We start from the raw sequence: 72,089 nt of genomic DNA, 5'->3' as shown, positions 1-72,089 counted from the left end.
GCTGGGAGGAAAAGGTCCCATGAGGTCAATTCCCAACATTTCATTTGGATGGTTCACCACGGTCTGCTGCATTTTCCCAGCAGGTCTGCCAATGTCTGGTTTGTATTTCTGGCAGACTTCACACTGCTGTACAAACTTCCGGGTATCAACCCACATGCCTGGCCAGTAAACCACCTCTTGTAGTCTTCGATAAGTTTTAAAAACTCCAAGATGGCCACTCATGGGATTGGCATGATAAGCTTGGATTATCTGGTCACACAATGTAGAGGGAATGAAGACGCGATAATGGGTGCTGTGTATTCCATTTCCTCTTGGAGTTTTTCGATACAATTTATCCTGAATTATGCTATACTTATCATTGAAGCGACTCTTGGAGTCTTCTTCCGACAGACTCTTGTGGATCGCCATGATGGCAGCATCCTTCTGCTGTGCTCTCCATACACTCTCATCGTCCAGAGGAAAGGAATCATCCAGACATTTAGCGGTAGTATAAGTACTGCACAAGGGAGGACAAACATTGGCAGTCTCTGTAATACGAGAAAGGGCATCTGGTACAACGTTCAGTTTTCCTTTGCGATACTCAATGATGAAGTCAAACTTCTGCAGTCTGATAGACCAGCGAATAAGACGGCTGTTGGTCTTGCCTGATGCCAGAACCCACTGCAGAGCAGCATGGTCTGTGACAACGGTGAAGATCTTTGCCTCCAAGTAGTAGCTCCATTTCTCCAAAGCCCAGACCACAGCGAGGCACTCCCTTTCAGTCGTTGAATAATTCCTCTCTGCTGAATTAAGGGTGCGACTTGCATAGGCAAGAACTTCTTCTGTTCCAAGTCCTGTTTGTTGAGCCAAGACTGCTCCAAGTCCTGTTTGACTGGCATCCGTGTACACAATGAAATGAGCATTCAGGTTAGGATGTCCAAGCACTGGAGGAGTAATTAGACTGTTTTTGAGTGTGTCAAATGCACCTTGGCATGCAGCGGTCCATTGGAATTTCACACCTTTCTTCTTAAGGTGGTTGAGGGGTTCGGCTACCTTTGAAAAGTCAGGCACAAACCTGTGGTACCATCCAGCCATACCCAGAAACCGCTGAACAGCCTTGAGGGATGTGGGAATTGGGAATTTCTGCACAGCTTCAACTTTGGCTGGATCTGCATGGATACCTTCAGCATTAACCACATGACCAAGGAACTTGAGTTCTGGCAGACAGAAACGACACTTCTTCAAGTTCAAGGTCAAACCTGCAGCCTTTAGTCTGTCGAAGACGGACTGAATGTCTTGCAGATGATCCGCAACCGAGGAGGAGTAGATTATGATGTCATCCAGATACACGAGACAATTTCTACCCCTCAGATCTCCCAGGACAGTCTCCATCAACCGTTGGAAGGTTGCTGGAGCATTCTTCAAACCAAAAGGCATGACTTTGAAGGAGTACAAACCAGCAGGGGTGACAAAAGCAGTCTTGTCCTGACTAGCGGGATCCATTGACACCTGCCAATAGCCACTGTTCAGATCCAGATTACTAAAGATGGATGCTCCTGCCAGAGATTCCAGTATGTCATTTATGTTTGGTAGAGGGTAGGCATCGCTTTCTGTTATGGCATTCGGCTTCCTGTAGTCCACACAGAATCGATATCCACCATCTTTCTTAGGAATCAGGACAACCGGAGAAGCCCATCCAGAAAAAGAAGGTTCCACAATTCCATTCTCCAACATGCTTTTGAGCTGTTCATTGAGAATTGCCAGTTTGGCGGGGGACAGCCTGTAGGGACGCTGCTTAATGGGGACCTCATGCCGGGTATAGATTTTGTGTTTGAAGACGGTTGTACGGCCGAGTGTAAGAGTACAAACCTCACTGTTCATGTCCAACATCTGGGAGAGCTGCCACCTTTCATCATCCGACAGACATGCCTGTTCCACCGCTTGCTTGATGTAGAAATCCGCATCAGGTTTGTTTTTGCTCTCGGATAGAAGGGGGTACGGCGGTAATCAGGGTGATAGTTTGGTTCTCAGACTTCACTGGTGGAACATGTTTTTGTCTTTGTCTCTTTATATTTTCTCTGTCTCTGACTTGACCTTGTCCGGACTCTGCATAATGTAGCAGGCTCCAACCTGAAATCAGTGCATTACCAGGTTGAAATGGATGAGGCTGGGAATAGTCAGAGTGTAGCCGATAGGAGGGTTCGGACATAGAGATGGTCAGTCCACTGAAGAACAGGAAGTCTAGGCCAAGGACTACAGCAAATGCAAGGCTTGAGTCTGCAAGTATTGCCACAGGAAGGTTAATAGTCTCACCATGCAGTTTTATTATTATACTAATCCAGCCCAAGGGAGTGGTAGGTTCTCCATTGGCCAAGTACAATGGTCCTTCCTCCCATGTTCGTAGCTCCTCATGAGGTAATGCCATGTTCTGCCACAGGGCCTCTTGCATCAGGGTGTAAGATGCCCCTGTGTCGATTATGGCCTTCCCTCTCCAGTTTCTAACACTCAGAGGAACCAATAGTTGTTGCGGAATAGGAATAAGACCGCTAGCTGTACTGTCTAAAAGCTTCATGGTGGGCATTAAGGCTGACCCAATTGTATGCAAGCCACCACGCCTGTCTAGACTTTCAGTCTTCGGTCCTTTCTGACCTTTTCCTGAATCCTGACGCTGGACATAGAGCGGGCAAGAATCTGGAGGATGTTGGACTTTACACCTCCAACACACAACTGGACATTTGTCCTGGATCTTGGGTACAAATATCTGAGACTGTTTAGCCCTAAGAGAGTTATGGGTATACTGGGATGAGGGAACGGGGTTTTTAGTTTGGAGGTGGTGCTTCCAGTCCTTCTCAAACTGAGTCCCAAGACGCACCAGATCATCCACATTTTCCACACGTTCTCGAAGTTGACTAGCAAGGCGGGGAACCATGTTCTTAAGAAGGAGTTTAACCATCTCCTGCTCAGTAATGTCAGCCTTCCATCTCCTACATAGAACTCGATAGGAGAAGGCAAAGTCCCGTATTGGCTCTGCTTCACCCTGGACTCTGTTACGAACACGTTCCGCCAGTTCATCCCCATAGTCCTCTGAGAGGAAGGCTAAGAGGAACATTTTTGAAACTCCTCCCAGGTTGACACATGTTCACGGGCTATCTCCCACCAGTCTCTTGCTGTACCATGGAGAACACTGCAGAGGGTAGCAAGAACCTCCAAGTCAGTAAGGGGCCGGATAGAAAGAAAATCATTACACTTAGATAAGAAAAACAGTGGATCAACATCATCTTCTGGGCTGCCAAAAGTGGGGAAAAGTAGTTTGATAGGGAGGGAGCGCTCTAGAGGAGGCATGACAATGGCAGCGGGAGTTCTGTTGTTTAACAATATCTTCAGAGGGGTTTTTGTAGTACTACCTGTTCCTATTCCCTTACTGGCCAAGCCAGTGGCAGAGGTAAAACCTGAGGGAGGTGCAGAAGATTTGTCCAGAAGGGAAAAGCACTGCATTACCTCCTGGTGCAGCCCTTCCAGTTGAAGGTCTGTGGCCTTCTGTGCTTTTTCCATCTCATTAACGGTGTCTTTTTGAGTCTGTTCAATCAAAAATCGTAGCTCCGCTGTGAGAGAGTTCTTCATGTCCTCCATAACTTCCTTCAGATAAGAACACACTCCCTTCACAACAGAGGCTGACTCTTCTGCTCTCTGTTTTTGTTCGTCCTCAAGTAAGAGTATGACTTGATGGTTAGTTTCCATTTGTGTTTTGAACCGGTGCAGTTTTCCTTGAATATCCTGCTTCAGAGAATCTTGTAAATATTTCTGCCTCTGAACAATTTGTTGTTGGTTTTCCTCCATTTGACAGGGAAGGTAATCCAACCTCCGCTGCACATCTGTCTGATGAGCCTCCACACATTCACTGAGTTTGCGAATTGCATTCTCCTGCATTGTCAAACTATGATTGGTGTGTGTCCATTGATGTTCCAGTTGTCCAGTGATCACAGAGACACCTCTCCCAGTCTCTCTGGACAGGGTAACCGGAAGGGTTTGAGGGGAGGGTAATGGTGGAGATGTTATAGGTGAGCCAGAAGCCTGGGGATTAGGGGCAGTGCTATCCAACTCCATTAGTTCATCGAGTCCTTCCACAATGAAAGAATCCCGAGCATGATTACCGTCAGGTGTGTCCACATTGACACAGTATGGGGTTCCAACAAAAGACATGATTCAACCTTGTGTGGATGGTGTCATGGGTGTTTCTCTTCAAGTCCCTGTTCGGGCGCCATTAGAGAGGGTAAAGAAAGATTTTGTTCGGGCGCCAGGCAGGTAATAACCATGCCGAAAGGAAAAGAGTAGAATAGAGAGAGTACCACTACCAGACACACACACATCAGCAGAAGAGACTGCCTAGAGGGTAGCCTGTTTACCAGATAGCCAGTGGAGAGAAAAGAGAATACACACCATATAAAACCCACATCACAACACAGGGGTAACCCAAACAAGAATACCTCATACAATAATACTAATACTAATAATGGCAGAGCAATTCCACAGCAACTTCATACAAGAACGAACCCAGTCATCAACATAGGATTTGCAATAATCTGTATTATTTTCTAGTGGATGAGTGCAGAGGGTATGAATGTGGGGGGTGTTCATCGACACAACAAAGGCCTTAAAAATGTCCACAGTCTTCACGGCCACATGTCATTAGTACACCCCACCTCAATACAGTTCACATAATATACAACTTGCAAGCAACCTACTAAAATGTCCCTCCAAACACTTCTGGCAGGGAAATAATAGTCCAGCTCTAATGAACTTCAATGGGAAGTGCATTTGAAAAATAGAGAGTCTGTTGCAGGGTAAAGCACTGGAATGAGAGGGAAGAGAAAGAGAAAAAGATAAGAGAGATCTTAGCTGTGGTCTTCAGGCGTGCAGGTGTACTGTCTGACTGTCCGATGGTTTGTTGGTTTGTATGTTAAAGCTTCGCAACAATGTTGCTACTAATCCATGCGATCCATAACGGGCGCGGTCCCAAACGAAAACAACCATGACCTAGAGCGATTACACCGATGATTGAGTTATATACTCTATAAACTACACACGCTGAAAACAAACAAAACTTCTGCAGCACAGCACACACAATCAAACTGTTGCGCCACCCAAGAGCCCCTCCCCAAAGAGCTGAATGAGCTCTCTTTATCTCCTCCTTCCTTACTGCTCATGCGCTCTTAAAGTGGCAGCGCACGGTGAAGGCTCCGAGCAGATTTCGCCACAAGATCATCAAGGACAACAACCACCCGAGCCACTGCCTGTTCACCCCGCTATCATCCAGAAGGCGAGGTCAGTACAGGTGCATCAAAGCTGGGACCGAGAGACTGAAAAACAGCTTCTATCTCAAGGCCATCAGACTGTTAAACAGCCACCACTAAAATTGAGTGGCTGCTGCCAACACACTGACTCAACTCCAGCCACTTTAATAATGGGAATTGATGGGAAATGATGTAAATATATCACTAGCCACTTTAAACAATGCTACCTAATATAATGTTTACATACCCTACATTATTCATCTCATATGTATACGTATATACTGTACTCTATATCATCTACTGCATCTTTATGTAATACATGTATCACTAGACACTTTAACTATGCCACTTTGTTTACATACTCATCTCATATGTATATACTGCACTCAATACCATCTACTGTATCTTGCCTATGCCGCTCTGTACCATCACTCATTCATATATCTTTATGTACATATTCTTTATCCCCTTACACTTGTGTCTATAAGGTAGTAGTTTTGGAATTGTTAGCTAGATTACTTGTTGGTTATTACTGCATTGTCGGAACTAGAAGCACAAGCATTTCGCTACACTCGCATTAACATCTGCTAACCATGTGTATGTGACAAATAACATTTGATTTGATTTACATGTTTACATACTGCTTTACTCATGTCATATACTGTATTCTATTTTAGTCAATGCCACGCAGACATTGCTCATCCTAATATTTTTAGATCAGTGTGAAGTCGAACCTGGTGAAGAGGGCCCACCTGGCTTGGCAGAGATTCAATCTCCTCACTGGCCGTATGTACTCAAGGTTTCGATGGTCGGTGAGGATGACGAATGGTTCCTTGGCACCATCCAGCCAGTGTCTCCACTCATTCCAACTTCACCGCCAAGAGCTCCTGATCGCAGACGTAATTCCTATCTGCAGGGGACAGTTTCTTTGAGAAAAAAGCGCAGGGATACAATTTTAGTGGGTCCCCATCTTTGTGACAACCGCTCCCACACCCACCACCTCAACCACAAAAGGTAGCGTGGGATCTGGGTGTTTTAGCAAGAGGTCGGAGGTAAAACGCCCCTTGAGGAGACGAAAGGCCTCATCGGCTGCTGGAGACCAAACCAACCTACGAGTCCCACCCTTGAGGGGGGAAGTTAGAGGGGCAGCGACGGTGCGGAAATTCCTAATGAAGCGGTGGTAAAAGTTGGCAAACCCCAAAAAACGTTGTAACCCCTTGATGATGGTTGGGACTGGCCATGACCTTACCGCATTTACCTTCTTGTCCTCCATCCTCACTCCATGCGGGCTGATTTGGTAGCCCAAGAAGGAGACAGCCCTCTGGTGGAATTGGCACTTCTCCACCTTGACGAACAGATGGTTAGCCAAGAGGCGTTCCAGGACTTCTCGAACGTGAGTGATGTCATCTTCCAGGTTGGTCGAGAATATCCGGGTGTCATCGATGTACACAATCACCTGACATCCGAGCATGTCCCTGAACACTTTGTTGATGAATGCCTGGAACACTGATGGAGCATTGGCTATACCAAAGGGAATAACCAAATACTCGTAGTGATCAGACATGATGCCGAACCTCATCTTGCACTCATCTGCCTCCCGGATGTAAATGAGATTGTAGGCACTCAGTTTGGTGAGGAACCGGGCCCCTCAGAGCTGCTCGATGGCTGATGGCACAGGCGGGAGAGGGTACCGATACTTTTTGGTGATGTCATTGAGTCCATGGTAATTGATACAAGGGCGTAATCCTCCCTCCTTATTGGCCACGAAGAAGAAACCAGCTGACGCAGGTAATGTGGACCTGCAGACAAAACCCTGTTGGGGCGTCTCTTGAATGTACTCCTCCATGGCCTGGGTCTCAGCCACCGACAGATGGTAGATGCGTCTGCACGGAGGTGTAGCACCGGAAAACAGGTCAGTGGCACAGTCCCAGGGGCGATGAGGGAGACGGGTAGCGCGGGTCATGGAGAATACCTCCCTTAGATCCTGATATTCCTCCGGGACGTTGGGCTGGAGGGCAACCACAGGACTCTCAACCAACATGGAACCACCGCTGAAGCCAAGGTAGGCCGAGGATGATCTTGTGAACTGGTGCACTGATGAAGGGGATGTTGTCCTCCACGATGACGGTGAGTGGTTGGGTGATGTGTGTGATGGTTCCAGATCCTAGAGGATGACAGTCGAGACCTTGAACCAGAAATGGAGAGGAGAGCAGGTAGGTAGTAATATTGAGAGAGGAGGCAAGGATCTGATCCATAAAGTTCCCCGCTGTGCCGGAATCCACTAAAGCTGTAGACACAGGGCATGAGGGACAGTCAGCCAGAGTGATGGCAGTAAAAAAGAGTCTAACAGGCAGAGCAGTAGATGGAATACTCACTCCTGGTCCAGGGGATGTAACATCACATGACCACCCCTCTGCTCTAGTGGATCCCAGATTCTGAAGTAACGGACACCGCTGGCGCTTGTGCCCTCCCTGGCCACAGTGCAGACAGAGCCCCAGCTGTATCCGTCTGCATCCTTCCACCGCGGAAAGGCGTGTGACCCCTACCTCCATGGGTTCACGCTCTGATCCTGAACACTGGCCCGAAGGAGAGAGAGAAACGATGGAGATGCCGATGCTCCCGGAGGAGGTTATCCAGATGGATGGCCATCGCAATGAGTGCATCCAGGGTGAGGTTGTCATCTCGGCAGGCCAGTTCCATCTGGACCTCCTCGCGTAGACCTCTTCTAAATAACGTGATGAGCACCGGCTCATTCCATCCACTGAAAGATGCCACTGTCCGGAAGGTAAGCGCATACTCAGCAGCCGTCTGAGTCTCCTGCTGGAGCTGAAGCAGACACTCACCTCCCTCTCTGCCCTCCACGGGATGATCGAAAATACATTTAAAACAAAGCCATGAACCCCTCATAAGACTCGAGCTCCTCTTCTCTCTCCGATGGCAATAGCCCATTCCAATGCTCGCCCAGTCAGCAGAAATAACCATGGCAACATTAGACCTCTTGGTGGTGAGAGTTCCCAGCTGAAGTGCGAAATAGAGGGAGCACTGAAGGAGAAAACCAAGGCATTTGGCTGGTGTCCCGTCATATTTCCCCAGGAGGGATAGACGGGCATCGCAGACCTGAGCGGGTTGCTGAATGGCCTGGTGTGCTGACTCGTTGGGTACATTGGCTCTAGAATATCCTCCGCTGTTGAGACATTGTAGACTGAGGAGAACATCTTCCATGGCCGTCCCCAGTTGAGCCAGCAGATCACAGTGTTGACGAAGATTGCCACCTTGTTCATTGATTGTCTGGGAGAAGTCTGGTTGTCCTTTCTGCTTCCATATTTTGAGTTGGTATTCTGTAATGATGGGGTGGTGAGTCGGAAGCAGGTGAAACATTTTAATAAGACAAGAAAATGATACTAACATAAGGCAATACGCCAATACACAAAAACAATACCAACTGGTGAGTGAACATGAGAGTGACAAATAAAGGTGAGGAAATTATGAAGGTAATGGAGTCCAGTTGTGAATCATAATGATTCACAGGTGTGCGTAATGATGAATCCCAGGACCGGTGCTTAGTACTCTGGCGACCTCGTATGCTGGAGGAAAGGAATGGGAGCAGACGTGACACTTCCGCTACACCCGCAATAACATATACTAAATATGTGTATGTGACCAATAAAATGTTATATGATTTGACTAAATGTCAGAATTAGGTTTTTAAAACTGAGAAATTTATTTTATTGCCAAATCTTTTATTTTAGGGGCTCCCGAGTGGCACAGCATCTCAGCGCAAGAGGCGTCACTACAGTCCCTGGTTTGAATCCATGCTGTATCACATCTGGCCATGATTGGGAGTCACATAGGGCGGTGCACAATTGGCCCAGCGTCATCCAGGTTTTGTGGGGGACGGCTGTCATTGTAAATAAGAATTTGTTCTTAATTGACGTACCTAGTTTTGAAAAATTGCCTTGCTGTTTTTCATTTTATTGTTTTAAGTGTGTTGCTATTTTAAAAGCACTTAAAATACAGTTTTATTTGATATTGTTGTAATGAACACGGGGGGAGACACAGACAACTGGTTTCAAGTGCAGGGCGCAGCAGGTGTTTATTATAAAGGACCACAGGAGGAGGCAGGTAACTGTGTCCAGGGGCAGGTAGAAGGTCATACACAGGGGTTCCAAAAGGGCAACAGTATAGGCAGGGAAAAGGCTAGCAACATAGTCCGGAAGATCAGGCAATCGGTAGTTAACAGGACATTCGATAGGCTAAAGTACAGGCAAGGAATAGGCAAAAGGCATCGTTGGTGAGGCAGGCAAAAACTATCATACACGAGGAGTAAATCACGGGAAAACCAGAGCTCTGAAAGATGTGTGTCACAAAACAAACAATACCTCACAGTGATTGTGTGCAAAAACTGAACTAAATAGTGTGCAATAGTGACATACAGGTGATTAGAATTTAGGTGATTGGGATCCGGAGAGTGAGCTGCGTTAAGGGGATCTAAGTGTTTGACAGTGGGAGCTGGAAAGTGGGCTGGAAAGTGAGCTGCTTTCAGGGATCTACGTGTTTGAGGGTGTGAGTTGGAAGCAGACATTACAGAACACTCCTTCTCTGAGATGTTTTATGAATCTGGGCACAGGGGATTTTACAGGAGGTCGACCTGACTGAAATGAATCATGGAAATGTTAATAGTGTTAAATGCTTTTCATGATTTGTCCCATAATGAGCTCGCTCCGAGTTCGCAATCCTAGATGAAGTAGATTCGAACAGCCAAAGTTCTCTGATAAATAAACATATATTTACTGTGGCTCTGAACTAACAAGCTTTTATGATCCAAAACATTTGCATGACTGTTATTGGCACCCACGAGAGCTGTGCAAAAGGTAACCTTCAACATACTTGTCCACTCACTGTGCTTTCAGTGATACACAAACAACCTTTTAATCGAGGTAATCTGCATCAGGCAGACCACTGACGTAAAACCATATATTCCTAATGATGTCTTGTGATAACACGGGTTAGTGACCACATATATGAGAAGCTAACAGCAAGCAAATGTGTTATTTTTCTCTACACTTGCTTCTTCTATTTTTGTGTAACTGATATGCCAAGCTATACGTATGCAAATACTGTCTTTCCACATTAAAGCTACAGTCTGTGGTAATAAACTACTAAAAAATGAACATTATGTCCTGAATACAAAGTGTGACATTTGCAGTAAATGCAACACATCACTAGGAGTACCACTCTTCATATTTTCAAGCATGGTGGTGGCTTCATGTTAGGGGTATATTTATTTGACTAGGCAAGTCAGTTAAGAACAAATTCTTATTTACAATGACAGTCTACCCCAGACAACACTGGGCCAATTGTGTGTTGCCCTATGGGACCATTTCTTGCACTGAGATGCAGTGCCTTAGACCACTGCACCACTGAGGAGCCCGGTATGCTTGTTATCGGCAAGGACTAAATACGTTTTTTAGGATAAAAAGAAACGTAATAGAGCTAAGCACAGCCAAAACCCTAGAGGAAGATCTGGTACAGTCTGCTTTCCAACAGAAACTTGGATATTTTTTATTTTTTTTATTTCACCTTTATTTAACCAGGTAGGCTAGTTGAGAACAAGTTCTCATTTGCAACTGCGACCTGGCCAAGATAAAGCATAGCAGTGTGAACAGACAATAACACAGAGTTACACATGGAGTAAACAATTAACAAGTCAATAACACAGTAGGAAAAAAAAAGAGAGTCTATATACATTGTGTGCAAAAGGCATGAGGAGGTAGGCGAATAATTACAATTTTGCAGATTAACACTGGAGTGATAAATGATCAGATGGTCATGTACAGGTAGAGATATTGGTGTGCAAAAGAGCAGAAAAGTAAATAAATATAAACAGTATGGGGAAGAGGTAGGTACAATTGGGTGGGCTATTTACCGATAGACTATGTACAGCTGCAGCGATCGGTTAGCTGCTCAGATAGCAGATGTTTGAAGATGGTGAGGGTGATAAAAGTCTCCAACTTCAGCGATTTTTGCAATTCGTTCCAGTCACAGGCAGCAGAGAACTGGAACAAAAGGCGGCCAAATGAGGTGTTGGCTTTAGGGATGATCAGTGAGATACACCTGCTGGAGCGCGTGCTATGGGTGGGTGTTGCCATCGTGACCAGTGAACTGAGATTCACCTTCAGCAAGACAATAACCTAAAACACAAGTCCGAATATACACCAGAGTTAATAACCAAGATTACATAGAATGTTGCTGAGGGGCCAACTTACAGTTTTGACTTAAATCGTCTTGAAAATGTATGGCAAGACTTGAAAATGGCTGTCTAGCAACGATCAACAACCAACTTGACAGAGCTTGAAGAATTTAAAAAGAATAATGTTCAAATATTGTACAATCCAGGTGTTCAAAGCTCTTATAGGCTTACCCAGAAAGACTCACAGCTTTAATCGCAGCCAAAGGTGCTTCTAACATGTGTTGACTCAGGGGTGTGAATACTTAAATATATACGTATTTCTGTATTTCATTTTCAATAAATCTGAAAATAAATCTGAAAACATGTTTTCACTTTGTCATTATAGGGTATTGTAGATGGGTGGATTTAATCCATTTTGAAATTGAGGCTGTAACACAACAAAATGTGGAAGGCAGTGCATTCGGAAAGTATCCAGACCCCTTCACTTTTTCCAAAATTTGTTACGTTACAGCCTTACTCTAAAATGTTTTAAATTAAAATGTTCCCCAACAATATACACACAATACCCCATAATGACAAAGAAAATACAGGTTTTTAGAAATGCTTGCAAAATTACTAAAGATAAAAAACAGAAATACCTTATTTACATAAGTATTCAGACCTTTTGCTATGAGACTCGAAATTGAGCACAGATGCATTCTGTTTCCATTGATCATCCTTGAGATGACTTGTAGAGTCACTTGATTGGATTCCACCTGTGGTAAATTAAATTGATTGGACATGATTTGGAAAGGCACACACCTGTCAATATAAGGTCCCACAGTTGACAGTGCATGTCAGAGCAAAAACCAAGCCATGAGGTTGAAGGAATTGTCCGTAGAGCTTCGAGACAGAATTGTGTCGAGGCACAGATCTGGGGAATGGTACAAAATAATGTCTGCAGCATTGAAGGTCCCCAAGAATACAGTGGCCTCCGTCATTGTTAAATGGAAGAAGTTTCAAGACTCCAAGACTCTTAGAGTCGGCCGCAATCGGGGGAGAAGGGCCTTGGTCAGGGAGGTGACCAAGAACCCGATGGTCACTCTGACAGAGCTCCAGAGTTCATCTGTGGAGATGGGAGAACCTTACAGAAGGACAACCATTTCTGCAGCACTCCACCAGCACTCCACCAATCAGGCCTTTATGGTAGAGTGGACAAACAGAAGCCACAACTCAGTAAAAGGCACATGACAGCCCACTTGGAGTTTAACAAAGGGCACCTAAAGGACTCTCTTTGGCCTGAATGCCAAGTGTCACATCTGGAGGAAGCATCATGCTGTGGGGGTGTTTTTCAGTGGCAGGGACTGGGAAACTAGTCAGGAATGAGGGAAAGATGAACGGAGCAAAGTACAGAGAGATCCTTGATGAAAACCTGCTCCAGAGTAGTCAGGCCCTCAAACTGGGCAAAGGTTCACCTTCCAACAGGACAACGACCCTAAGCACACAGCCAAGACAACGCAGGAGTGGCTTCAGGACAAGTTTCTGAATGTCCTTGAGTGGCCCAGCCAGAGCCCAGACTTGAACCTGATCAAACATTTCTGGAGAGACCTGAAAATAGCTGTGCAGTAAGGCTCCCCATCCAACCTGACAGAGTTTGAGAGGATCTGTAGAGAAGAATGGGAGAAACTCCCCAAATACAGGTGTGCCACGCTAGTAGCATCATACCCATGAAAATTCGAGGCTGTAAACGCTGCCAAAGGCCATTCAACACAGTACTGAAAAGGTTCTGAATAATTATAGAAATATGATATTTCAGAGTTTTGTTTAATATATTTGCAAAATAAACTGAAAAGCTGTTTTTGCTTTGTCATTATGGGGTATTGTGTGTAGATTGATGAGGGGGAAATCATATTTAATCAATTTTAGAAGATGCTATAATGTAATAAAATGGTGAAAAAGTAAAGGGGTCTGAATACTTTCCAAATGTACTGTAAGTCAAGGGATATGAATACTTTCTGAAGTCATGATATGTTTTCAGAATCTGGTAAGTATTACAATAGCAGCCTTTCGTTCATTTTTGGAAGTTTGAAAGTAAGTGACTAAACAGAAAAAACAACTCGGTGAAACAGTTTTGTAATTTACAAATACATTATAAATAATCGTGTCAAGAATAGAAGCATAAAATAAACATAGAAATTATTATTACATTGAATATCTAGCTATTTATCATAATTGGAGGGGAGTAGGAGTAATGTGTAATCAAAACTCACAGAACCATATACTTTATTTAACCTTTATTTTAACTAGGCAAGTCAGTGAAGAACAAATTCTTATTTTCAATGACGGCCTAGGAACAATGGGTTAACTGCTTGTTCAGGGGCAGAACGACAGATTTGTATCTTGTCAGCTTCTGAACTGACCAAGAACCCAATGGTATCCAGACCCCTTGTTACTAGTCCAACGCTCTAACCACTAGGCTACCCTGCCACCAATTGATATAATGATATACTGTCATTATATCAATTGTATTAGCAATAGTATCAATATCAATGATATATGTGAGCCTAATAAGACACGTTCATCTGCCCTACTTGTCCATCGCCAATAACTTTACAACATAAATCATTCACAATAAGTAATACAGGTAGATGTTATCAAAATACAATACCAACAAAGCTATAATTGGAACAGTTTTCATAGAATGAACACAAAGCTTACAGCCATGGATATTTAAGTTAAATGTTAATGGTTGAATAAGAAGAGTGACATAAAGTAGACCAATACATTGAAGTAGACCATTCACATGTATTAAAAGCTATGGAAGAAGTTGCTCAGCACTGCATGTTGCGCTGTGATTAAATCATTCGGTATGGGAGTTGCTACCTTCATGCAGTGGAACGAAGCTGAGGGACAACATCGAAATTGTTCTGATGATGTCCATACAGAGGCCTGGCTGTCTGTGGGTTAACTTTATTTATTTGTTTATTTGGATCCCCATTAGCTTTTGTAAAAGCAGCAGCTTCTCTTCCTGGGGTCCACAAAAAACACAAAACATGACAAGTAACAAAACACTGATACATTGATAGACAAGAAAAGTCATACAAATAAAAAATATGATGATATGCAAACAATGCCAATTAAAAATAATACAAACAATACAACAAAGAAATACAACAACAAAAAATTGTGTGTGTGTGTGTGTGTCCCCTCATAGTTTTGTTGTTTGCTTGAGTAATTGGAGATGGAAGGGAGTTCCATGCGATCATGGCTCTGTATAAAACTGACTACTGCCGTGAACTCATGTGGACTTGGGGACTGTGAAGAAACCACTGGTGGCATGTCTTGTGTGATATGTATGGGTGTCTGAGCTGAATCTTATTTTATTATGCAGGTAATCTGGAATTTTCATCACAGTAATATCTATCATAAAAACTACAAGAGAAGCAGTTCTTCTCTCGTCAATCCTCAACCAAGAAAGACTAGCATGCGTGTTGTTGATGTTAGTTCTGTATGTGCAGTTAAGGGCAAGGAACCAGGTCTTCTTCTAGGATTTTTTTCCTGTTCTTAGCTCCAGCCCTTTACAATTACAAGCATACCCAAAACATGATGCAGCCACCACAATGCTTGAAAATATGGAGACTGGTACTCAGTAATGTGTTATATTGGATTTTCCCCAAACATAACACTTTGTATCCAGGACACTTTGTATCAAGGACAAAAATGTTATTGCTTTGCCATATTTTTGCAGTTTTACTGTAGTGCCTTGTTGAAAACAAGATGCATGTTTTGGAATATGTTTTATTCTGTACAGGCTTCCTTATTTTCCCTCTGTCAATTAAGTTAATATTGTGTAGTAACTACATGTTATTGATCCATCCTCAGTTTATTCTATCACTGCCATTAAACTCTGTAACTGTTTTAAAGTCACCATTGGCCTCGTGGTGAAATCCCTGAGCAGTTTCCTTCCTCTCCGGCAACTGAGTTAGGAAGGACGCCTGTATCTTTGTAGTGACTGGGTGTATTGATACACCATCCAAAGTGTAATTCATAACTTCACCCTGCTCAAACGGATATTTAATGACTGTTTTTTGGACAATACGAGCCTTTCTTTGCGAGGCATTGGACAAACTTCCTGGTCTAAGTGGTTGAATCTGTGTTTAAAATTCACTGCTCGACTGAGGGATCTTACAGATAATTGTGTGGGGTACAGAGATGAGGTAGTCTTAAACACTATTATTGCACACAGAGTGAGTCCATGCAACTTATTATATGACTTGTTAAGCACATTTTTACTCCTGAACTTATTTAGGCTTGCCATAACAAAGGGGTTGAATACTTACTGACTCAAGACATTTCAGCTTTTCATTTTTAATTAGATTTCTTTGTTGAAAAACATAATTCCACTTTGACATTATGGAGTATTGTGTGTAGGTCAATGACAAAAAAATCGAAATGTTATCCACTTTAAATTCAGGCTATAACACAACAAAATGTGGAAAATGTCAAAGGGTGTGAATATTTTCTGAAGGCACTGTAGCAAATAGAAGTGGCAATACAGTCTGCTACCATTCTCAATAGTTTCCCATCAAGGTTGTCTATCCCCAGTGGTTTTTTGATTACTGATTGATAACCATAGTTTTTCCACCTCTCCCACACTAAATTGACCATTAAAAACAGCAATCCTTCTCTTTCATTTTTAGATCTTTTATACAAAAATATGATGTTTCACTGTTAATTGTTGTCATTTCACTTCAGAGTTTTTCCACTTAACTAGTGAAATAGTCATTGAAATGACTGGCAATATCGAAAGGTTTTCTGCCCACGACATCAATTAAGGTACTCCAAAGTATTTTTCCATTGTGTTTTCTGTCATTTATCTTCTTTTGGTAATATAATTTCTTCTTTTTGTTAAGTTTACAGTATGTCAACCAATCAGCTGATCAGCCTGACTTGTTTGCCACTTCTTTTGCATTATTTATTTGAACCATAACAATTTTTCAATTCATCATCAATCCATCGGGCTCTAACAGTTCTCACAGTTCGATTCTTAACTGGTGCATGCTTGTCAACAATTGGAATTAACAATTAATAAATGACTTTAGGCCCAACCTTTGGCTTTCCTTGTTATTGCCACAATGTTATGGTCACTACAGCCAAAGGAAACTGGTATTGCCTTGGAGCAAAGCTCTGCAGCATTAGTGAAGATATGACCAATACAAATGGATGTTACAGATCCAACACTATTAGTATGCACTCTAGTTGGTTTAGTGACAACCTGAGTCATATTACAGGAACAGTCACAAACTTCCTCTTGAGAAGACAGCTAGTTGCTAACCAGTCAATGTTCAGGTCAGCCAGAAAGTGGGATAGGGATGGATAGAGAGGTAGTTTCTCATTGTTTTCCCCTGTGTTTTGAATCAAAACATCACCTGGTCATGACTTCATCGGCAGGTTAACAGAGGGCAAGTGAGCTACACCTCAGCAGTGCACAAACTAGCCTAAGGTAAAGCAATGATAGAAAAACATAAACACCAGTCATGTGAAAGGAGCTTTTAACACCAATCCAGACATAGTTATATCCATTCATAAACTATAATCTAATTTAACACTCAGTTTGAGGAAGAGCATTTTCAAGCCGGAAAGCATTATTGGCGTACATGCATGACTTAGCTTTGAGCCCTTGATGAAAGCCAGACAGGGGGGAAACAGGGAGCTGACCAGAGTGAAATGCCTAAATCTCAGTTTGAATCATTTGACACTTGTTAGAGCTCAGGAAGATATTACATGGAAAGAAAGTAGACCCTCACAAAACAATGGAAAATCAGGAGAAAGAGGATGATATTTCGTCCTGAAAATCACATCTCTGATCATTTTCTTCTCTTCCTCTCCAAGCATACCCTAGTCTGAAAGACAAGCAATTTGTGATACTTGTTGAAATAGTTCTCTTGAACAACGGACAGAAAAAAATCTAAATCCACCCACTCATAACAATGTTTTCTCTTCAAGAGAACCTACTCTTTCCCTCACAGATTATGACAGAGTGTTTTAATTGTCAATGTTTCTCTCTTTCTATCTCTGTCTATGCACCACCGCTCTCAGAACAGCCTCTCATCCCTCCCCTTTTCTCCAGAGCACTGAGTTGGGTGGTGGTGGTGGGCAACAGGGACAGATCCTGGATCAGTTTGGAATAGAGGAACCTTCTGTATGAGTCTTTCTCCATCAAAGTGAAGATTTTCTGCTGGGCGTTGTCGAAACAGAATGGGCCGGCATTAGACAGGTTCTGTCTGGTCTCCTCTCGCGTTGCTGAGTCCAAGTTCACCTGAGAGGGGGAGGGAAAAGGAGAAATATAAGTAATGAAATACAACATGGATACTGTATCAATAAAAGGTGCCATAAAAAGCCCTATAAAAATCTAAAACGGCAATCATAAAGGAAAAACCACAGGTGCTTTTAGAAAGGGAGGAATCGTTCGAGGAAAAAGAGGATACATCAACAGGATGTATGAAGTGTTTTCAGAATCCATGTCAAAGGCACTCATGCAGGAATATTAAAAGCTTTTATATTAATGGAGAAAACTGATGTATGGAAAGAGCCAGGTCATTACTCATAAGTGTACTATGACTCCAACAGGTATGTGTAACACAGAATACTGCCTGTGAATGAAACCATGTTGGGATAGCAGAGATTACCAAGGGAAAGTTTAAGCCAATTTTTATTTCCATTTTACCTCGTTAAGAGCGTCTGCCGCGATGTACTGGTCATAGATCTGTTTGGCTTTACCTGCCATATTTTTGGGGGCTGACATTTTGTATTTCTCACAAGCTTTCCAGAACTCCATGTTCTCCTGGCTGAACTCTGCCTTCAGGAAGGTAGTGAACACCGTACGGCCAGCTGATAGACAGACAAAGAGAGAGAGAGAAAGAGGATACATTAGTCAGGTGCTGGGTTTTACGATTTATATGAAGCTACACACTATTATGATCCTAATGAAATGCTCCTAAAGAGAGAAACAGAGAGCATCCCTCTGAAGGGAGTCATGGAGGAAGCTATGGAATGTTGGAGGTCAAGGCCAGGATGGTTCTCAGGAGGCCGTTGCTCCTACTCCGTGTCCCCACAGAAAGCCTGACACCACAGGGACCATCAGCTAGCTAGCTAGCTAACACTCACACTCGAGCAGCAGGCCCTCAGGGGCCACCCAGCATTGCCTCCAGACACGTAGCACATGACCAGAGCATGAGAACACAGCCGAAGAGCCATGTAAAGTCCCCAACAACCCACAGCCAGCCAAGTACCCTACAGCCCACACAGGCGTCATGGTAGTCTCTTAAACAGAGGGACAGGGGTCAGAGAGACAAGGGAGAGAGAGATATGAATGTCACTCAAGTTAGAGTGTTTGAAAACATGTAGTCCTGTATTGTGGTGTAACACTAGTGTTGTGGGTTGGTAATAGGTAGTGGCAGAGTTTTGACAAATATTTAGGAGTTCTATACAAGGGGCAGCAGAGAGCTTCATTCAAATGTTTTTTACAACTTCTTTATTAATAAAACCACCATCCCATTATCGAAGGTGTTTTCACATTTGAGCGCATTTAAGCAAGATACACCGATTCCCCGATTCTGTATTAGTAGGGCGGCAGGTAGTCTAGTGGTTAAGAACATTGGGCCAGTACCCAAAAGGTCGCTGGTTCGAATTCCCGAACTGATTAGGTGAAAAATCTGTCAATGTACCCTTGAGCACTTAACCTTAATTCCTCCTGTATGTCGCTCTGGATAAAGGTGTCTTCGACATTACTAAAATGTTAATGTATGTCCATAAGATGTCTCCTTTGATTTGTGACACACTCACCTTCACTATTCATCAGGTTGTTGAAGGACAGTTTCCATTTCTCCACATCAGCAGGTGAAACTCTAAAACCAGAGAAAGGGCATAATCAGTATATTGGGATTAACAATAATATTTTCAATGTTTCGGGCCTCCCGAGTGGCGCAACAATCTAAGGTATTGCATCACAGTGCTAGCTGCGTCACTACAGATCCTGGTTCAATCCCAGGCTGGGTCGCAGCCGGCCGTGACCAGGAGACCCATGAGGCGTCGCACAATTGGCCCAGCGTCATCTGGGTTAGGGGAGGGTTTTGCCAGCCAGGTTGTCCCATCGTGCTCTAGCAACTCCTGTGGCAGACGCTGACACAGTGACCAGGTATACTGTGTTTCCTCCGACACATTGGTGCGGCTGGCTTCCGGGTTAAGTGAGCATTGTGTCAAGAAGCAGTGCGCCTCACCTGAGTCCGTACGGGAGTTGATGCGACAAGACTAACTACCAATTGGATATCACGAAATGAATGGGTTTTGTTGTAAAACGCTATATATTGATTGTTTAGCTGGAATGAAATGTTTATATTCTGTATTTGACGGTGATATGTGGATGTCTCACCTAGCTATCTTAAGATGAATGCACTAACTGTAAGTCACTCTGGAAAAGAGCATCTGCTAAAATACTAAAATCTCAAATGTAAATATTTTCAAATAGATCTCATAAAATCGAATTGATTCATTTAAAAAAAAGTTGTAATAATGATGTCACAAATGTATAATTTGTACAGTTCTTTATAAAAAATAAAGTTCTTCATTTGACTGTGTAAAACCTAGCAGCACTACTTATTCCTCCTGAGAGTGAGGCGGATATATAGAATTTTGCAACAAAACATTATTATTTATCTCTCTGAAATGAAACTATCAAGTGATAGATTTCAAACAAATACATGTCTGTCATTGAACAATGAATCTCATAATTAAATGGTGAAATAACACACCAATCTCTTTTATAAGTTCTTTAAAGAATAAAAGCTAATTTACCAACATTTCTGAAAATGTAATGAAACTCTTCAATTACTTTCACATACATTTCGAAGTAAATCTTTAAAGACAATTAGTTGAATACTGGAATGTATTTGGAAATACACTTGGAAATTACTGTCATGTATTTTAAAATACTAAAATACAAACTGCCATACATTTGACCCAGGTATTTGAAAATAGTATTTGGAATAAGAATTTGAAAGTAGGCTACTTAGAGGAAATTAATGGAAAATACTTTCAAATACTTCCAATATACTTAGTTGATTCTGGCCACATTATTGAAAAGAATCAAATACACAGAAAATGATTATTTAAAAACACATAATCAAATACACATGTATTTGAACCCAGGTCGGATTTCAGTACATCCATTGTGTGTTGATATCCCACAGTTCTTGACCTGCAAATTGCTAACGGCCTATATTTTACTGATACAAGCAGATGTCATATCTATCATCTTACATAATGCTCTTTACAACAGGACATGAGCTACTGTGTTTTCCATGAGCATCAACCATACCGTATACACATCTTTGAGTTAATGAGTAACCAAGCACACTAAAACATGTCAATTAAGTTTTAAAAGTACAATTGACAGTTTTTGTCCTTAAGTATATTATTTCACACTAGCTGCAATCAGATTATCAAAGTTTATTAACATTACTGCAGTGGTGGAAAAAGTACCCAATTGTCATACTTGAGTAAAATTATAGATACCTTAATAGAAAGTTACTCAAGTAAAAGTGAAAGTCACCCAGTAAAATATTATTTCAGGAAAAGTCTAAAAGTATTTGGTTCTAAATATACTTAAGTATCAAAAGTACATTTAATTGCTCAAATAAGCTTAAGTATCAAAAATAAAAGTAAAACTATAAATCATTTAAATTCCTTATATTAAGCAAAGCAGACGGCAACATTTTCTTGTTATTTAAATTTACGAACGATGCATTTGTATTTAGTGAGTCTGCCAGATCAGAGGCAGTAGGGATGACCACGTGTTATCTTGATAAGTGCATGAATTGGAGAATTGTCCTGTCCTGCTAAGCATTCATCATGTAACGAGTACTTTGGGTGTAAATGTATGGAATAAAAAATGTATGGAATAAAAAGTACATTATTTTATTTAGGAATGTAGTGAAGTAAAAGTAAGTTCCAAAAAAAAATGGTAAAGTACAGAAACCCCCCAAAACACCTTAAGTAATACTAAATAATAAACTATTTTTACTTAGTACTTTACACCACTGATTTACTGTAAATTGTGAAGATAGTTAAGAGGTTGCATTTATTTGTTTTCACTCCAAGCACACAAATTAGATTAGTCCTAATGGAAGGAAAGGTCAGGCTGGATATATATAACTAGTTTAGGAACAGCAGATGTTCCCTAGGGGGAGGACTCCAACACAGCAAATCAACCTGCATTAAAGTTCTTTACCTACGTGCACACTGGTTATTGCCTTGAGAGTATCATTCCCCATGGTGTGATAAATTAATTTAATAGAACCTGAATGCTGTTTTATCTATGATATCTGGTATGTTGTTCAATATTATGTATGATGATTAGAATCAAGTGTTTGTTTGCTTCTCTCATACAACAGGTCTCCCTTGTCTCAATGTCCTTTTATAAATAAATTATATATCAATCAACACATTCAAGGTTAAAAGGTTTCAGTATTCACAGTATCCACTGTGATTATTATTATTATCTGACCATGCTGGTCATCTATGAACGTTTGAACATCTTGGCCATGTTCTGTTATAATCTCCACCCGGCACAGCCAGAAGAGGACTGGCCACCCCTCAGAGTCTGGTTCCTCTCTAGGTTTCTTTCTAGGTTCTGGCCTTCTACATCTGCATTGCTTGCTGTTTGTGGTTTTAGGCTGGGTTTCTGTACAGCACTTTCTGACATTGGCTTATGTAAAAAGGGCATTATAAATACATTTGATTGATTATTCTCCTGTACACTCACCTCTTGGCAATGTTGGTCTTCTCTTTTATCTGTTCCTTGTCTGGTGGAACCTCAGGCTTATGGAGCAGAAATCCAATCTTGTGCTTGATGTCTTTGGCACTAAGGGAGGAGAAGTAGAGTGGGTAGTGTTAGGCTACAGAATGTATAAATATCAAATTAAGACACAGACGTGTGTCCTATTATTATAGCAGAACCAAGATGCCTGACACGCAAGGCTTGTATTCAACATACACTACTGTCTGAAAATCTCCCATTACAGTACAGATACATCATTTATTTGTTAGGATTTCACATGTATTACATGTCTGTTACTAGTGATCTAAAACAACATAATAACAACCTCAATCAACTAAAATACCCATCTTACCTTTTCATACAGGTTGCCGGCAGTGTTGCTAATCCCTTACACATGCTGCCTCTTTGCTAAATCCAAATCAAGGAGAATGATTTGCAGTGGTTTTGAGCGCAGAGGAAAAGGTTGTAATATTATGACTGGTAGTCCTCTCAGTAAGTCAGTAGTACGCTCTGTCTTAGTGAAGCCTCCTCCCACAGTTGGGGTTTTATACAGCTACAGTGCTTAAACGCTGACGAAGAGCCAATCACAGCCCTCACTGGGCTAAGTATGCTCTCTTAATTTTCTCAGAGGAGAAATGATATGAGCAGGGAGAAGAGCACAGAAGTGGGTAACAAAACTCAGCTTCCTTTGATATACATGCAGGTTAATCAGAAACACACAGGTACTTCTGTGTACATGTTTAGCCGGCATATGTAGGCATTTAACCTCTGCAAGACGGCCCAGAACAGAGCAGCCTGTGCAGGAAATGTAATGCAGTGCAAATAGTATGTGGCTGATTGTTGTACATTTTTGTCTGATGGCATCAGTCAGAATTGAGAGAGAACTGTTTGCTTGTGTTGGTTAAAGTTACTCCTCAGGTTGAAATACTCAGACCTGTGCAATCTAATTGTGAGTGTGTATGTGTGTAAAAGTGTGTGTGTGTGGTCTTTCAAAATCACCCCTGGGCAATGTACAACAATGTATAACAATCAGTCACATACCATTTTCATTGAATTTAAATTTCCTGCGCAGACTGCTCTACTCTGGGCAGCCATCCAGAGGTTAAATGCCTACATATGCCGGCTAAACATGTACTCAGAAGTATGTGTGTGTTTCTGCTAACCTGCATGTAGATCAAAGGAAGCTGAGTTTGGGAGCTTGATGACAGGAGAGGGTGAGGGAACATTCTGGGAATATAGAGTTTGAGATGGGAGGAGTTGACGATGATGTCAATGCCATTTTAAAAGACCACTAAGTAACAGAGGTGGTTTGATGAACCACGCTCGTATGAGGATTAACCTTGCCTGAGACCTGAAGAGATGCACTATCTCCCCGAAGTACATGACAGACAAGAGCTTTGAGGAAGCGTTCAAACTGATTTTCACACCTACAGACCGAGGACACTGATAATAACATAATCTCTCATACACACACATAGAAACACACAGAAACTCCTTTTGATTATATTTTGGTTAGAGGTCTAAGGAGTGCTGTTGACAAAGCACAACGTTATCCCAAGCTGCATTCATTCTGTTTACTCTCTGTCTTTGTTATGAACAAAACAAAAGTGAGTAATATCCTAAAGATGAGAGGAAGAGAGAAAGAGAGAGAGAAATATGAGAGAGAGATAAATGGTGGTTGGTGTGTGTGCGGACAATATTATGGTGCTATGCTACTAAACCTTATTTTGTATTCCAGGAGTGATTCTTCAAATTGTTTATGTTAGATGAGAGAAATAAAGGTTGTGTCTGTGGATGATTAGTGATTTAGAGAAGCAGAGACAGCGATGGTAAAACATCTACGCTACCCTGTTCTGCATCCTACATACAGGTGCGATTCCGTGGGAAAGTCAACCTGAGCATGCAGAAAGAAAGTTTGTCATTTCCAACTAAAGCCATGTTCATAATTATCCTTAAAGTCTATAATATAAAATTCATGCAATGTCCTACAGTACTTGAGTGATTCCTCAGGCAATACCATGACTTTGGGGATACATTTTTTTTGACATTTGTATCTAAAAGCATAATTGTGTAACGGCTTTCTTCCTGGGAAGGAGAAGACCAAAGCGCAGCGTGGTAAGTGTCCATGGTTATTTAATGACAGAAACTCAACATGAACACACTACAAAACAATAAACGTGGCAAAACCCAAACCAGTCCTATCTGGTGCAGAGAACACAAAGACAGGAAACAATCACCCACAAATCCCAATGCAAAACAGGCTACCTAAATATGGTTCCCAATAAGAGACAATGACCAACACCTGCCTCTGATTAAAAACTATATCAGGCCAAACATAGAAATAGACAAACTAGACACACAACATAGAATGCCCACCCAGCTCACGTCCTGACCAACACTAAAACAAGGAAAACACATAAGAACTATCGTCAGAACGTGACAAATTGAGAAATAATAATTCAAAGTTGTGACATTTTGACCTTATACAGGCCTCCTTTAAGCAAATCAAATCAAATCAAATCAAATTTATTTATATAGCCCTTCGTACATCAGCTGATATCTCAAAGTGCTGTACAGAAACCCAGCCTAAAACCCCAAACAGCAAGCAATGCAGGTGTAGAAGCACGGTGGCTAGGAAAAACTCCCTAGAAAGGCCAAAACCTAGGAAGAAACCTAGAGAGGAACCAGGCTATGTGGGGTGGCCAGTCCTCTTCTGGCTGTGCCGGGTGGAGATTATAACAGAACATGGCCAAGATGTTCAAATGTTCATAAATGACCAGCATGGTCGAATAATAATAAGGCAGAACAGTTGAAACTGGAGCAGCAGCACAGTCAGGTGGAAGTTGAAACTGGAGCAGCAGCATGGCCAGGTGGACTGGGGACAGCAAGGAGTCATCATGTCAGGTAGTCCTGGGGCATGGTCCTAGGGCTCAGGTCAGTTGAAACTGGAACAGCAGCATGGCCAGGTGGACTGGGGACAGCAAGGAGTCATCATGTCAGGTAGTCCTGGAGCTCAGGTCCTAGGGCTCAGGTCCTCCGAGAGAGAGAAAGAAAGAGAGAAGGAGAGAATTAGAGAACGCACACTTAGATTCACACAGGACACCGAATAGGACAGGAGAAGTACTCCAGATATAACAAACTGACCCCAGCCCCCAACACATAAACTACTGCAGCATAAATACTGGAGGCTGAGACAGGAGGGGTCAGGAGACACTGTGGCCCCATCCGAGGTCACCCCGGACAGGGCCAAACAGGAAGGATATAACCCCACCCACTTTGCCAAAGCACAGCCCCCACACCACTAGAGGGATATCTTCAACCACCAACTTACCATCCTGAGACAAGGCTGAGTATAGCCCACAAAGATCTCCGCCACGGCACAACCCAAGGGGGGCGCCAACCCAGACAGGATGACCACAACAGTGAATCAACCCACTCAGGTGACGCACCCCCTCCAGGGACGGCATGAGAGAGCCCCAGTAAGCCAGTGACCCAGCCCCTGTAATAGGGTTAGAGGCAGAGAATCCCAGTGGAAAGAGGGGAACCGGCCAGGCAGAGACAGCAAGGGCGGTTCGTTGCTCCAGAGCCTTTCCGTTCACCTTCCCACTCCTGGGCCAGACTACACTCAATCATATGACCCACTGAAGAGATGAGTCTTCAGTAAAGACTTGAAGGTTGAGACCGAGTTTGCGTCTCTGACATGGGTAGGCAGACCGTTCCATAAAAATGGAGCTCTATAGGAGAAAGCCCTACCTCCAGCTGTTTGCTTAGAAATTCTAGGGACAATTAGGAGGCCTGCGTCTTGTGACCGTAGCGTACGTGTAGGTATGTACGGCAGGACCAAATCAGAGAGATAGGTAGGAGCAAGCCCATGTAATGCTTTGTAGGTTAGCAGTAAAACCTTGAAATCAGCCCTTGCTTTGACAGGAAGCCAGTGTAGAGAGGCTAGCACTGGAGTAATATGATCAAATTTTTGGGTTCTAGTCAGGATTCTAGCAGCCGTATTTAGCACTAACTGAAGTTTATTTAGTGCTTTATCCGGGTAGCCGGAAAATAGAGCATTGCAGTAGTCTAACCTAGAAGTGACAAAAGCATGGATTAATTTTTCTGCATCATTTTTGGACAGAAAGTTTCTGATTTTTGCAATGTTACGTAGATGGAAAAAAAGATGTCCTTGAAATGGTCTTGATATGTTCTTCAAAAGAGAGATCAGGGTCCAGAGTAACGCCGAGGTCCTTCACAGTTTTATTTGAGACGACTGTACAACCATTAAGATTAATTGTCAGATTCAACAGAATATCTCTTTGTTTCTTGGGACCTAGAACAAGCATCTCTGTTTTGTCCGAGTTTAATAGTAGAAAATTTGCAGCCATCCACTTCCTTATGTCTGAAACACATGCTTCTAGCGAGGGCAATTTTGGGGCTTCACCATGTTTCATTGAAATGTACAGCTGTGTGTCATCCGCATAGCAGTGAAAGTTTACATTATGTTTTCGAATAACATCCCCAAGAGGTAAAATATATAGTGAGAACAATAGTGGTCCTAAAACGGAACCTTGAGGAACACCGAAATTTACAGTTGATTTGTCAGAGGACAAACCATTCACAGAGACAAACTGATATCTTTCCGACAGATAAGATCTAAACCAGGCCAGAACTTGTCCGTGTAGACCAATTTGGGTTTCCAATCTCTCCAAAAGAATGTGGTGATCGATGGTATCAAAAGCGGCACTAAGGTCTAGGAGCACGAGGACAGATGCAGAGCCTCGGTCCGATGCCATTAAAATGTCATTTACCACCTTCACAAGTGCCGTCTCAGTGCTATGATGGGGTCTAAAACCAGACTGAAGCATTTCGTATACATTGTTTGTCTTCAGGAAGGCAGTGAGTTGCTGAGCAACAGCCTTCTCTAAAATTTTTGAGAGGAATGGAAGATTCGATATAGGCCGATAGTTTTTTATATTTTCTGGGTCAAGGTTTGGCTTTTTCAAGAGAGGCTTTATTACTGCCACTTTTAGTGAGTTTGGTACACATCCAGTGGATAGAGAGCCGTTTATTATGTTCAACATAGGAGGGCCAAGCACAGGAAGCAGCTCTTTCAGTAGTTTAGTTGGAATAGGGTCCAGTATGCAGCTTGAAGGTTTAGAGGCCATGATTATTTTCATCATTGTGTCAAGAGATATAGTACTAAAACACTTGAGCGTCTCTCTTGATCCTAGGTCCTGGCAGAGTTGTGCAGACTCAGGACAACTGAGGTTTGGAGGAATACGCAGGTTTAAAGAAGAGTCCGTAATTTGCTTTCTAATAATCATAATCTTTTCCTCAAAGAAGTTCATGAATTTATCACTGCTAAAGTGAAAGTCATCCTCTCTTGGGGAATGCTGCTTTTTAGTTAGCTTTGCGACAGTATCAAAAAGGAATTTCGGATTGTTCTTATTTTCCTCAATTAAGTTAGAAAAATAGGATGATCGAGCAGCAGTAAGGGCTCTTCGGTACTGCACGGTACTGTCTTTCCAAGCTAGTCGGAAGACTTCCAGTTTGGTGTGGCGCCATTTCCGTTCCAATTTTCTGGAAGCTTGCTTCAGAGCTCGGGTATTTTCTGTGTACCAGGGAGCTAGTTTCTTATGAGATTTTTTTTTAGTTTTTAGGGGTGCAACTGCATCTAGGGTATTGCGCAAGGTTAAATTGAGATCCTCAGTTAGGTGGTTAACTGATTTTTGTCCTCTGGCGTCCTTGGGTAGGCAGAGGGAGTCTGGAAGGGCATCAAGGAATCTTTGTGTTGTCTGTGAATTTATAGCACGACTTTTGATGTTCCTTGGTTGGGGTCTGAGCAGATTATTTGTTGCAATTGCAAACGTAATAAAATGGTGGTCCGATAGTCCAGGATTATGAGGAAAAACATTAAGATCCACCACATTTATTCCATGGGACAAAACTAGGTCCAGCGTATGACTGTGACAGTGAGCCTCCCTGATGTTTCATTGGGATGTGCTAAAAAGCTCAACTTGGTGTCAAATGAAGCTTTACTGTTTGCTGTGTAATATGAGTAGTAAATATAAATATATACACTTTTTTTAAATTACATACATTTCTGAATATTGGAAAATGTAAATATGATATTTTTAATGATATTTTTAAACATAATATACTCTATGGGCATATCAAAGTTAGAGCCCATTTCATGCAGAGAATCAGCATTGTATGCAATGTAACCAAACACAGCAATCCTTTTACTTGTATCATTGCATATCCTGCAAATCACCAGCTGAGGGCAAAAATGTATTATAAATGTTCACATTCACCCTGTTGGCAATGCTTACCAATTGGATCATAACTCTAAAAGTAGCAGAGATCCCTCTCTGGAACTGTGAAATACCCGTAGAGTATATTATATTCAACAATATATTGAAACATTTGAGAAATCAAACATCTATATTTACAAAGTTATTGAAATCAAAACACTACTCTTGTTACAGAGCAAGCGATAAAACTTCAGATGACAACAATGTTTGCTTTGTAGCACCTACAGATGAAATAATATGGAGTCTTAATTAAAGGAGGCCTGGTTAAAGCCAAAATGTCATAAATATGGCAACTTTTATAAATAATTTCTCAACTATGCTTTTTAGATACAAATTTCAAATATATGTCAACAATCCTTCCTCCAAAGGACTATTCTATGGATTACGTTTCGTGAGAAAATCCCCCAAATCAGGGTCTTTCTATGTCTGAGTTTTGTGAGGAATCACTCGCTTTAACTTTTCAAATAAAGCCTGAGCTCCAACATATATCAACATCTATTGTATATGTTCAACCCAGTACCAGTTTATGAGCATCAGTCTATGATTCTTATCCAAAAATATAGACATCACAAGACATGATGCCTATGATATGCATCATGTACAGTATACTGACGCTTAAGTCAATCCTTCAACACATGATATGCAAAGAGCTTTGAGGAAATGGACCTTGTGTTTCTTTCCAACAGACTGTCTGACAATAACAGATTTCTCTCTCTCTCACACACACACACTCATTTTCCAGAGGTTTGAGGCTCTTTTGTCCTTATAAAGCCAGGTGGTGATGACACATCCCTCTAGTCCTGAACACACACCTGTTCCTCATGTAGACACAGGCAGACTGGCCCACCTGGCTATCAGCAGCCTCTTTCAATCAGGGCTATGCATAACAAACTCCAATTGTATTCATGTCTGCATGAGACTGATGGAGGAATAGGTACAATGCTGTGAATGGCTCTTCTCACAGTCTGAAATCTATTTGGGGATGTTTTGTCTAATTTGTTAGTGAAACAAAACCCCACATTCTGGAAGTGCAAAGATAATATCTCGTTCTCCGCTGAAACCTGTCAATCAAATTTGATTGAACATATCCTTCTGTTCCCTGATAAACAGTGTTCAGAACTCACAGACCAGAACAAGAGGACAATCCTGACCTGAATTCACATGATACACAGGGATTATTCCATTAATTTACATGGAATAATGTTATTCTACGTTGGTCAGAGATCTAAGGGGTGCTGTTGACAAAGCACAACGTCATCACTACTGCATACGGTTCTGTGTGTCTTAGTTATTGCCAAAACAATAGTGAGTAATATCCTGAGCAGAATTTCTAGTTGATGCAATGGCAGGTATCATGCTGATGGGAAACTATTATCACCATGCTGAGCTACCATTAATAGCTTAACATCTCTGACTGTGTGTTTGCTTGTACTATACGTGTTAGTAGTTATTGTAGGATGGCTTCTGTGAAACTTTAATCCTCATCTCGTTGATTTATGGGGGGGGGACTTCCGCCTAGGATTTACAAATCACACCCAGGTGTGACTTCACACCAGGATGTTAATATCACACCCACGTGTTGTATGTAAATATCAACCCCATTGTTCTGAGTGGCCAGGGCTTCACAAAGTGGAGATGAATATGACACCCTTGTGTTGTTTTTTTTTACTACGTGTTGTATGTAAACATCACACCCCACTGTTCTGATTATAGTATTGTGGATGTTAGAAGGGGTCCTAGTGTCTGTGTGCAGATATGTTGTGAAAGGTGTTGGTGGGGTGAAAGAGACTATTGTGTTGGTAAAGGGGGTATTGTATTGGGGACTATGGTGACATGTGGGGGTTGGTATGATGGGTTAGTCAGGATGGGGGTTCCGTGTCTGGGTAAGACACATTGTCCAATTTTCTTAACCAGTGAAAATGTTTGAAGTGGTGATGGGTTAGTCAGGAGGGAGGTTTGTGTGATTGTGTGTATAGGCGGGGAGGGGCTGGTGATGTGGGTCTGGACAGTTTGGCAATGCTTAGTTTCCAAAATGCTTAGCTGCAAAATCTTGTGATTCATGAGGGGGCGGGACTTCACAACCTGGATATAAATATCACACCCATATGACTTCACGTGACTTCAAATGATGTGGGGTTTGTTCTGTCAAACTGTATTTCACAGCTTATGATTTTGTATGTTTTGTATGTACACAACTTTGATCTGATTACTTTGTTATGGATGGCTTTGATGTAGGTTTTGCGGCAGGGTGTGCGTGTGTGTGTGTGCGCAAAAGACGGTGCTTTTGACTGTGCTTTTGGTCAATTTTGGGGCAAAGATGTGTTTTGCCCTTGATCAGTGGTAATGTATTAGGCTATAGCCAAAGGTCTATTGGGACTTTTGATCAAGTTTGTGGGTGGAGACGAGGAGGGTTTGGTTAAGCATGTTGAAACAGTTTTGGTGTTGAGGGTAGGGTTTTGGTTGGGGGACCTGTTGAAAGTGTTTGAATGGGATGTGTTTTGTGGGTCTGGGTTGAAATCCAAACATTGTAATGAAACTGGTTGGGGGTAGGCTTAAGGCTGCTGCATGCTTCCCAACCGAAACAGTTTGGAACAGCTTGTGCATATACTGTATTATGATGACATTTTGTGAAGTTTTTGTTTGTTTTAATGTTCGGGCACATAACATTTTTTTCTCAAGGCCAGCCATTGTTCAGGAGACAAAGTCTATGCCCCTTCTTCCGTGATTGGTCAGCTGTAGGGGTGACGTAAGTTTCTTCATCCTGTTGATTCAGCCCGAAACGGAGTGTGGATTCAATATTGCGAACGACAACTTTGAGCATTGATTGCCCGAGGAGGTACAGAAGTACCATCACCACTACGATTCTAGACATACATTATAGAAAGACCAACATGTAAAGGCAAATTCATAGAGGGAGATTGCGGAGATGCTGAGGTCCGACCCAACCACTTCTTGGAAAAAGTGGGGTAAGGTTCGCAACAAGTTTGTCAAGGCAAAGAAAAGAAACAAGGGTCACGGTGGAGATGCCAGTGGAAAGGCAACTCCAGACATTTTGCTGGCTTGTTCAGAACGTGAAGCATGGGAAGACTGAAAGCAATATGCCATCTAATTGACGAAAAGAGTAGCCATATTTTGCTAACAATAGACAGCCAGCTAGAGCTAACTACTTGGCTGGCTAGTGGCTAGCTAGCCTTGCAGGATATTCATGCAGAGAAAGCAAGCTAACCAACTAAATTAAAGATCTTTTCAACTTTTGATCAAACATCATTTTGTCAAAGAAAGAAAATCATAAGCCTCCCATATTGGTAACATCAAAGTCAACATTTGGTAGAAAGGTCCAGCTAGTTAAAGTGTTGCAAACGTTTGAGCAGAGTTGAGTAGCTAGGCCAGGCCTACTCAACTCTGCTGTCAGTGTGCTCCCTCTCCGGCCTCTAGGTCACCAGGTTGCTCGTTATGGAGCACACCTGTCACTGTTGTTATGTGCACCTACACGTCATCAGACACACCTGGACTCCATCACTACCCTGATTACCTTCCCTATATACAGTTGAAGTCTGAAGTTTACATACACTTAGGTTGGAATCATTAAAACTTGTTTTTCAACCACTCCTCAAATTTCTTGTTAACAAACTATAGGTTTGGCAAGTCAGTTAGGACATCTTTGTGCATGACAAGTAATTTTTCCAACAATTGTTTACAGACAGATTATTTCAATTTGACCTTTTTTTGAATTACAATTCACTTCTATCACAATTCCAGTGGGTCAGAAGTTTACATACAATAAGTTGACTGTGGCTTTAAACAGCTTGGAAAATTCCAGAAAACGATGTCATGGCTTTAGAAGCTTCTGATAGGCTAATTGACATCATATGAGTCAATTGTGGATGTATTTCAAGGCCTACCTTCAAACGCCTCACCTAAGGGAAGCGTCAGGGAGTGTTTTTGTTTTTGTATATTTTTTTGGGGGGGTGGGAATGACGTCTGGTCTGGGAGCTGCTACAGGCTCTCATGTCTCAAACAGATCGCCAGGTTCCCGTGCTCCGCATAACAGCAGGGGTGACCGGTCCGCTCCTGATCCCCGGGATCGTCCCTTTTGTTAGCGTCCTGCAGCTGGAGCTGAACTCACCGGGGACAGGGTACCGTCATGTATGCTTTCTCAGGTCCGCTCCTTGATCCCCGGGATCGTCTTTTTGATCGGTGTCCTGTGGCTGGAGCCGCGCGTACTGTCACGTGTTCTCCCTCCTCCGGCCTCTAGATTACCTTCCCTATATATGTCACTCCCTTTGACGCCTGGGGAAGGAACCATTGTTTCTGTTTCAGTTTCATGTCTGTTAGTTGTTTGAGTTTCTTGTTTTATATTATGTTCCGTTGTTTTTATTAAAACACTCACTCCCTGAACTTGCTTCCCGACTCTCAGCGCACATCGTTACATCTGCTCAAACTTCTGCAACATTACATAGTCTACTGCAGGTATTCCCAAACTGGGTTACGCGTACCGCCAGGGTTACACGCAATACCGTCGGGGTACGCCAAATCAAAATGTGGTTCGATCTTTTTTTTTTACATTTGAAAAAACATAACATTATTATTTTTCTTCACATTTTCAAACAGTCCATTTGTATTCTCCAATGTGGCTATACATTTGTGGAAGCAAAACAACTTGTGTCGACAGGTGCAGGTGTAGTACCGCTACTACCAGCAGTGAATCTGATACAGCCGAAGAGCTTCTGTCCCTTTACCTGGGAAAGCACCATCGAAGAGGCACAAATATGATGAGAACTACATTGATTTGGGGTTCACTTATATTGGGAGTAGTGCCTTTCCTCATCCACACTGTGTTAAATGTGCAAAAGTACTCTCTCTCTCACCACTCGATGAAAACTTCACTCTTGCGCAGACATTTTAGAAACAAAACATGACAATTTGGAAAATAAGCCACAGGAGTTTTTTAGCGAGAATTAGGACGGCTTTCGAGTAGTAAGAAAGGTATAAAAGCAACAGATACCAAGAAGGGGCTAGAAGCGTCTTATATGGTGCCCTACCGAGTGGCTAGGACAGGAAAACCCCATACTATTGTTAAGGACTTAATTCTTCCTGCTGCCGTGGATATGGCTGAGACAATGCTGGGGGAAAAGGCCAAAAAAACTATACAGACAATGTCTTCATCAAACAACACTGTTTCACGACGCATCAGTGACATGGCAGGAGATGTTTTGAAACAATTACTGCTTCACATACAAGCCAGTAAATTCTATGCTTTACAGCTGGATGAGTCAACAGACGTGGTGGGCACAGCTCCTCGTATATGTCCATTACGTTTATGGAGGGTCAATTAAGGAAGACATCCTCTTCTGCAAACCACTGGAAACCAGGACAACAGGAGAGGATATTTTGAAAGTACTGGACAGCTTTGTGACATCAAATGGACTTTGGTGGTCAAGATTTGTTGGTATCTGTACTGATAGCGCAAAAGCCATGACACGCCACTTAGGTACACTGCAGCATCCACTTGGCTCTTGCTGCCAAGGGAATGCCTGACAGCTTGAAATACGTTTTGGACACTACAGTGAAAATTGTTAACTTTGTTAAAATTAAAGCAAGGCCCCTGAACTCTTGTGTATTTTCTGCACTATGCATTGCTTTTACAACTAATGCTTTTACAACATACAGAATTGCGCTGGTTTTCAAGGGGCAAAGTATTGACACGTTTTTTAAAATTGAGAGATGAGCTTAAAGTTCTTTACTGACCATCATTTTCACTTGTCTGAACGCTTGCATGATGATGAGTTTCTCATACGACTGGCCTATCTGGGTGATGTTTTTTCTCACCTGAATGATCTGAATCTAGGATTATAGGGACTCTCCGCAACTATATTCAATGTGTGGGACAAAATTGAGGCTATGATTAAGAAGTTGGAGTTCTTCTCTGTCTGCATTAACAAGGACAACACACAGGTCTTTTCATCATTGTATGATTTGTTGTGTGCAAAATCACGCTGTTAAGACACTGATGCCCTTTGCAACCACGTACCTATGTGAGAGTGTATTCTCGGCCCTCGCTAGCATGAAAACTAAATATAGGCACAGACTGTGTGGAAAATTGTTTAAGACAAACTCTCTCCAATACAACCCAACATTGCAGAGTTATGTGCATCCTTTCAAGCACACCCGTCTCATTAACCTGTGGTGAGTTATTCACAATTTTCGATTAACAAATAAGGTTTTATATGTAAGATGGTTAAATAAAGAGCAAAATGATTGATTATTGTTATATTATTATTTGTGCCTTGGTCCTATAAGAGCTCTTTGTCTCTTCCCACGATTCGGGTTGTGACAAAAACTCACACTCATTCTTATGTTTAATAAATGTATCGTATTTTCTGTGTATGTCAGGCTTGCAATGATGTCAAAAAACAACATTTGAAAGTACGCTGACCCTGATGCTAGAGGGAGTACGCAACTAGAGGTTGAATGTCTGAAGGGATACGGGTCTATTGTAATCTTGGTTAATTATATTTAATTACTCTGACTCTCCAACAACGAGAGTGGCGGTAGTTCCAGCTACGCCCAAGTTTGAGACGGACACCTGTGAATAAGAGGTAACAAGAGAATGTCAGATATATTTCAAGATTAAAATATCTTTAAAAGTTCAAAAGTTATGCCTACAAGTAGTAAAAATGTAAAACACACAAAGGTTTAGCCTATTTCTGTCCTGCCCTCACGGCCTTTTCTTTGTAAAAGTCCTGATCAAAAATATGTTTGCTTGGTGGTGTCCAGTCCAGATGATGCTTGCACATTTCTGTGATGTTAACATTGCAAAGCAGCTGAAATCTGATTATATCTGACTGAAAGGTCCTTAGCCACTACAACACCAGACACCAGACAATTGAACCTGTAAAAGAGGAAAGCAGACAACAATAGACAATACATCAAAACCTTGCATACTAGCAATTACATTCACTGACCCCCAAGTTCAAGCAATAAGCTCATAAAGTACAAAGACGAAATACCTGAATTCATCTCCTTGTACTGGTGGAGGAGAGCAGGTTCTTCTTATGCTGAAAAACAAATTCCATAAAATAGGTTAGAGTCAAAACATGAATTCATTTATGTCCTATAGCTAGTTATTGCCTGTTGACTGCTACAGCTCTACTAGAATTATTGTGTGGTTTTAATTCTGACTTTTATTTTATATATATTTTTATCCCATTGATGAGAAAGAGCTCCCAAGGTAAGAATTTTGCTGTCCTGTTTAAACTTGACACTAAAAAACAAGCCCTGTATTCATCCTGTTTTCAGCCAAACAATGGCAATGCTAACACAACTGATTTGGAAAACATTTAACTTCATAATTACCAGCTAGCTAGATGTAAATCATGTTCCTCTCGGCAGCCAATTAGTTAAAAATCCAAATCTATTATCCAATCTAGATACCTATTTAGCCATAATTTCATCATGGTAATCTAGCTAGCCAATCTAGTGTGTGTCACCTAGCTAACATGGGTTATTATTTGAACCACAGTGGATATTTTTGGTGGTGAAACATGACAAACATGACAAAGATTATCATCATGTCATGCATGGCTTAGCACATTAGCAATAAACATTAACCAATCTAAAGTTAGCTCACCAGCTAGAGTTCTGTCCAGCTAACGTTAACTAGCTGGCTAGCTACTGTAGCAGGCAAGCTAGCAGGCTACCTGTATGCAACTGTTTAGCCCAGTAATCGTCAAAAGGACCCTAATGTTACTCCTTATAGTTGAATGCATTCAGTTATACAACTGACTAGGTATCCCCTTTTCCCTTTCCAAGGGCCTTACATGTTTTGTTTAGAGTTAAATTGGCTCTGGCAGCTAAAACAGCCAAATATTCCATTTAAACATGAATCGATACTCAATTGCGGTACGGTTCGAGAAACATAAAGCTCTCTACGTTCATATCAAAACAATTTCACAAATGCAAAATATACACTTACTGTAGTGTTTTAACCGGTTTTACCCCGTTTTTGTGGACAACATAATTGTGGCGTCCATTTTCCATTTACATACAGTTATTTGGAGACGCAGCTAGCTAATTAGCATAGGTATGCCTCTGTTTTCCGTAAACAAGCACTGTAACATGAAAATATGGCCGGATGGGAACCCTTACCCTAACCCTAACCATATCAAGGTGTGTAATAATTTTACCTTGTGTTTTTTGAAAAAAAAAACATTTAGCTGATATCAAACGATCCTTATGTTCCTTATGGTTCCAAAACCGTACCACAAGCGATATGTTTTAATGTTCAGAACAAGCGTCAGGACTCTTAATTAACAAAACTCCTCTGACCAGAAGATACTATCATCAATAGGCACCAAGGGTAATTAGCATCTATGAATGGGTTGGCAACTGTTTAGCTACACAGCCATAGTTAGCAATGAAAACGGCTTTATGATACTGTGTTGATCTAGCTAATAAAGTATGCACAGCAAGATATTTATATTTCAGTTGAATGCATTCAGTTGTACAACTGACAAGGTATCCCCCTTTCCCTATTTATACTGAACAAAAATATACAGTGCGTCCGGAAAGTATTCAGACCCCTTGACTTTTTCCACACGTTGTTACGTTACACCCTTATTTTAAAATTGATTTTTAAAAATCCCCCAGCAATCTACACACAATACCCCATAATGACGAAGCCAAAACACATTTTTTGATTTTTTTTGCTAATTTATTAAACATAAAAAACATAAAAACCTTATTTACCTAAGTATTCAGACCTTTTGCTATGAGACTCGAAATTGAGCTAAGGTGCATCCTGTTTCCATTGATCATCCTTGAGATGTTTCTACAACTTGATTGGAGTCCACCTGTGGTAAATTCAATTGATTGGATATGATTTGGAAAGTTACACACCGGTCTATATCAGGTCCCACAGTTGACAATGCATGTCAGATCAAAAACCAAGCCATGAGGTCGAAGAAATTGTCCGTAGAGCTCTGAGACAGGGTTGTCTCGAGGCACGGATCTCTGGAGGAAATCTGCCACCAATCCCTACAGTGAGGCATGGTGGTGGCAGCAACATGCTTTGGGAATGTTTTTCAGTGGCAGCTACTGGGAGACTAGTCAGGATCAAGGGAAAGATGAACGGAGCATAGTACAGAGAGATCCTTGATGAAAACCTACTCCAGAGCTCTCAAGACATCAGACTGGGGCGAAGGTACACCTTCCAACATGACAACACATGAGTGGCTTTGTGACAAGTCTCTGAATTTCCTTGAGTGGCTCAGCCAGAGCCCGGACTTGAACACGATTGAACATCTCTGGAGAAACCTGAAAATAGCTGTACAGCAATGCTCTCCATCCAACCTGACAGAACTTGAGAGGATCTGCAGAGAAGAATGGGAGAAGCTCCCCAAATACAGGTGTGCCAAGCTTGTAGAATCGTACCCAAGAAGACTCAAGGCTGTAATCACTGCCAAAGGTACTTTAACAAAGTACTGAGTAGTGTCTAAATACTTTAGTAAATGTGATATTTCAGTTTAGTTTTTTTTCAAAATACGGTATTGTGTGTGGATTTATGAGGGGGGGGAACGATTTATTCAATATTAGAATAAGGCTGTAATTTAACCAAATATAGAAAAATCAAGGGGTCTGAATAGTTTCCAAATGCACTGTAAACACAATATACAACAATTTCAAAGATTTTACTGAGTTACAGTTCATATAAGGAAATCAGTCAGTTGAAATTCATTCATCTATGGATTTTAAATGACTGGGAATACAGATATGCATCTGTTGGTCACAGATACCTTAAAAAAAGTAGGGGCTTGGATCAGAAAACCAGTCAGTATTTGGTGTGACCACCATTTGCCTCCTTCGCATAGAGTTGATCATGCTGGTGATTGTGGCCTGTGGAATGTTGCCAGGTGAGTATGCAGGCCATGGAAGAACTGGGAAATGTTCAGCTTCCAGGAATTGTGTAGATCCTTGCGACATGGGGCCGTGCAACATCATGCTGAAACCTGAGGTGTTACATGAATGACAGAAAATGCACACATCAATGTAAATACAAAATGAAAGCAGAAAGAACAACATGGTCATAAAAAACAAACACTTTCATCACTATTAAGGTCCTCAATCAGCCTTGACTTGCCCTTAAGGCACAAAAACATCAAATTTAAGAGCATTTTAAAGATTGTTCCACAAATAAGGTGCAAGAAAAGCTCAATTACTTAACTCAGTAGAAAGCAAAGTAATTATCAGAGTTAACCATCCCTGAGACCGTGTGTGGTAACTCGTATGTCTAAAGTTAATCCAGAGATTTTACCTTTGCCTCGACTCAGCAGTCTCGTTCAACCATCATGGCCCTGGTGAATTACGTGACGCTTGCAGCAGGCATGTGTAGTTCTGTATGATAGTCACATTAGCGGCTAATAGCATTAATCCCAAATTTCAATAAAGGGTGAATATATTGATAAAAGTCACCTTCTCCAGGAGAGATTCACAACCTTTTTCAATGTGGTTCCGTCCCATGTAGCTCAGTTGGTAGAGCATGGCACTTGCAATTCCAGGGTTGTGGGCTCAATTCCCAAGGGGGACCTGTATGAAAATAGTATGAAAGTGGATGCACTCACTACAGTGAGTTGCTCTGGATAAGACTGTCTGCTACATGACTAAAATGTCAAATATAAAATCTGCTTTGGTGAAAATAACAATTGGAACCATTTTTGTGTTTGACTGCTAGGTTTCATGGGTATTATGACACACTGTGGTACTCTGTATGTCTGGTTTTGAAGACTACTGTACATCGAAAGCCAGGGAATGTAAGATAAGTTTCAGGAGTTTAGCTAATCACTAATTATTCAATAAACAATATAATCATTATGATGGATTATAACAATATTGTTTGTCTGGGCCTACTATGAATGAATCCTCAACATCCTCAACACACTCACGTTTTATGTGGGCCTAGGCCTACTCTGTTTATTTTGGTTTCTGAACTATTCGTTCTGAATTTTGATATGAATTTCAGTTATCCTTGGGATGTTTTAAGATTGTAGTGAAATCAAATGTATTATATTCATTTTAACATAGTTATATAGAATAGAGACGATTAATGCTGTTAATAAAAGCGTTATTTTGACTAAATCATTCAACTGAATGGTGAGGTCAGAAGTATAGTGGTTCTTAAGTGTCACGTTCCTCTGCTTGTCTCCTTTCTTTCACCTGCACTGATGTGAGAGAACTGGACAGGCAAAAGCTAAATTGAAGAAAATATTATGAAGAACTCTAGTGACACCGTGTGGCTAGCCGAACACATAGAATCGGGTGCTTTTATTACTTTCAAGTACCTTCTACTCCTTCCACCCACTAAGGATGCACTGCACTATGCAGTATCATGACAAAGTTATCAAGTCATATTCTCTCCATGACTCACCACATGAAAACAACCACTCCACGATGTTAATGAATCACTTTGTTGCTTAACACCCTGACGACTCAGAACTTTCAGTCTGCAAACATATTTTCAGACATCTAGCTATGCCTTCAGACGAAGGTCTACCAGTTTATAACGCACTATATAGCGCCTAACATTCACAAAGGCTCAACTAAACACATTGTGCACTCTTTTTATTTATCTGTTATTTTACCAGGTAAGTTGACTTAGAACACATTCTCCTTTGCAGCAACGACCTGGGGAATAGTTACAGGGAGAGGAGGGGGATGAATGAGCCAATTGTAAACTGGGGATTATTAGGTGACTGTGATGGTTTTAGGGCCAGATTGGGAATTTAGCCAGGACACTGGGGTTAACACCCCTGCTCTTACAATAAGTGCCATGGGATCTTTAATGACCGCAGAGAGTCAGTACACCCATTTAACGTCCCATCCGAAAGACAGCATCCCCAATCACTGCCCTGGGGAATTGGGATATTTTTTAGACCAGAGGAAAGAGTGCCTCCTACTGGTCCTCCAACACCACTTCCAGCAGAATCTGGTCTCCCATCCAGGGACTGACCAGGACCAACCCTGCTTAGCTTCAGAAGCAAGCCAGCAGTGGTATGCAGGGAGGTATGTTGCTGGCAAATTTCAAAATGTTGTCTTCATGAACAATCCAATTTAAAGTGAAACACTTTCCATCTTTAACTTAAAGACATTCTAAGTTGAAGGTCTGTTAGCTTAGTGGGGTGGCAGATAGCCTAGTGGTTAGAGTGTTGGACTTGAAACAGAAAGGTTGCAAGATCAAATCCTCAAGCTGACAAATTAAAAAATCTGCCGTTCTGCCCCTGAACAAGGCAGTTTACCCACTGTTCCTAGGCTGTCTGAAAATAAGAATTTGTTCTTAACTGACTTGCCTAGTTAAATAAAGTTCAGTTCAACTCCCTTTTAAAATGTAATGATTAACCTTGACTCTATGTATGTGCAGAAGCAGGTCCCTTTAATGCCTCTGAGTCAGATGAATACTGATGCACTGCCTGATGTAAGGTAAAGATAGCTTACATTCAAAGCTTTGGGAGTGGTTAGAGAGCTTAAAGGCAATTAAACACTTTGAGTAGATGGTTGTCTATTGTGCAAGCTAAAGTATGCAAATTATCGTCAATCAGAGCATCCCTTTCTTTCACCTGTCCCTCTCTATTATTTTTTCTCAGTTGGAGGCAAAGAGAGAGTTTAGAGTGACACCCAAAATAAATAAATAAAATACATAAATCATCACAAATGTCAAGGCCTTCGATTGCAAATATTGTTTATTTTCTGCCTTGTTTTGTGTAATGTTGGGGGTGACAGAAAATGACAAGGAAAAACACGTAGTGATAGTTCGTAATTACACACCTGGGACGATCTGCCTCTTTGAAAGAGAACACTTGGATGCTACCATGCTGTGCGAGAGAATGAGTGATTCTCCACCTTCCTCAGTAGGGTAGTCGTTGACAATACATGTACATCCGCATTATGTGTGAAACAGCTTGCTGGATGGAGAGAACATCCTGAATTGTACAGTACAGTAAACACATGGTTCTAATACAGAACACATACACAAACACATTTTCATTTTAGTAATTTAGCAGACGCTCTTATCCATAGCGACTTACAGTTGCATTCATTTTAAGATAGCTTGGTGGGACAACCACATATCATATCCATAGTAAGTACATTTTTCCTCAAAGTAGGGGACAACTGGGACAAAAGTAGCACTTGTGTTTTTCCTAATTACTCAGAGATCGATAAAGCTAGAGACACCATATTTCACGACGAACAACATATATATGTCCTCTACCATTAGTAATTTCATTCCTAGGGTTAATGAGTTGAAATTAAATAGACTGAGAACAGAACTACCACAACGTTACTTTTATACCTGCCGGCGGGGCGGGAGTAACAAAGTCTTGGGACAGAAGTAACACCTGGCGAGAAGTGCACAATATCTGTCTTATCTCCATGTTTCTGGTTTGTATGCTAGTTACTTTCAAAAAATGTACTGTCAGCCATAATTTCATGTTTGTGTTGATTAAAAAATAAATTCTGTAGGTTCACAATTTTTTTTAAATGAACCATGCGACATCGCAACGTTGCTCAACCACAATATTTTGCCTTACAATATTTATTGGACTAAAATAGATCACATAAAGCTATATTAACGAATTTTCTCATCTCACTTTAATGGGAATGTAGTAGGAGATGCTTTTCACCATTTCCAATTACTATTCATCCTTAGCCCTAACAATCAGGTGCCCTCCAGCGGTTATTGTCATGAGAATAACATAGACGAATATACTGATACGGTCACTAAGTTTATCAGGAAGTGTAAAGGAGATGATTAAAACCTACCCTAACCAGAAACCGTGGATAGATGGCAGCATTCACGCAAAACCTGAAAGCGCGAACCATCGGATTTAACCATAGCAAGGTGACTGTGAATATGGCCAAATACAAACAGTGTAGCTATTCCATCCATAAGGCAATCAAACAGGTAAAACGACAGTATAGAGACAAAGTGGAGTCACAATTCCACGGATCAGACTTGAGACGTATGTAGCAGGGTCTACAGACAATCATGGACAACAAAGGGAAAACCAGCAATTGCGTGGACACCGACGTCTTGCTTCCGGACAAGCTAAAGCTTCTTTGCCCACTTTGAGGATAACATAGGGCCACCGAAGCGGCCCGTTACAAAGGACTGTGGGCTCTCCTTCTCCGTGGCTGACGTGAGTAAGACATTTAAGCGTGTTAGTCCTCGCAAGGCTGCCGGCCCACACGGCATCCATAGCCGCGTCCTCAGAGCATGCTGGAGTGTTTACAGATATATTCAATCTCTCCCTATCCCAGTCTGTCCTCACATGCTTCAAGAGGTCCACCATTGTTCCTGTACCCAATAGTGCAAAGGTAACTGAACTAAATAACTATCACCCCGTAGCACTCACTTCTGTCATCATGAAGTTCTTTGAGAGACCAGTAAAGCATTATATCATCTCTACCGTACCTGACACCCTAGACCCACTTCAATTTGCTTACCGCCCCAACAGATCCACAGACAATGCAATCACCATCTGGACAAGAGGAAACCCTTGTAAGAATGCTGTTCATTGACTATAGCTCAGCATTCAACACCATAGTACCCTCCAGGCTCATCATTAATCTTGAGGACCCTGGTCTGAACTCCGCCATGTGCAACTGGGTCCTGGACTTTGACGGGCCGCCCCAAGGTGGTGAAGGTAGGAAACAACACCTCCACTTCGCTGATCCTCAACACTGGGGCCCCACAAGGATGCATGCTCAGCCCCCTCCTGTATTCCCTGTTCAACCATGACTGCATGGCCATGCACGCCTCCAACTCAATCATCAAGTTTGCAGATGACACAACAGCAGTAGGCCTGATTACCAACAATGACGAGACAGCCTACAAGGAGGAGGTGTGGGCCCTGGGAGTGTGGTGCCAGGACAATAACCTCTCACCCAACTTCAACAAAACAAAGGAGCTGATTGTGGACTTCAGGATTCAGCAGAGGGAGCACCCCCCCATTCACATCGACGGGACCGCAGTGGAGAAGGTGAAAAGCCTCGGGTTCCTCGGCGTACACCTCACTGACAAACTGAAATGGTCCACCCATAGAGACAGTGTGGTGAAGAAGGCGCTACAGCGCCTCTTCAACCTCAGGAGGTTTGGCACCTAAAACCCTCAAACTTTTTACAGATGCACAATCACCATCTGGTGTGGCAACTGCACCGCCCACAACCGCAGGGCTCTCCAGAGGGTGGTGCGGTCTGCCCAACACATCATTGGGGGCAAACTACCTGCCCTCTAGGACACCTACAGCACCCAATGTCACAGGATGGCCATCATAAGTTTTCCAACAAATGTTTACAGACTGATTATTTCACTTATAATTCACTGCATCACAATTCCAGTGGGTCAGAAGTTTACATGCACTAAAGTTGACTGTGCCTTTAAACAGCTTGGAAAATGCATGAATATTATGTCATAGCTTTAGAAGCTTCTGATAGGCTAATTGACATTTTGAGTCAATTGGAGGTGTAGCTGTGGATGTATTTCAAGGCCTACCTTCAAACTCAGTGCCTCTTTGCTTGACATCATGGGAAAATCAAAAGAAATCATCCAAGACCTCAGACACAAAAAATGTAGACCTCCACAAGTCTGGTTCATCCTTGGGAGCAATTGACAAATGCCTGAAGGTACCAAGTTCATCTGTACAAACAATAGCACGCAAGTATAGACACCATGGGACCACACAGCCGTCATACCGCTCAGGAAGGAGACGTGTTCTATCTCCTAGAGACAAACCTACTTTGGTGCAAAAAGTGCAAATCAGTCCCAGAATAACAGCAAAGGACCTTGTGAAGATGCTGGAGGAAACAGGTACAAAAGTATCTATATCCACAGTAAAAAGAGTCCTATATTGACATAACCTGAAAGGCCACTCAGCAAGGAAGAAGCCACTGCTCAAAAACCGCCATAAAAAAGCCAGACTAGTTTGCAACTGCACACGGCGATAAATATCATACTTTTTGGAGAAATTTCCTCTGGTCTGATGAAACAAAAATAGAACTACTTGGCCATAATGACCATCGTTATGTTTGGAGGAAAAGGGGGAAGCTTGCAAGCCGAAGAACCCCATCCCAACTGTAAATCACGGGGGTGGCAGCATTATGTTGTGGGGGTGCTTTGCTGCAGGAGAGACTGGTGCATTTCACAAAATAGTTGGCATCATGAGGATGGAAAATGATGGAGATATATTGAAGCAACATCTCAAGACCTCAGTCAGGAAGTTAAAGCTTGGTTGCAAATGGGTCTTCCAAATGGACAATGACCCCAAGCACACTTCCAAAGTTGTGGCAAAATGGCTTAAGGACAACAAAGTAAAGGTATTGGAGTGGCCATCACAAAGCCCTGACCTCAATCCTATTGAAAATGTGTGGGCGGAACTGAAAACGTCTGTGCGAGCAAGGAGGCCTACAAACCTGACTCAGCTACACCAGCTCTGTCAGGAGGAAAGGGCCATTCACCCAACTTATTGTGGGAAGCTTGTGGAAGGATACCTGAAACGTTTGACCCAAGTTAAACAAATTAAAAGCAATGCTACCTAATACTAATTAAGTGTATGAAAACTTCTGACCCACTGGAAATGTGATGAAAGAAATAAAAGCTGAAATAAGTAATTCTCTGTACTATTATTCTGATATTTCACATTCTTAAAATAAAGTGGTCATCCTAACTGACCTAAGACAGTAATTCTTTACTAGGATTAAATGTTAGCAATTGTGAAAAACTGAGTTTAAATGTATGTGGCTAAGGTGTATTTATGTCACCAAGATGGCATAGCAGTCAGACGTCTTGTATATATATATATATATTTACAACTTTCTTCGCATACCTTTTTATATATATTTTTTCTTTTCCATAAACTCATCTTCAAAACACTCTCCTGCAACCCGCCTCACCAATTTATATTAAAAAAATAAAGTATTATTTACCTCTGTAATACTCCATAGAAGCTAAACAGAAGCTAGCCAGAAGCTAGCCAGAAGCTAGCCAGAAACTAGACAGAAGCTAACCAGAAGCTAACCAGAAGCTAACCAGAAGCTAGCCTGAAGCTAACGAGAAGCTAATCAGAAGCTAGCCAGAAGGTAGTTAGCTTCTTTACTGGCTAATCGTTAGTATTCAGCTAACCACGGTTTGTGGTCATCAGCTATCCTTTAGCTCGAAAATCTATCGCCAGTCTTGTACGGCGCGGTTCGGACCGGAACATACCGGATCTATTTTTCTCTCCGTGTCCCCGAATTTCAACCGCAAGCTCTGGACATTTATACCTGGTTCTCGCAGCTAGCTAGCTGCTATTCGTGTGACTATCGGCTTACGTCGATTCCGGAGCAAACATCAATTATTCCGGAGCTAGCCAGCTGAAGAGTTCCATCAGTCACTCCTGGGCTACAATCACCTATCCGGACCCGTTTTACTGCCAACGCGGAGCCCTACGGGCCTTCACAACTGGACTACCGACGTTACCTGCCCGAGGGAGTTATCCAGCTGGCTCCTCCATCGCGACGTTACCTGAACGCCCATCTGCGGTCCGCTAATCGTTAGCTGTCTTATCGGCTGCTATCTGAATAGACCTATCGGACATTTATTTATTTTTTCTTGGGCCTATATAACTATATCTATTTTTTTTTGCGAATTGGATTGATCCCCTCTACCACACGGAACCCCACTAATCCTACCGACGGAAATGCACGAGGTGACTAAAAACAGACCTCCATCCTATGCTAGCTTGCTACCGAAGGCCCGGCTAGCTGTCTGAATCGCCGTGACCTCAACCAACCTCACTACTCACTGAACCCTTTTGATCACTCGACTAAGCATGCCTCTCCTTAATGTCAATATGCCTGGTCCATTGCTGTTCTGGTTAGTGTTTATTGGCATATTTCACTGTAGAGCCTCTAGTCCTGCTCACTATACCTTATCCAACCTATTCGTTCCACCACCCACACATGCGATGACATCTCCTGGTTTCAATGATGTTTCTAGAGACAATATCTCTCTCATCATCACTCAATACCTAGGTTTACCTCCACTGTATTCACATCCTACCATACCTTTGTCTGTACATTATACCTTGAAGCTATTTTATCGCCCCCAGAAACCTCCTTTTACTCTCTTTTCCAGACGTTCTAGACGACCAATTCTCATTACTTTTAGCTGTACCCTTATCCTACTCCTCCTCTTTTCCTCTGGTGATGTAGAGGTGAATCCAGGCCCTGCAGTGCCTAACTCCACTCCTATTCCCCAGGCGCTCTCTTTTGATGACTTCTGTAACCGTAATAGCCTTGGTTTCATGCATGTTAACATTAGAAGCCTCCTCCCTAAGTTTGCTTTATTCACTGCTTTAGCACACTCTGCCAACCCGGATGTTCTAGCTGTGTCTGAATCCTGGCTTAGGAAGCCCACCAAAAATTCTGAAATTTTCATCTCATACTACAACATTTTCAGACAAGATAGAACTACCAAAGGGAGCAGTGTTGCAATCTACTGCAAAGATAGCCTGAGGAGTTATGTCCTACTATCCAGGTCTGTACCCAAACAATTTGAACTTCTACTTTTAAAAGTCCACCACTCTAAAAACAAGTCTCTCACCGTTGCCGCCTGCTATAGACCACTCTCTGCCCCCAGCTGTGCTCTGGACACCATATGTGAACTGATTGCCCCCCATCTATCTTCAGAGCTCGTGCTGCTAGGCGACCTAAACTGGGACATGCTTAACACCCCAGCCATCCTACAATCTAAGCTTGATGCCCTCAATCTCACACAAATTATCAATGAACCTACCAGGTACCTCCCCAAAGCCGTAAACACGGGCACCCTCATAGATATCATCCCAACCAACTTGCCCTCTAAATACACCTCTGCTGTCTTCAAATACTTCAGCGAGCAGGCCTTTCTAATCGACCTGGCCGGGGTATCCTGGAAGGATCTCATCCCGTCAGTAGAGGATGCCTGGTTATGTTTTTTAAATGCCTTCCTAACCATCTTAAATAAGCATGCCCAATTCAAGAAATGTAGAACCAGGAACAGATATAGCAAAATCTGGACCCCTACAAATCAGCCGGACTAGACAATCTAGACCCTTTCTTTCTAAAATTATCTGCCGAAATTGTTGCCACCCCTATTACTAGCCTGTTCAACCTCTCTTTCGTGTCGTCTGAGATTCCCAAAGATTGGAAAGCAGCTGCGGTCATCCCCCTCTTCAAAGGGGGGACACTCTTGACCCAAACTGCTACAGACCTATATCTATCCTACCCTGTCGTTCTAAGGTCTTCGAAAGCCAAGTCAACAAACAGATTACCGACCATTTCGAATCTCACCATTGTCACACCCTGACCATAGTTTGCTTTGTATGTTTCTATGTTTTGTTTGGTCAGGGTGTGATCTGAGTGGGCATTCTATGTTGTGTGTCTAGTTTGTCTATTTCTATGTTTGGCCTGATATGGTTCTCAATCAGAGGCAGGTGTTAGTCATTGTCTCTGATTGGAAACCATATTTAGGTAGCCTGTTTTTTGTTGGGTTTTGTGGGTGGTTGTTTCCTGTCTTTGTGTTTGTTGCACCAGATAGGGCTGTTTCGGTTTTTCCACGTTTATTGTGTTGTATTTATGTTCATGTTTAGTTTTCTTATTAAAAAACATGAACTTCAACCACTTTGCATTTTGGTCCGCCTCTCCTTCCCAGGAAGAATCCCGTTACAACCATACCCTCTCTGCTATGTAATCTGGTTTCAGAGCTGGTCATGGGTGCACCTCAGCCACGCTCAAGGTCCTAAACGATATCTTAACCGCCATTGATAAGAAACATTACTGTGCAGCCGTATTCATTGTTCTGGCCAAGGATTTCGACTCTGTCAATCAACACATCCTCATCAAGCAGACTCGACAGCCTTGGTTTCTCAAATGATTACCTCGCCTGGTTCACCAACTACTTCTCTGATAGAGTTCAGTGTGTCAAATCGGAGGGTCTGCTGTCCAGACCTCTGGCAGTCTCTATGGGGGTGCCACAGGGTTCAATTCTTGGACCGACTCTCTTCTCTGTATACATCAATGATGTCGCTCTTGCTGCTGGTGAGTCTCTGTTCCACCTCTACGCAGACGACACCATTCTGTATACTTCTGGCCCTTCTTTGGACACTGTGTTAACAACCCTCCGGGCAAGCTTCAATGCCATACAACTCTCCTTCCGTGGCCTCCAATTGCTCTTAAATACAAGTAAAACTAAATGCATGCTCTTCAACCGATCGCTGCCTGCACCTGCCCGCCTGTCCAACATCACTACTCTGGACGGCTCTGACTTAGAATACGTGGACAACTACAAATACCTAGGTGTCTGGTTAGACTGTAAACTCTCTTTCCAGACCCACATCAAACATCTCCAATCCAATTAAATATCGAATTGGCTTCCTATTTTGCAACAAAGCATCCTTCACTCATGCTGCCAAACATACCCTTGTAAAACTTCCTACCAATCCTCGACTTCGGTGATGTCATTTACAAAATAGCCTCCATCCCTCTACTCAGCAAATTGGATGCAGTCTATCCCAGTGCCATCCGTTTTGTCACCAAAGCCCCATATACTACTCACCACTGCGACCTGTATGCTCTCGTTGGCTGGCCCTCGCTTCATATTCGTCACCAAACCCGCTGGCTCTTGGTCATCTATAAGTCTTTGCTAGGTAAAGCCCCGCCGTATCTCAGCTCACTGGTGACCATAGCAGCACCCACCCGTAGCACGCGCTCCAGCAGGTATATTTCCCTGGTCACCCCCAAGGCCAATTCCTCCTTTTGCCGCCTTTCCTTCCAGTTCTCTGCTGCCAATGACTGGTACGAATTGCAAGAATCTCTGAAACTGCAAACACTTATCTCCCTCACTATCTTTAAGCACCAGCTGTCAGAGCAGCTCACAGATTACTGCACCTGTACATAGCCCACCTATAATTTAGCCCAAACAACTACCTCTTTCCCTACTGTATTTATTTTATTTATTTATTTTGCTCCTTTGCACCCCATTATTATTTATTTCTACTTTGCACATTCTTCCACTGCAAATCTACCATTCCAGTGTTTTGCTTGCTATATTGTATTTACTTTGGCCTTTTTTTTGCCTTTACCTCCCTTATCTCACCTCATTTGCTCACATCGTATATAGACTTGTTTCTACTGTATAATTGACTGTATGTTTGTTTTACTCCATGTGTAACTCTGTGGTTAAATAAAGGTTAAATAAATAAAAAATATTTTAAAAAATTATTTATTTAATAATATTTAATAATAATAATAAAAAAGTAAACTTCCAGTCTTCAAATCCGGACTTGAAATCACTGGCTACTTTAATAATTGGAACACTAGTCACTTTAATAATGTTTACATATTTTGCATTTCTCATCTTATATGTATATACTGTATTCTTTCCTATTCTACTGTATTGTAGTCTATGCCACTGACATTGCTCGTCCAAATATTTATAGATTTTTAATTCCATTCCTATAGTTTAGATTGTGTGTATTGTTAGATATTACTGCAATGTTGGAGCTAGAAACACAAGCATTTCGCTACACCCACAATAACATCTGCTAAACACGTGTATGTGACAAATACCATTTGATTTGATTTGAACCATAAACAACTAAACACAACTCTACAACCGAAAAATACTTCTGGGTTCATTTCTTTACTTACATCGCTCAAAATCACTTTTTTTTTCTCGGCAAAACATGGTCAAATTGGGCTGTTTTTCAGAGAGGTCATTCTCCACATTAGTAATGTGCTGACTTCACTACATCCTTCTAGCTTCTGTGTTATCTGAGAAAATGGGTGTTACTTTCGTCCCAGGGGAAAAAAGTAAAGTGTGAGTGTTAGTTCACGAAAGGCACGAGATGGGGTGGGGAGGGGGGTGCTGTGGGATTATTTAAGATACTTTGAAAAGGTAGGGTTTCAGATGTTTTCAGAAGATGGGCAGGGACTCTGCTGTCCTAGCTTCAGGGGGAAGATGGATCCACCATTGGGGCTCCAGGACAGAGAAGAGCTTGGACTAGGCTGAGCGTAAGCTGCCCTGCCTTAGGGGTGGGAGGGCTAAGAGACCAGAGGTGGCAGAATGGAGTGCTCAAATTGGGGTGTAGGGTTTGAGCATAATCTGAAGGTAGAGAGGGGCGGTATCTCTTGCTGCTCTGTAGGCAAGTACAATGGTCTTGTAGTGGATGTGAGCTTTGACTGGAAGCCAGTGGAGTGAGCGGAGGAGCGGGTTGACATGGGAGAACTTAGGAAGGTTTAACACCAGGCAGGCTACAGTGTTCTGGATAAGTTGCAGAGGTTTGATGGCACAAGCGGTTCATGTAATTATGTCAAATCTCCCTCTGGTTCTTAATGCAACAACGTTTTCTAAAAACTTAAATATATGCTCCGAATTAAGATTCAAAGATGTCTGCAGAAAGAATGGGGTGTCAGCTATAACATGCCACCTTGAGTTAGTTATTGAACTACATTAAGTGAAGTAGATTTACACTGGGTAATGGAATTACATCATGGGCCCATAATTTGTAATACGCAGAAATACATAATTATGGATATGAATGTCATTCTTATGTTTTACAAGTTTGGACATCACAGTGCAGCAGAGCACAGTAAAGTACAGTGCAGTACAATACAGCACAGCAGAGTAGAGTTCCGTACAGTAGAGTTCTAATGAAATGTAATGTTATTTGTCACATGCGCCGAATACAACAGGTGTAGACCTTACCGTGAAATGCTTACTTACATGCCCTTAACCAACAATGCAGTTGAAGAAATAGAGTTAAGAAAATATTTCCTAAATAAACTAAAGCAACACAATAAAATAAAAAGTAACACAATCAAATAAAATAACAAGGCTATATACAGGGCGTAGCGGTACCAAGTGAATGTGCGGGGTCACAGGTTAGTCGAGGTCATTTGAACATGTACAGTAGGTAGGGGTAAAGTGACTATTCATAGATAATAAAACAGCAAGTTTCAGCAGTGTAAAAACAAAGGGTGCGGGGGGGGGGGTCAATGTAAATAGTCCGGGTGGCCATTTGATTAGTTGTTCAGAACATATTCCAGTCTGTGGTAGCAAAACAGTCCTGTACCATAGCATCTGAGTCATCTGACCACTTCCATATTGAGCGAGTCACTGGTACTTCCTGATTTAGTTTTTGCTTGTAAGCAGGAATCAGGAGGATAGATTAGTCAGAATTGCCAAATGAAGGGCCTCCTGAGTTGCGCAGTGGTCTAAGGCACTGCATCGCAGTGCATGAGGCGTTACTACAAACCTGGGTTCGATCCTGGGCTCTGTCACAGCCAGCCGCAACCGGGAGACCCATGAGGCGAAGCACAATTGGCCCAGCGTTGTCTGGGTTAGGGGAGGATTCTGCCAGGATGTCCTTATACCACCGCGCTCTAGCAACTCCTGTGGTGGGCTGGGTGTATGCACGCTGACATGGTCACCAGTTGCACGGTGTTTCCTCTGAAACATTGGTGCGGTTGGGTTCTGGGTTAAGCAAGCAGTGTGTCAAGAAGCAGTACGGCTTGTTAGGGTCATGTTTCCGAGGACACATGGCTCTTGACCGTTGCCTCTCCCGAGTCCGTACGGGAGTTGCAGCAATGGGACAAGACTGCAACTACCAGTTGGGGGGGAGGGGCTGTGCAGGGCGGTGTGCCAAATGGAGGGCGAGGGAGAGCTTTGTATGTGTCTCTGTGTGTGGAGTACAGGTGGTATAGATTTTGATGAGAATTTTCTTGTTTGCTTGTGGCCTTATATAGCTCGTTGAGTGCAGTCTTACTGCCAGCATCAGTTTGTGGTGGTACATTGAATACTTGGTAGATAGTGTGGTCTACAGCTTATCATGAGGTACTCAACCTCAGGTGAACAATACCTCAAGATTTCCTTAATATTAGACATTGCGCACTAGCTGTCATTGACAAATAGACACACACCACCACCTCTTGTCTTACCAGGCGTAGCTGTTCTGTCCTGCCGATGCACAGAAAACCCAGCCAACTGTATATTATCCGTGTCGTCGTTCAGCCAAGACTCGGTAGGATAGTCTCAAACTGAGATCATCCAGTTTATTCTCCAGTTATTGCACGTTGGCCAATAGAACGGATGGTAGAGGAGGGTTACCCTCTAGCCGACAAATTCTCTCGAGGCACCCTGATCTCCACCCCCTGTATTTCTGTCTTTTCTACACGCAAATGATGAGGATTTGGGCCTGGTCTGGGAGAAGCAGTATATCCTTCGCATCAGACTCTTTAAAGAAAACTTTGTCCAGTTCGAGTTGAGAAATCGCTGTTCTGATATCCAGAAGCTTTTTAGATCATAAGAGACAGTAGCAGCAACATTGTGTGCACAATTAGTTACAATCAATGCAAAAAAAACACAAAATAGCACAGTTGGTTAGGAGCCTGTAAAACGGCACCATCCCATCTGGCACCATTATTTTATGCAGTACAGTAGAGTATTGATCAGTACAGTAGTGTACAGTACAATATACTGTACTCTACTATACTCTACTTTTATTAACAATACTGTATTTTACTGTACTACTGTATTGGACTGTACTCTACTATGCTCTACCCCAGGGTTTCTTTTATGAAAATGTGGCGCCTGACATTCCAGGGGCAGCATTTTAATTTACCAAACATTTTAGAAATGTACCGGACCCATAGGAATTGGGTGCACAACCTGATATGGGTGCTCAGAATTACAGAAATCACATTTAGATTATGGTAATTAATCGGATCAGAACATGTATGTCAATTATGCAATGAAGTGTGTCCTTACCGCACACTTTGAATATGTTAGAATAACTGTCCACATTTACTTTTCTTCAGACAAGACGAGTAAGTAACAGAAAAATCACTATCCTATGCATAGGCAGAGCGTGAGTTTCAAGTTTGGGGAAGCACATTTTTTCATAAAAATGCACCTTTATAATTAAGCATTCCATGGATCATTGCAGTTGCAGATTTATGTAAGAGAGCCCACTATTCGTAATGTGATGATATCGATTGGATAGTCATCATTTAGGCTAATAATAGGCCTAACTATAGACTATATCAGATATGTTTCTTCTTTGTATGGGAAAAACACATTTCATGCAATTTTACTACACTTTATATGATTGGAGACATTACCAGAATACATTTTAATACAATAAATTACATGGTAGACTACTCTGTTGACACTGGAGGTCGGGCTGGACACTGACAAAAAAAGGAAAAAAGGATTGTCTATATAATAGGCCTATGAGAAGGAGCCTCAAATACAATACGTCAATCTAAACTGGAGGAGGAAATTATTGTCCAAAAATATACTTTTAAGTGGCACTAACCTAACAATGAAAAATAGTGAATATGAGCATTGTGCACTCCCCAGGGATATGGTGAATGCACTCCACTGGTGCCCGTAAGATTCGCCTACTGTTGTTCGTTCAACTGAAATATAGATTAGTCTTTTCATTGTCTTCCCTTTACAGTAATAGCCATTGACTTTCAAAATATTGCGATATGCCTGGCTGGTCCTCTCTACTTTTCACTGACAGTCGCAACTCAATAATGATCTATTTGATATTTGCAGTGCATGCTGTCCAAATTGCGCAGACTGACTTTCCTTCTGACTGTAGGCAATGCGATTTAAAACAATCAACAATGTATTTATTTTTTAAGGCTAGGGGAAGCTAATGACCCTCTGTGGCCAAATCATTCTTTAGTAGCCTATTTTGAATTACTTTATTTACTTCTGTATAGACAGGAGTAGGCTAATTAGGCTAATTCATTTTGGCAATTGAATTCTATTTACTAGCCCCTAGCCTAATGGGCATGTTGCCTATGTCCGTCTACTATCCCCCATAGTAGAAAGGTTTACCTAATCGGTCAGCTTGTCAAGAAACAAAGAGATGTAATGGGTTCGCACTCATTATTTTATGTTTTTAACTTTTTTACTGCCTCAGGGATATTTACACAGACGTTTCGGCTTTACAGCCTTCTTCAGTGTGTAGGTAAAATGTTATTTAATTCAAAACAGCGTTTGTAAAGAACATCAGATGAGCAGCAGGTGCTTCTAATCAGGGATGTGGCTTTTCTGGTCTACCTGTACACAAATTAGTTACAAAGAGATTCGGAATTATAGGGTATGGATGCGGGCCCAACGGGCAACTCCCAAATCTATTGCCACAGGTGTCCACTCAACTAAATACATCACATCAATTCATGAGATAGCCCACCAGACTCTGGGAAGAGAAATCCCAAATGCATACAACTAGTAGGCCTAGGCTACATTAAAAAAAAATGTAAAGGCAACGAATATGATGCAACAGACCAGAACGTTTAGCTTAAAATGTTGAATAACTATTATTTCTTAACATTAGCTCAGCAACAAGGCAGTAGGCTACACGCAAATGTGCATTTGGCTTCCTGACAGTGAAAGATAGTTGAAAACCAATAGAACATGAGAGAAATAGGCTACTGGTTTCAATGGCATATGGAAGTCTGTATAAAATAGTTGCCTCCACAATATGGTCGGATTTTGCCTACGCTAGGCTTCTTTGAAGCAAGGTAAAATACGCCTCATAATATGTAGTAAAACGTTCAGGATTCAAACCATATAAGTAGTTATGTTTTCAAAATGCATACTTCCTCCATCTCATTGCAAAGTGGTGTGTGACGTGCTGATTAAGCCTGAATTCCAGAAATTGCCTATGCATTTCTATGGCAAGTGGGAAGCATGCTTCAATTACAGGTTGATAAATACAAATATGAACTGTACTGAACAAAAATTTAAACGCAACAATTTCAATGATTTTACTGAGTTACAGTCCATAAGGAAATCAGTCAAGTTAAATAAATTCATTAGGTCCTCATCTATGGATTTCACATGACAGGGCAGGGGCGCAGCCTTGGGTGGGGAGCCAGGCCCAGCCAATCAGAATGAGTTTTTCTCCACGAAAGGCTTTATTACAGACAGAAATACTCCTCGGTTTCATCAGCTGTCCGGGTTGGCTGGTCTCAGACGATGTCGGATGTGGATGTCCTGGGCTGGCCTGTTTACTCGTGGTCTGCAGTTGTGAGACCATTTGGACGTATTTCCAAATTATCTAAAACAACGTTGGTTGAGAAATGAAATTACATTTGCAACAACTCTGTTTGACATTCTTACAGTAAGCATTCCAATTGCACCCTCCCTCAAAACTTGAGGCATTGTGTTTGTGTGACAAAACTGCACATTTTAGAGTGGGCTTATAAAAGTGCAATCTGACATATTTTCCACTAAAAGGGTCTCTATCTGTATGCGATAAATAAGGAATATACCCACATGCCAATTTAATTCCACAAAATGATGTTAATTAACCCATCGATCGATAAGCATTACTGGTCAAATGTATTTCCATCAACTGGTATTTCCATGAATAAATAGGATAGAGAGCATTATTTCGCAATGGGATTTTTTTATTTTCCAAGGACAATTGGCCGGTGCCAATTCCATTTTTTCAGATACAAAATAAACATGCAATGGCAAAAAGCTGACTATTACGGCTAATGGAAACTCTGCTCTAATCACTGTATTGTATTGTACTCTACAGTTCTCTATCACTGTACAGTAATGTACTGTGCTTTACTCACTGTACTGGACTCTACTGTGCTCTACTTACTGTACTGCACTGTACTATCCAAACTTGTGAAACAAACGTCTATAGTAGGTTCAGATTTGGTCCAGTCCGGTCCGTCTGTGGACATTAACATCAAGGCCAGAGTGGACTGACAAAATGTAAATGTCCATGGACGTCCGGTGTCGGTAGGTGAGGATAGGTGAGGATGCTGATTACAGTAAATGGAAAGAGAGGAGGCTCATGGGTAGGTGTCAGTAAGACCTGGGAAAGGTGACATTAACTGGAGAGTGAGAGGCAGAGGGAGAGAGAGAGAGAGAGAGGGAGAGAGAGAGAGAGAGAGAGAGAGAGAGAGAGAGAGAGAGAGAGAGGTTGTCCAGACTGTTTAACACTCTTGGTTTGACAAACAGAAAGACAAAGAAAACCATTATGAGCTGAACATAACACTATGCCAGTGCAAGGGAGGACAGTAGAAGGAGACCCAACTGTGGTTTGTGACTATTATGATTTCCCATTGTTGCCAATTCAGTTACAGTAATATTCCATTACGTATTTTTTGGTAATTCCTTGACCAATTCGATAACGGAATTACGGGTTTTAATCACTTAATAATTGAAAAAATAATGAACAAAATTGATATGTGTAAAATCACTAGCTAATTGGTAGGTTTATCATTAATTGTTACTTCTGTGAACTTTCTTTATCCCCCCTCCTCATGAGGGAGAGAAATTAGAAAATATCTTAAAGATATGTGGGTTTTTGGTAACAGAATTATAGAAGGTAAAGAATTTATCCAAAACTAAATATACTGTGTTTATTAGTTGGCAGCAGGGGTCTTTATGTCATCATTATTTTGTTTTGATGTTTCTGATACCTTTTAAAACTTATTCAGGATTGGTGTCCCTTCCATGGCACGGTTGAGCTAACGTAGGCTAATGCGATTAGCATGAGGTTGTAAGTAACAAGAACATTTCCCAGGACATAGATATATCTGATATTGGCAGAAAGCTTAAATTCTTCTTAATCTAACTGCACTGTCCAATTTACAGTAGCTATTACTGTGAAAGAATACCATGCTATTGTTTGAGGAGAGTGCACAATTTTGAACATGAAAAGTTATTAATAAACAAATTAGGCACATTTGGGAAGTCTTGATACAACATTTTAAATGGAAATGCAATGGCTCATTGGATCAGTCAAAAACGTTGCACATACACTGATGTTATCTAGTGGCCAAAATCTAAATTGCACATGGGCTGGAATAATACATTATGGCCTTTCTTTTGCATTTAAAATACAAAATAACTGTTTTTTGTCTTTGTATCATCTTTTACCAGATCTATAGTGTTATATTCTACTACATTCTTTTCACATTTCCATAAACTTAAAAGTGTTTCCTTTCAAATGTTACCAAGAATATGCATATCCTTGCTCCAGGGCCTGAGCTACAGGCAGTTAGATTTGGGTATGTCATTTTTGGTGATTTAAAAAAAAGGGGGCTAATCCTAATGCGCATAATTATTAATTAATACTTTTTCTGGTAGATGTTTTATCCAGATGTTTATCCAGAAATAAAAGCCTTTACTTACGCCTAATATTTGAGATGGAAAATTGTCTTTATTTCCCCAAAATACAGAATCTTAGCTTTCATTTCATACCCAATTTGATATGCTGCTATGAACTACACATGTTGTTGCTCATGGGTCCTTTCTGATGAAAATGCCCAGCATGAAAGGCCCCTGACCTTTAATGTTTATCAGAAGATATCAGAGCCATGGAGTGCTTTTCATGTTGAAACAAATATGAGCATTGCTTTGTGCTCTCAGCTAGTAATAAACCCTATGTAGACCTCCTGAGGAGCCACGCATGCAGACTGAGAACACCTATTCATACCCCAATGACCCCTCTTTCTCTGTGTAGCTCCAAGTGCACCAGAGGAGAAAAGGTTTTCTGATTTTTCTACTGCACATGTTTTTGAGTCCTCCTGCTACTCAGACAGAGTAGCTGCACTGGTGTGGTAGACATGCAGAGAGAGAGACGGAGTTGTTTATGTTCTCTTGAGGCATAAATTATGTGCTTTTAGTCTTAGTAATATATTTATTATTGTCCAATTGGTGCAGCGTCTAAGGCACTGCATCTCAGTGCTAGTGGCGTCACTACAGACCCTGGTTCAATTCCAGGCTGTATCACAACCGGCCAAGATTGGGAGTCCCATAGGGCGGCACACAATTGGCCCAGCGTCATCCGGGTTAGGGTTTGGCCAGGCTAGGCCGTCATTGTAAATAAGAATTTGTTCTTAACTGACTTGGCTAGTTAAATAAAGGTTACTTTTTTTTTTACATAATCAGTCTCTCTCTAGGACTGATTGTTGTCTAGTACTAATCTGTGCAGTTCTGGCTCCCCCTATGGGAGCACTGCAAGTATTATTACACTTACAATGTGGAGTTTGAACAGGAGCCTCTCAAAATCACTCCAAGTTAATCATCTGCAGGAGCAGAATCATGCAGTGTAGATGATGCAAATAGTCTGTGGAGCCATTTGATTAGATGTTCAGGAGTCTTTTGGCTTGGGGGTAGAAGCTGTTTAGAACCCTTTTGGACCTAGACTTGGCGCTCCGGTACCACTTGCCGTAGTAGAGAGAACAGTCTATGACAAGGGTGGCTGGAGTCTTTGACAATTTTTAGAGCCTTCCTCTGACACCGCCTGGTATAGAGGTCCTGGATGCCAGGACGTTTGGCCCCAGTGATGTACTGGGATGTACGTACTACCCTCTGTAGTGCCTTGCGGTCAGAGGCCGAGCAGTTGCCTTGCCAGGCAGTGATGCAACCAGTCAGGTAGTTCTCGATGGTGAAGCTGTAAAACCTTTGGAGGACCATTCCAAATCTTTTCAGTTGCCTGAGGGGTAATAGGTTTTGTTGTGCCCTCTTCACGACTGTCTTGGTGTGCTTGGACCAGTTTGTTGGTGATGTGGAGACCAAGGAACTTGAAGCTCTCGACCTGTTCCACTACAGGCCCGTCGATGAGAATGTGGGCATGCTTGGTCCTCCTTTTCCTGTAGTTCACAATCATCTCCTTGGTCTTGATCACGTTGAGGGAGAGGTTGCTGTCCTGGCACCACACGGCCAGGTCTCTGACCTCCTCCCTATAGGCTGTCTCATCATTGTTGGTGATCAGGCCTACCACTGTTTTGTCATCGGCAAACTTAATGATAGTGTTGGTACAGGTGTGGACTGAGCACACACCCCTGGGGAGCTCCAGTGTTGAGGATCAGCGTGACAGATGTGTTGCTACCTAGCCTCACCACCTGGGGCCGGCCTGTCAGGAAGTCCAGGATCCAGTTGCAGAGAGAGGTGTTTAGTCCCAGAATCCTTAGCTTGGTGTTGAGCTTTGAGGGTACTATGGTGGTGAACGCTGAGCTGTAGTCAATGAACAGCATTCTCACATAGGTGTTCCTTTTGTCCAGTTGGGAAAGGGCAGTGTGGAGTGCAATAGAGATTTCATCATCTGTGGATCTGTTTGGGCGGTATGCAAATTGAAGTGGGTCTAGGGTTTCTGGGATAATGGTGTTGATGTGAGCCATTACCAGCCTTTCAAAGCATTTCATGGCTACGGACGTGAGTGCTACGGGTCTGTAGTCATTTAGGCAGGTTGCCTTTGTGTTTTTCGGCACAGGGACTATGGTGTTATGCTTGAAGTATGTTGGCATTACGGACTCAATCAGGGACATGTTGAAAATGTCAGTTAAGACACCTGCCAGTGGTGCTTCCAGCTTTAATTTTTGTTTGTAAACCAGAATCAGGAGGATGGAATTATGGTCAGAATTGCCAAATGGAGGGCAAGGGAGAGCTTTGTACGCGTCTCTGTGTGTGGAGTAAAGGTGGTCTAGAGTTTCTTCCCCTCTGGTTGCACATTTAACATGCTGGTAGAAATTAGATCAAACGGATTTGAGTTTTCCTGCATTAAAGTCCTCTAAGAGCACCGCCTCTGGGTGAGTGTTTTCCTGTTTACTTATGGCCCTATACAGCTCATTGAGTGTGGTCTTAGTGCCAGCATCGGTTTGTGGTGGTATGTAGACAGCTCCGAAAAATACAGATAAAACTCTCTTGGGAATTAGTGGTCTTCAGCTTAACATGAGATACTCAACCTCAGGCGAGCCAAACCTTGAGACTTCCTTAGATTTCATGTACCAGCTGCTGTTTACAAATATTCATAGACTGCCACCCCTTGTCCGACCAGAGGCCGCTGTTCTATCCTGCCGAAAAAGCTTACAACCCGCCAGCTATATGTTATTCATGTCGTCATTCAGGCACGACTCTGTGAAACATAAGATATTACAGTTTTTAATGTCCCGTTCGTAGAATATACGTGATCGTGGTAAAGGTAGGTTACCCTCTCAGCGACGGATACTAAAAAGACACCCGGATCTTAGTTCACGATACCTGTGTCTCTTTCTTCTGCGAATTACGGGGATGAGGGTCTTGTCGGGCGTCTGAAGTAAATCCTTCCCGCCCGACTCGTGTCCTTGGGTTCTGGAAAGCAGCAAATTAAATGTATCGTGTAAAGTGTCCATGGGAAATGGCCTCGGCCTAAGCAGGGAACCTGGCAACAGACCAGCATGAGTCTCCTCTGCTGTGACTCACTGACCCTTATCTGACTCTACAGCAGCACCACTAACGACATCCCCAGCCTGCTCAGCTAAACACTTATTAACACACAACGGTTATCACAGCATATTAATATTAAATGCTGTACATTTTTACAGGATTATTACTTCATAATTGTATTTGACAGCGCTAGAAGATGAGTTAATACTAACTGCTGTATCATCAGTAGCAGTGGTAAGTAGTAGTAGTAGTATTTTATAAAGTAGGAGCTATATTAGAAATGGTCAGAGATGGCAGAATCAGAGAACCATCTTCTAAAGAACCAGGCTGCATAATGACTGATCCCAAAAATCAACTTACTGCTTAGAGCATATGCCGGTAGCCCAGTGGTTAGAGAGGCGAGCCGGCCACTGGAGGGTTGTAAATTTGAATCCCGGATCTGATGGGAAAAATCTGTTGGGATCATAATTGTTTTTCCTTCAAGTAAGGCACTTACAGTAACCCCCCAAAAACAGCTACCCGGGCACCCAGTATGGAAGCCCCACGCACCTCTCCAAAACCTGTGTGTGTGTGTTTTAGAGAGGTTGGAGCTTGTGTACAATTGACCAATAAAGTCATCTTAATCTTAAAGCCAGCACAGTATTGAGTACACAGAAAGAAATGGAGAGAGAGCTAGTGAGACTTGGGCAGTGTCCCAATAGTCTAAAGATGCTCATCCACACTAATCTGAAAGCACGGGATAGGTGGTATCAGATGCCCAAAGACATCCCTACATTATCCATATGATTTTCACCCATATGGATAATGGGTAAGGCAGCTAGGAGAGGAAGTGACATAATACTGTTGGGATCAACCCTTCAACTGCAATCATTCATGTCACAATCCTTCAACTGCAATCATTCATATCACTGCCTGGATAAACATAATGATGGTTAATGAGAAGAGAGATGAGGAGAGGAAGGAAAGTAAAACTATTGAGATGCACCCTTAGGCTAGTTAGTCAGTCAATGCAGCTACATCCTTTAGCCTCTGCCAGTGTTGTGAATTGGTGCTGCTCCAATTGCCCACACATCTGAGACACCTTGGCGAGCAGAGCGCTGCTTCTTACCATAAGTTACAGACAGGTGACACAGATGGACTGCATTATACAACACCAAGCTACATTCATCATGCACATCTTGTACAGAACATTGCCTGCATGGCATACTGAGTACCTTACTACAGTCATTAGCTTAGGTGACCACTAGTAGGTAGTCTTGCTCTTTCTAAGTTTCAAGCCACTGTCTATCCATTGATATCTCCCTATATTTTATAAACAAATCAAATCAAATGTTATTTGTCACATACACATGGTTAGCAGATGTTAATGTGAGTGTAGCGAAATGCTTGTGCTTCTATTTCTGACAATGCAGTAATAACCAACAAGTAATCTAACCTAACAATTCCACAACTACTACCTTATACACACAAGTGTAAATGGATAAAGAATATGTACATAAAGATGTATGAATGAGTGATGGTACAGAACGGCATAGGCATGTTGCAGTAGATGGTATCGAGTACAGTATATACATATGAGATGAGTAATATAGGGTATATAAACATAAAGTGGCATAGTTTAAAGTGGCTAGTAATACATGTATTACATAAAGATGGCAAGATGCAGTAGATGATATAGAGTACAGTATATACATATACAAATGAGATGAGTAATGTAGGGTATGTAAACATTATATTAAGTGGCATTGTTTAAAGTGGCTAGCGATACATTTTTACATCAATTTCCATCAATTTCCATTATTAAAGTGGCTGGAGTTGAGTCAGTATGTTGGCAGCAGCAACTCAACATCACAATTCTACATAATCATAATAATTTAAAGAGATTATCCGGTACTTTTGTATACTTTTTATCCAGTAGTTCTGAAAGTAGCCTTACGAGCCAAAGTGGTTTATGAAAATTGCGTACTACGTCACATATGTGCAGATACAGTGAGGGGAAAAAGTATTTAATCCCCTGCTGATTTTGTACGTTTGCCCACTGACAAAGAAATTATCAGTCTATAATTTAAATGGTAGGTTTATTTGAACAGTGAGAGACAGAATAACAACAACAAAAAATCCAGAAAAACGCATGTCAAAAATGTTAGAAATTGATTTGAAATTTAAATGAGGGAAATAAGTATTTGACCCCTCTCAATAAGAAAGATTTCTGGCTCCCAGGTGTCTTTTATACAGATAATGAGCTGAGATTAGGAGCACACTCTTAAAGGGAGTGCTCCTAATCTCAGTTTGTTACCTGTATAAAAGACACCTGTCCACAGAAGCAATCAATCAATCAGATTCCAAACTCTCCACCATGGCCAAGACCAAAGAGCTCTCCAATGATGTCAGAGACAAGATTGTAGATGTACACAAGGCTGGAATGGGCTACAAGACCATCACCAAGCAGCTTGGTGAGAAGGTGACAACAGTTGGTGTGATTATTCGCAAATGGAATAAACACAAAATAACTGTCAATCTCCCTCGGCCTGGGCTCCATGCAAGATCTCACCTTGTGGATTTGCAATGATCATGAGAACGGTGCGGAATCAGCCCAGAACTACACGGGAGGATCTTGTCAATGATCTCAAGGCAGCTGGGACCATAGTCACCAAGAAAACAATTGGTAACACATTACACCGTGAAGGACTGAAATCCTGCAGCGCCCGCAAGGTCCCCCTGCTCAAGAAAGCACATATACATGCCAGTCTGAAGTTTGCCAATGAACATCTGAATGATTCAGAGGACAACTGGGTGAAGGTGATGTGGTCAGATGACCCCAAAATGGAGCTCTTTGGCATGAACTCAACTCGCCGTGTTTGGAGGAGGAGGAATGCTGCCTATGACCCCAAGAACACCATCCCACCATCAAACATGGAGGGGGAAACATTATGCTTTGGGGGTGTTTTTCTGCTAAGGGGACAGGACAACTTCACCGCATCAAAGGGACGATGGACGGGGCCATGTACCGTCAAATCTTGGGTGAGAACCTCCTTCCCTCAGCCAGGGCATTGAAAATGGGTTGTGTATGGGTATTCCAGCATGACAATGACCCAAAACACATGGCCAAGGCAACAAATGAGTGGCTCAAGAAGAAGCACATTAAATCAAATCAAATCAAATCAAATTTTATTTGTCACATACACATGGTTAGCAGATGTTAATGCGAGTGTAGCGAAATGCTTGTGCTTCTAGTTCCGACAATGCAGTCATAACCAACAAGTAATCTAACTAACAATTCCAAAACTACTGTCTTATACACAGTGTAAGGGGTTAAAGAATATGTACATAAGGATATATGAATGAGTGATGGTACAGAGCAGCATAGGCAAGATACAGTAGATGGTATCGAGTACAGTATATACATATGAGATGAGTATGTAAACAAAGTGGCATAGTTAAAGTGGCTAGTGATACATGTATTACATAAGGATGCAGTCGATGATATAGAGTACAGTATATACGTATGCATATGAGATGAATAATGTAGGGTAAGTAACATTATATAGGGTAGCATTGTTTAAAGTGGCTAGTGATATATTTACATCATTTCCCATCAATTCCCATTATTAAAGTGGCTGGAGTTGAGTCAGTGTCAGTGTCAGTGTGTTGGCAGCAGCCACTCAATGTTAGTGGTGGCTGTTTAACAGTCTGATGGCCTTGAGATAGAAGCTGTTTTTCAGTCTCTCGGTGCCAGCTTTGATGCACCTGTACTGACCTCGCCTTCTGGATGATAGCGGGGTGAACAGGCAGTGGCTCGGGTGGTTGATGTCCTTGATGATCTTTATGGCCTTCCTGTAACATCGGGTGGTGTAGGTGTCCTGGAGGGCAGGTAGTTTGCCCCCGGTGATGCGTTGTGCAGACCTCACTACCCTCTGGAGTGCCTTACGGTTGAGGGCGGAGCAGTTGCCGTACCAGGCGGTGATACAGCCCGCCAGGATGCTCTCGATTGTGCATCTGTAGAAGTTTGTGAGTGCTTTTGGTGACAAGCCGAATTTCTTCAGCCTCCTGAGGTTGAAGAGGCGCTGCTGCGCCTTCTTCACGATGCTGTCTGTGTGAGTGGACCAATTCAGTTTGTCTGTGATGTGTATGCCGAGGAACTTAAAACTTGCTACCCTCTCCACTACTGTTCCATCGATGTGGATAGGGCGGTGTTCCCTCTGGCCTAGCCAGTCTCCAGACCTTAATCCCATAGAAAATCTGTGGAGGGAGCTGAAGGTTCGAGTTGCCAAACGTCAGCCTCGAACCCTTAATGACTTGGAGAAGATCTGCAAAGAGGAGTGGGACAAAATCCCTCCTGAGATGTGTGCAAACCTGGTGGCCAAGTATAACAAACGTGTCTGACCTCTGTGATTGCCAACAAGGGTTTTGTCACCAAGTACTAAGTCATGTTTTGCAGAGGGGTCAAATACGTATTTCTCTCATTAAAATGCAAATCAATTTATAACATTTTTGACATGCGTTTTTCTGGATTTTTTTGTTGTTATTCTGTCTCCCACTGTTCAAATAAACCTGCCATTAAAATTCTAGACTAATAATGTGTAAGGGTTGTCGTGGAAGAAGGATCAGACCAAAGCGCAGCGTGGTAAGTGTTTATGATGATTTTAATTAAAGAAAGCAATGAACACTGAATCAAAACAATAAACGTTGACGTGAATTTCCAAAAACCGAAACAGTACCGTGTGGCCCAGACACTCACACAGAAACAAACACCCACAAACCAAAAATGAAACTCAGGCTACCTAAGTATGATTCTTAATCAGGGACAACAATTGACAGCTGCCTTTGATTGAGAACCATACTAGGCCAAACTCAAAAACCAACATAGAAAAACAAACATAGACTGCCCACCCCAACTCACGCCCTGACCATACTAAAACAAAGACAAAAACAAAGGAACTAAGGTCAGAACGTGACAGTACCTCCCCCCAAAGGTGCGGACTCCGGCCCAAAAACCTGAACCTATAGGGGAGGGTCTGGGTGGGCGTCTGTCCGCGGTGGCAGCTCTGGCGCGGGACGTGGACCCCACTTCACCATAGTTTTTTTGCGCCTCTTAGCCCACCTCCGTGGCCTCTTTAGAGTGGTGACCCTCGCCGCCGACCTTGGACTGGGGAACCACGCCACGGGACCCGAATGGACAGGAGATTCTGGCAGCGCCGGACAGGCGGGAGACTCCGGCAGCGCTGGACAAGCGGGAGACTCCGGCAGCGCTGGACAAGCGGGAGACTCTGGCAGCATTGGACAGGCGGGAGACTCCGGCAGCTCCGGAGTGAAGGGCGATTCTGGCATCACCTGGCTGACTGAAGGCTCTGGCAGCTCCTGGCTGACTGGCGGCTCTGGCGGCTCCTGGCTGGCTGGCGGCTCTGGCGGCTCCTGGCTGAGTGGAGGCTTTGGCTGCTCAGGACAGATGGGAGACTCTGGCGGCTCAGGACAGACGGGAGACTCTGGCGGCTCAGGACAGACGGGAGACTCTGGCGGCTCAGGACAGACGGGAGACTCTGGCGGCTCAGGACAGACGGGAGACTCTGGCGGCTCAGGACAGACGGGAGACTCTGGCGGCTCAGGACAGACGGGAGACTCTGGCAGCTCAGGACAGACGGGAGCACCTGTAGGGAGAAGACGGAGAGAAAGCCTGGTGCGGGGGGCTGCCACCGGAGGGCTGTTGCGTGGAGGTGGCACCGGATAGACCGGACCGTGCAGGCGCACTGGAGCTCTTCAGCACCGAGCCTGCCCAACCTTACCTGGTTGAATGCTCCCCGTAGCCAGGCCAGTGAGGCGAGGTGGAATAGCCAGCACTGGGCTGTGCTGGTGAACCGGGGACACCATGCGTAAGGCTGGTGCCATGTACACTGGCCCGAGGAGATGCACTGGAGACCAGATGCGTAGAGCCGGCTTCACGGCACCTGGCTCGATGCCCACTCTAGCCCGGCCAATACGAGGAGCTGGAATGTACCGCAAAGGGCTATGCACACGCACCGGGGACACCGTGCGCTCCACTGCATAACACGGTGCCTGCCCGGTCCCTCTCGCTCTCCGGTAAGCATGGGGAGTTGGCTCAGGTCTCCTACCTGACTTAGTCACACTCCCCGTGTGCATCCCCCCAAGACATTTTTGGGGCTGCCTCTCGGGCTTCCAGCCACGCTGCCGTGCTGCCTCCTCATACCGGCGCCTCTCTGCTTTCGCTGCCTCCAGCTCTGCTTTGGGGCGGCGATATTCCCCTGGCTGTGCCCAGTGTCCTTTGCCCTCCAGAATCTCCTCCCAAGTCCAGTTCTCCAAATATCGCTGCCTCTCCTGCTGCTGCCCGTTACCATGCTGCTTGGTCCTCTGGTGGTGGGTGTTTCTGTAAGGGTTGTCGTCGGTGGAAGAAGGATCGGACCAAAGCACAGCGTGGTAAGTGTTCATGATGATTTTAATTAAAGAAAGCACTGAACACTGAATCAAAACAATAAACAATGACGTGAATTTCCAAAACTCGAAACAGTACCGTGTGGCTCAAACACTCACACTGAAACAAACACCCACAAACCAAAAGTGAAACCCAGGCTACCTATGTATGATTCTCAATCAGGGACAACAATTGACAGCTGCCTCTGATTGAGAACCATACTAGGCCAAACTCAAAAACCAACATAGAAAAACAAACATAGACTGCCCACCCCAACTCACGCCCTGACCATACTAAAACAAAGACAAAAACAAAGGAACTAAGGTCAGAACATGACATAATTTCTTTGCCAGTGGGCAAACGTACAAAATCAGCAGGGGATCAAATACTTTTTTCCCTCACTGTACGTGCACCACATCATTACTCTCTCTTGCTCTGCTGTGTGTGCATCTTGCTAGCTGTCATTGGCTGGAACTTAAATTGCTAGAGGGCTGGCACACATGGGGGAAAATGGCGCTGCACAGCTTCCAGCTTTCAAACTAGGGATTTCGTGACTAATTGAAGTAAAACAGTAATTCTGCTCATAGATTATGCAGGTATGAACTACACATTGACACATTCAGCCCAAAGCGGGAGCTTTAAAAATGCTTACTAATCATCAAAACTCTTTAACTTTACCTTTACCTTTATTTAACTTTACCTTTACCTAACTCTTTAACTTTACCTTTATTTAACTAGGCAAGTCAGTTAAGAACAAATTCTTATTTACAATGACTGCCTACCCTGGCGACGCTGAGCCAATTGTGCGCCACCCTATCACGACCAGATGTGATACAACCTGGATTTGAATCAGGAACTGTATTGACACCTCTTGCACTGAGATACAGTGCCTTAGACTTCTACTCGGGAGCCCATCCCGAGAGCCCATCTTCTAATGAAGATAACTGATCCAAAAGGTGAATTTACACACACTTAGTTTGAGTTGGTATAGGAATCCAAAGCATAAACATAAGTGTCTCATAAGAAATGTAAATGGCAAGGCACCAGTTGAAACAATAACAACGTGTAATCGTGTTACTGTTTCGGTAAAAGGCTGAGGGATGGGGCCTGAGAAATGGAATCACTCTCAAATTCATAAACAGAGCTATGGATGCAAGGACTGATGCGCCAAAATGATAGTTTTTACCATGTTTTTAGGCTACACAGTGCTCATATACATGTACTTTGTTTACAAACATTTGCGTTGAACAAGCTTATATTTTGCGGTTCTGATGGGGTATGACAGTAAAACTAAGCTCATGAGGAATTTATAAGTGATATTCTTCATCAATCAATGGGTACATATCATTCATTTAAAAGTCAAAAAATTGATGGAGCAAATGCTGATTGCCCCTTCAAGTGTTACTTTTATTTTATTTAACTAGGCAAGTCAGTAAAGAACACATTCTTATTTACAATGATGGCCTACCAAAAGACTAAATACCTCCTGTGGGGACGGGATTAAATAATAATAACAACATTTAAGACAAAACACACATCACGGCAAGAGAGACCTAAAACAACAACATAGCAAGGCAGCAACACATGACAACAAGATGGTAGCAGCACAACAAACATTAGTGGGCACAGACAACAGCACAAAGGGCAAGAAGGTAGAGACAACAATACATCACGCAAATCAGCCACAACTGTCAGTAAGTGTGTCCATGATTGAGTCTTTGAATGAAGAGCTGCTAGCTGCAGCAAACTGAAAAGATGAGCACAGAGATGTGTGTGCTTTGGGGACCTTTAACAGAATGTGACTGGCAGAACTGGTGTTGTATGTGGAGGATGAGGGCTGCAATAGATATCTCAGATAGACGGGAGTGAGGCCTAAGATGGTTTTTATAAATAAGCATCAACCAGTGGGTCTTGCGACGGGTATACAGATATGACCAGTTTACAGAGGAGTATAGAGTGCAGTGATGTGTCCTATAATGAGCATTGGTGGCAAATCTGATGGCCGAATGGTAAAGAACATCTAGCCGCTCAAGAGCACCCTTACCTGCTGATCTATAATTTATGTCTCCGTAATCTATCATGGGTAGGATGGTCATCTGAATCAGGGTTGGTTTGGCAGCTGGGGTGATAGAGGAAACTAAGTCTAGATTTAACTTTAACACAGTGATACGTAGGCATACTGTACACCTGCACTGCAATAAGGTATACACTGTATGTAAACACTAGCCTACCATCATGTCACTACATAGTCTTTACGTTGAACAGAAAGAGCAACAATTTTTCCCCCTGTGCTGCTAGGGTGACACTGGGTAAGATCGTTTTGCATGGCCCCGTAACCCGCGTAGGCAGAGTTGTTAAATTGTAGACTATTCCATTGGTGTTTATGTGAACTCACACTCAGGGCACCGGGCCGTGCAAAACAAACTCGCCCTTTTATTATACCATGAATTACTATGTTCCAATGAAAACAGGAGGAATTCCCAGATTCCTCCAATCCCGATCTGCCTGGCGAATCCATGCATGGGGAGAGTGAGGGGCGGATGGTCATGGCATTTTACTAGTGGGAAAAACGTCGGGACCAGGAAAACAACATTTTTGACTGTTGGGGTAGTTTTGGTGATTTTACGTCACTGAAAGTAACCTTGGGCTACTTATTTAGGAAGCGAATTGATTTTCTGGAGAGACACGATTGTTATTGTATCAGAGAAAGCTAGCCTACTTGCTTGAGCAATAGATACAAAGTTACACCTCCTCCCAGTCCACTGGATAATTGTGTGACACGCGGATCTGGGACGACTACTCGCTGTAATGGACCACTGGATTTAAGGAATTTGGGACGAGTTTTTGGTTCTGGATTAACAATTAGGTTCGTCCCCTTCCGTCTGGTGTCAAAACGGAAAGTCGGCAGTCATGCCAGCGAAAACAAAGTACAATCTTGTTGATGATGGCCATGATTTGAGAATTCCAATGCATAACGAGGAAGCATTCCAACATGGGATCAACTTCGAAGCAAAAGTGAGTTATTTTTATATGCTACTGTATTGAGATTATTTGCAAAACTATCTCCCAATCCCCCCTTTTCCTCATTAATGGAGTTAATGTAAGTTTTGCCAAAATGTGTTTAGCCTATTGTATATTACGGTGGTATATTGCTGCCACTCAGAAAAATAATATTTTTTTATCATTATGATATAACATCACATTATTACGAAATAAATCAATAACGAAAATAACACATGTTGTCGTTATTATAATACAGATAACGTTATAATGAGACAGATCTTGTTATTACGAGAAATATAATGTTGTAATGAGAAATATGTAGTTATTATGAAATAGCCCGGTTGCACGCTATTATGAAACATAGCCTATGCAATAGGCTACTTGGCATATTTGGCTTCCTCTCATGCACAGGTTGACATTCTGGCTGGTTTGCTTGAGTTGGTCAATTACATTTTCTCCCTCGGTTTGAGGCATTGATAGATATTAGAGAAATGTCATTGAGGAATAAATATGGTGTTGTCATTAGTTTACGGACATTGTGGAGTTCTCTAAAGGCTCTATAAACGGAAAAAAAAACGGTCAGACTTCCTTGAAATAGCTTTATTCCTTCTTGATCAACTGGGCCGTTATGGGAAGTTACGTGGATACCAACTAATGCATCTAAGCGAAATATGTGGTAATCCAAAACACAGTCAGGCATTTACTTCATGCTCTAGACCCCCATGAAGTGCACATTTTGGGCAGAAGTCTCTGGGAACGAGTTTAACTGGCTTGCTACTTTACCTTCACAACCAAGAGGACAGTCATCGAGGAACATTTTAGGTAACCCAGCTAGCACAGAACGTTCCCCAAAGGGTCTCATTTGGAAAAAATAACTTTCACAGAACGTTCTGGGAACATTGTGGGAAAGTAATTTTTCTAAGAACCAAAGGATACCCTTTAGGGAGCGTTGCTATTTTGGTAAGGTAGAAACACATTGTTCTGAAAACATTCAAATAACCTCATAAAATAATGTGCTTTTTTGGTAAATTACAACTTTTACATAACATTCCCCTGTGGTTCCCGTTTGGTTGTTGGGAGAAAAATAGTTCTGGGAACGTTCTGGAAACATTGCATATCTAAGGCCGTATTGGATCAAACTGCTGAAAGAGAAGATAAAGTGTGTGTGGAGGTGAGTGCACATCATTTTGTAAATAGCTATTTTTTTAATTCCCCCCGAAAAACATGTTTTGAACTCTCCTTTACAATTTATTTACAAGACAAACGGTCATGTGGCACCATCATCACCATAGCAACGGTTGACAGTTAAAGAAATGGCTGCCAGCCAGTTTAGCTTGTTTCAAGTACTGCTAATATTACTATTTTTACAGGTAGAGTCAGAGAAACATACTAAAACTACAACCCGTGTTTATATGAACATGTTATGGGGTAGCATAGTTATTTTTCTACCGTTTTGTGTTTGCAGAATAAAATGTTTTGAGTAAATTAGCTAGTTTAGCTAGCATGTTCTCCAGCTGCATTGGCTACTAGCTAGGTCTGACCATAAAACATATTTTTTGGGAGAGTGACAAATGAGGTCTGATAACCCTTTTGCTATGTTATACTTTTTTTACTATTTTGAAAAGGATGGCGATAGATTTCATTTGTTGAATGACTAGACTACTTGGCTAGTACCTGACAATGGTTTCCAGGTCACATGACCCATCATGTAAATAAAGAACTGATTGAAATTTTAAAAATTCAATAGGATATCCACTGAAATACATTAGTAATTCATTAAATGGGTCACAACTGAATAAGATATTTAATTAATAGAAATTGATT

The 72,089-nt window shown here is 42.3% G+C and overlaps 2 protein-coding genes across 18 annotated transcripts in view; one reads left to right on the top strand and one right to left on the bottom strand.

The window, feature by feature from the left end:
• Positions 1–16,320: 16,320 nt before the first annotated feature.
• On the bottom strand, positions 16,321–22,809 carry LOC112249478 (regulator of G-protein signaling 4). The gene is made up of 5 exons (XM_024419310.2): positions 22,629–22,809; positions 22,262–22,360; positions 19,285–19,346; positions 18,167–18,330; positions 16,321–17,758 (listed from the first exon to the last, which is right to left on the bottom strand). The coding sequence occupies exons 1-5, from the start codon at positions 22,670–22,672 to the stop codon at positions 17,519–17,521; spliced, it is 609 nt and encodes a 202-aa protein (XP_024275078.1). The 5' UTR covers positions 22,673–22,809; the 3' UTR covers positions 16,321–17,518.
• Positions 22,810–69,771: 46,962 nt separating this feature from the next.
• LOC112249405 (carboxyl-terminal PDZ ligand of neuronal nitric oxide synthase protein) overlaps positions 69,772–72,089 on the top strand; it is a 239,935-nt gene continuing 237,617 nt past the window's right edge. For 11 of the 17 annotated variants that reach the window (XR_002953351.2, XR_002953360.2, XR_002953354.2 and 8 more), the window contains exon 1: positions 69,772–71,436. Coding sequence is in view for 2 of the 17 variants with exons in the window: in XM_024419268.2 (XP_024275036.2) it covers positions 70,173–70,277 (105 nt within the window). In the remaining 15 variants the exon portion in view is untranslated. The remainder of the gene's footprint in view (positions 71,437–72,089) is intronic. The other 6 variants (XM_024419268.2, XM_024419262.2, XR_006083213.1 and 3 more) reach the window with 5 other exon arrangements.

This window comes from Oncorhynchus tshawytscha, linkage group LG01 (genome assembly GCF_018296145.1).
Source record: "Oncorhynchus tshawytscha isolate Ot180627B linkage group LG01, Otsh_v2.0, whole genome shotgun sequence".
NCBI lineage: Eukaryota > Metazoa > Chordata > Actinopteri > Salmoniformes > Salmonidae > Oncorhynchus > Oncorhynchus tshawytscha.
The sequence above is the reverse complement of the archived record's forward strand: the minus strand, read 5'-3'. Positions and strand labels throughout refer to the sequence as shown.

Excerpts from the sequence above, each read along its gene's own strand:
- LOC112249478 (XM_024419310.2), bottom strand. The coding sequence starts at position 22,672 with ATGTGTAAGGGATTAGCAACACTGCCGGCAACCTGTATGAAAAG. Across the intron at positions 22,361-22,628 it reads CCGGCAACCTGTATGAAAAG|TGCCAAAGACATCAAGCACA; the intron begins GTAAGATGGGTA and ends CTCCTCCCTTAG. Across the intron at positions 18,331-19,284 it reads CAACCTGATGAATAGTGAAG|CTGGCCGTACGGTGTTCACT; the intron begins GTGAGTGTGTCA and ends TCTGTCTATCAG.